The following is a 72,089-nucleotide window of genomic DNA, read 5'->3' as shown; positions in this document are numbered from 1 at the left end:
CTTGTACATTTCAACTCAACTTTACTTGTCACCGTTTATCAAAACCAAATTGTCGAAATCCCAATTGCATTGGTGGAGTTGTTCTTTGGTGTTCAGTGTTTCATCTTTCAGCAGTGGCATTAACATTACACTGAGCTAAACTAAACTGATGCAGTTTCAATTTTCTAGAACTTCATCTGTGTGAAGCTGCTTTGACACAATCTACATTGTAAAAAGTGCTGTAGAAATAAAGATGAATTGATAAAAAGGATAGAGCTGTAAATAACATCAGTGTTTGTTGTGCAAAGTAACTCAGAACAACCCAGGCATAACTACCCTGTCCAATATAGGCCCATCAGCCCCTGAAGGACACATAGACACACATACTGTATGAACCAGGAGTGACACAGCCTTCTATGGCAATCAAAAACATCCATTAAAGACGAGTTCCATTCTGTTGTCACCTCTGGCTGCCCAGCTTGGGTCAATAAATCTGCCCTACACACTTCATATCATTCAATGTTGATGTTGGTATAAAATTCAGCTTAGTCATCACCGAACTATTTTATAAGTAAAAAATAAATAAACAAATAACATTGCTTTCCATTCACCAGGCCCTCATTGATGAATGGAGAGATAATTAAAGAGTCTTTTGCTTGTTTTAACAGCAAGAATGTGAATTATCCATAACAGCTGAGATGTTTCCTCATTATCTGATGACTTCTAACTCTAGCTGAACTTCCCAGTTGTCTCTGTCTCTGAGAAGAAGATTTGTTGATTTGTACAACAACAAGAAGATTTGTAACAACAAGAAGATTTGTTGTTAATCGTTTTTGAAAGGCTGAATATTATTATAGGCATAAAAATATATATATATTTCTTTCTTTTTTTAAACATATGTATGTTTCTTTCTTTATTATAGGCATATATTTATATATATATATATATATATATATATATATATATATATATATATATATATATATATATATATATATATATATATATATATTTAAACCATGTATTTCTTACCAAAAATCCCATAAAAACTTAAAAAAAAAAAAAAAAACTTACAAACTGCAAAAGGCACAGGCACTCACTGACATAAGTGCATTTCAGAGGTCAGCTGTGTGGGGTATGGCCCTAGTATAGTTTTAAACTGCTGATTGGTCCGTTCAAATTGCTCAGACTTGGGTTTTGGTCACATGATTAAGAAAAAATGCTCCATTGGGGAAGTAGTACACTGCTGAGTTAATAAAAAAACATGGCATCTTAGTGGTTGTTGATGTATTTTTTAAACATCATGAATCACTTACTGTGTGCTGAAAATTATCTTTCAGGTTGTATTGAAGAAAATATATCAAAAATTTTGTATTAAACTGATCATTTTCAATTTTGGGCAGACTATTCCTTTAATAAATATCTTATGTCTCACTAAGATCTCAATAGACCTGACTTGTCCTTATATTTTCCAGCATGTACGTTTAAAATAAGTCAATAACTTGTGTGTATCGCATCATCTTTCCTCAACTCTTCAGTTTGCATGATTGGCTGCAGTTTGTTTCACGACAGAGCCTGAAACATGTTCCTTTAATGTTTTGTGGGCTATGTGTTTAGAAGTTACTTATTATATTTATCACTTCTGTAGAGCCTCAAATCTCTAAATCTAATCTAATGTTGACAACAGTGCTATGTGCTGTAGTGCTACAATTCAACAACATTTCAAGACCCTTTCGAGTATGACCCATTTAGTATGTCTCTTGCACTCCAGTAACTAATACTAAAATAAAATATGCTGGGTCTTCACTGATTGGTCAATGAATACTGAAGGGAACTGTAATTACAGATTGCTCAAAACTATGTTACCATTTTTTTTATTGTTTGTACACATGTTGTATTAAACTTAATACTAATACACAAAATCACTCCATTTATTGGTTAATTTTAAATATGACAATGTGAGAATTATAGTTTTCTAGTATTATTAATAATATTATTAGTGAGAAGCCCCCTCATCTTCAACAGTTCAAACTATTTTATTTATTTGTTGTAGTGCTTGAACAAATGAATAGCAGTGTTTTTTCATGTAGTTGAGCCTTTTCTTTCAGTAAATCACACCCTTATGTAGATCTCTTGGGGTGTGGGCTTAAACTTCTAAAACAAAATTCCCTTTAGTAACAGAAGAATGATTTAGTTAGGATAGCATTGCTAGTAATGACCTTTGATGCAAAAAAACCCAAATAATCATAATGATGACAATAATTATAATGATAGTAAAAATGAGAAGAACAATAATGATTTTAAGCTCCGCCTTTCAACACTCTTTTTAGGTTGATAATGAAAGCAGACATTTTAAAACAACTTCTTCAGGACAACCACCAACACGAGACTACAGTTTGGCTGTTTATGTACTTTGTTTGACAAGTAAGTGAAAGTACCTATTCTAATCATTATTAGGTAAATTACATAAAAATAATGTAATGTTTTTAGAAAATTGAGAATGTTAAAGGAGTAAATTTAAATAGCAACCTAGATCACTACTTAAAAAGTAAGGACTCTGACCACATTCATTTGTGCCATTTAAAGAATGAATTATGCTAAAAAATACTGTTTTACAGCATCAGGTCAGATTTAATTAGATGAGGATTTTGTGAGTTATGCATTTGGGTTGCCAAAAATGGAGAAGGAAGTGACGGACTCACGCTTTCCACATGCTTTTAGACTCTAAATGTGAACAGCCCCTGAAATGACCAAGACAGATAATTTGTAGAGTGACCAAGTAAAACGAAAATATTGTGTATTACATAAGACAAACAAACACAAAGTGTGAAAATGTGTGCTAAATAAACACAACATCAAGTGTCAAATGTGTGAACATTAAATTCAGTTCATATTCTAATATAAATTATTTGTAAACAGCTCATTTGAATCGGTGAATCATTAAATGTAAACACACTCTCATCAAATTGTTTAAATTAGTATTTTATTAACTGGAGACTCGCTTAGACAATATCATTTAAATTATTTTCTTTATTTTTTGTTTGAGTAAAGAGTTCTGAATTGGAAGCTCTTCCAATGTCTATGACAGGAGTCATCATCCTTATCCCAAGCCTAATAAAGATAAAGACTGTCTAAATTTTGGAAACCAATTGTAGCTTCAGTTGTAGAATAAAAAAAAAAAAAAAAAAAATATATATATATATATATATATATATATATATATATATATATATATATATATATATATATATTATATATTAAAGAAGTTCTGTAAGCAGTTATTGATGATTTATAATCAGGCTTTACAGAGAAATTTAATATTTCAAATAATATAAGATTAGTCTTAGACCTTTTAGATTGTAAAGATACATATGCTTTTCTAATGCTGTGTTCACACCAGACGCGGAACGCGCTTCAAGCGCGAGTGATTTACATGTTAAGTCAATGCAAACGCACGAATAGACATCCTGCGGCGTGATATGCACGAAAAGTTGGTGCGAATGACGTGAATTGCACGAATTGCGCGAATGGCACGGTGCGAATAGCGCGATACACGCGAATGCCATGGGCGAATTAAGCATTTTGCACATTTGACGAGCTTAACGAGCGTTTGCCACGAATCTCTCGAGTTCGAAAATCTGAACTTCAGGGGACATTCGCGCCGCGTTAACCAATCAGAAGCTTGCTCTTGTGGGGGTGTGATTGTGACGTAGAACCTATTGATGGTGTTCCAGGGGAAATTCTCCAGGCGACACCGACAACAAGTCATCAAACTGGGCTGGGCTCAGTCAGAAGCATAGCTGAAAGCCTCCGTCATCCAGGTTCAGTTTCTGGAGGAGTTTATGAGCTCACAGAGCTGGATGCACCTCTGAAAGGATGTAGTGGACTCAGACAAGACCCTAAACGTATCGACACTGTTTTTCAGTCTTCATAAAGAACATAAACACTGTTATTTTCTTCATAAAATGTTAGCCTCTTAGCTATGAGGCTAGAGTCACTGGGCAGACAAAAGCCCTGCCCATCATGCGAATCCGCGTCTGTTTTGAAGTGAATTTGACGCGCGAATGAAGCGAGTAAACTCATATGTTCCATGGCAATTTACACGCAAAAAGCGCGATTTATCCGCCCGTTCCGCGTCTGGTGTGAACACAGCAGAAGACTTCTACAATACTTTGATTTGCTAGAGCATAAATTCCTATTATTTAGATATTACTACCTTAACACTGTAAAGGTTCATCTAATAGACCAGTTATGATACTAACTGTATGGGTGAAGGTTAAATACCTTTTCTAGCATATCTGAAAATAAATATTTTTATTTGTTAGATTTATTTTCATTTATTTCCAGCTCCGAATTTAATCTGACTCCAATTTCAAGTGATCATTAAATTCCCAATGTGCTCCTAATAAGGAACAGATCATATTCATAAATAATAATTACATTTAAATAGTTGACTATATTTTAAACATCTCGTCTTTTTGTTTAATGGTTCATCCATGGTTTACCCAAAGTCTTAGATTAGTGTTAGGAGACAACCTCACCAGTTCTGGGTTTTAGACAGAGAATATATCCACAGCCGTGTCACCCTACAGCCTGAAGCCGGTTACTCACTGAAGCTAAGCAGGGCTGAGTCTGGTTAATACCTGAGTGGGAGACCACATAGGGAAACTCATAAAAAAATCCCATGGCACTTCTGGCAAAGAGTGTCCTAGCCAAATACCACTCATTGTCCCTTACCCATCATGGCCTGCCAGTCATCTTTATCCATCGTATTAGCTCTATCACAGTGGGTGCACTGGCACGTTTGTCCTATGGCTCCCGTCGCATCATCCAAGAGAAGCTGCACATTGGTGGTGGTGTGGAGAGACCCCCCCATGATTGTAAAGCACTTTGGGTGTATGGCCATACATGATAAATGCGCTAAATACATACACATTACATTACATATTACTGTAAACTAATTTCTTTAGGTAGGCTGCCAAATTCTTGCTCATGCATAAATAATAATTGATTTAGCGACTAGATTGTATCATACTAAGTCAGTGATTGTCAGAAATCAACAGGTATCATATGCTGTGCCTATGCTCCATCCGTTGAGCCTGACTCTATGAGCAATCCTAATATGCTGTGCCTATGCTCCATCCATTGAGCCTGACTCTATGAGCAATCCTAATCATAGTTTGTGAAAACCTTAACCTAATTTACAATGCCAAATCAGAAAAAGTCGGGACAGTATGGAAAACGCAAATAAAAAAGGTAGTAATTTCAAAATTTTCTTGTATTTTACAGCAGACAATACAACAAACATGATTTTAAGTGTTTCTCATGATTTTTGTTTATTTATTTTTTCAAAATAACTGCGTATTTCCATTTTGGTTCTTGCAACACATTTAAAAAAAAGTTGTAACGTTGAAGAATTTACCACTGTGTGTGGTGAAAATAAATGGCAACATTACAAAGGCATTAAGGGACTGAAGACACCAAGTGACGAAATGTTTCAAATGTAATTTTGTCCCATTCGTCCTGCAAACAAGTCTTAAGGTGGCCAAAAGAATGGGGGTTTTGTTGTTGCATTTTGCGCTTCAAAACACCGCATATTCAATGTATTTTGCTTTGGAGACAGGTTGGGACTGCAGGCAGGCCAGTCAAGTACTTTTATCCTCCATCTATGCAGCAGGACTTTGTAATGTGTGCAGAATGTGGTTTTGCATTGTGTTGTTGAGCATTAATCGTGCATCATAGAATCGCAAGTTACCTTTGCCAAGGACACTGACAAAACCCCATACCATGACAGACCCTGGCTTTTAAACTTGTTGCTGGCAACATTCTGGATGATAATTTTCTTCTTTGGTCTGGAGCACACAATGAAGCAGTTCCTCGAAAGCATCCATCACTACTGTATGTTGCTCTCTCATCGGCTGTTGGTATTTGCGTTGTTTTTTTTTTTTCACACAGCATGATTTCACCAAATATTTTACAGCCATCAGCAACACATCAGCCATTTTCCATTTAATAATTCACACTGTGTGATTGCACATCAGAGTTAAAATTGTGCAGTTTCTCAACGATGGCTGTCCAGTGCTCTTCAGTCTCCAGCTCATAGACTACAGCTCTGCACAAGACGTTTGGCCAGAAGAGAAATGGTCGTGACCAACTGAGCCTGGTTTCTCGCAAGGTTTTTTTTTTTTCCTTCACTTTTGTCAATTAGTGAAGTTTGGTCTTCACCACTGTCTCCACTGGCTTGTATGGTTAGGGATCTGTAGAGCTGTGCATCGATGGATTTGCTCTTCAGTGTTTGGACTTAGTAGTGATTGTTAAACCACAATGAACTGAGCTGAACTGAACTTAAACTCTGAAAACTGACCTGACACTGTTTCAATTCACTATGATCTTCTATGTGAAGCTGCTTTGACAGTCTACATTGTAGAAGCGCTATACAAAGCTGAATTGAATTGCAATGTTATCTCAGCACAAGGGTTAACATATTGTCAATTATTTTCTTTGGCTCTCGGTGAAGGCGGTCACACTTTTTCCCTCTCCGTCCCATATCTCTCCTTGCTAGCTCCTCTTGTCTTCGTCTTATTCTATCTCTGAGGCTCTCCGTTCACTGTTATCCAAATGTATAAGGAATTATGGACTTGATCAAATGGTCTCTAAATGTGATTGAAACCATCTTCTTGATGAGAAGTTTTGGCTTGGGAGAGCAGCTGGATATGTGATGGACAGGTGGGAGAAGTAGCGCGTCGTGTGCCTGGCTGCTCTGTCTCTGGAGGATATTGAAGATATTTACCTATTGGGAACTTTGATAACAAGGTTTCTGCTGATGGGCTTATGCAGGGCCCTGGGGTATCGATGATTGATGAAAGCGGTCAGTGCTGCTCAAAACCCCACCAGGCTGGCCGGCTTGATTGAAATGCAGATGGATAGAGTCGCAAATCAGACTATGGTCCTAGACCACAAATTGGAAAACATTGGGTGTTTGCAACAACATTTGGCCTGATCTGGAGATGAGTGACGGACATTAAATATCTGTGAAATTGGCAGCTATTGACCTACAGTTGAAGCACTTTCTTCTCTTTTGGCTCCCCTGTGTTTTCCTGCCAGACGACTTCGGTAGGTGAAAAATAACTTCTCCCAGATAGCGAGATAAGGAGACGCTCTGAAATTCCTGCTCTCTGTCAAGGACACCTGTTGGACTCTACAGGCTTACACACACACATACACACACAACTACAGTTAGACTATCACTACCTAGCCCCGGATCCCATGCCTTTGTGTTCTTTTATCCACTAGAGGGGGTAGGCAGGTCTGTGACCAGCACCCCATGGCTGCAGGAACAGATGGCTGCCCACTCTCATCGGACTATATCCACATCCTCTGTTCCTATCCCCTGTGGCAATGTTGTGTCTCCCTGCTCTCACACTGCCCTAATTCAAGAGCAAGGTAAAAGGGAGGGTTTTTTTTGCCTTCCTCTCCTGAAATGTATTTTATTTCCTTTTCTGAATGCTACCTCCTGTGACATGTCTCACCCTGAAAATTGTAATGTTTATGTATGGTCAGGGGGGTTTAATTTCACTATACAAAAGTGTATGTGACAAATAAAGGCCTGGTTTGATTTAAATACAAAAAAAAAGGTTATTTTGAAGAAATCTAAAAACTGTAACCATGGACTTACATAGTAGAAAAAAATACTTTTAATGGTCAATGGTTACAGCTTACCAGCTCTCTTCAAAATATTTTGTTTAACCGAGCAAAGAAAAAAATAAGATCCAACAGGTTTGGAACTATTATAATCACCAGCCTTGTTGCCCTGGAGAATAATCCCTGTCATTGAACTAAGCTATAAATCCTGTCATGACTTGCATTTACACACCAGTTCCAGATCGACCCTTGATTGCACACACATAGCTAAAGCTATTCAGATTATTTATGTGACAAACATCTGACACACAAACATCTTTGCTGAGTCCTGTTTCCTGTAAGTGAGCATTGCAATTGTGTAGTCTAGCTGTGTTTTGACCCTTATTTGTTTATGTTGTTTGGCCGTGTGCCTCGACTATCCACCTGTGATGTAGACGACTCCTTGTATTACGTGCATGCTCTTGTCTGTACCTGATTAAATCTTGCTTGTTTGACCATTGCTTGAATAAACTGCATTTTGATCCTTACCTCTGTTGCCACCAGGCCCGGATTGGCTAATCGGGAGGACCGGGAGAATTCCCCGTGGGCCGGCCCGTTTTTTGGCCGCGAGGGCCGGTGTCCCTAGCTCCAGAATCTGTTGCTCTCAGCAGTCACACTTTTTAAATTTATTTATTTATTTACTTACTTGACCACAGTCTTCTTATTCATTATTTTACCACAGCTCTGCTCTTTTTATATATAACCAGCCTGCAGGTTAATAATGATATAAGTCAGATGAGTCCCTTCTGAATATTAAACTGTTGTGGTACAGTGGTTAGCACATTACATTACGGCGCCGCTGACCTGGGTTTGATCCTCGTTTGAGTATGTTTCATTTTTTATTTTATTTTTATTGTTAAGACATATAATACTGTTAGGGTTGTTGAACATTTGAAGTTCTAAAGCAGCTGTTTTCTCAAAAAAAGACGTGATAGCATCATTAGAAACTGAATTGTAATGACCTTATTTTAATATAGTCAGTCGTGAACTGAGGTGGGCCGGTCTGAGGCTTGAAACTCCAGGGCTGAAAAGGAGTGCCTCTCCGGCCCTGGTTGCCACTCAGACTTAAAACAGGAACAAGTGAAAGGTGAGTAAATCAAAGAGAGGTGATTACAGAATTTTCCTTTCTGGGTGGACTATCCCTTAAATTGTGAGACGTCATTTTCAGTCCATCTTATTCTAATCAGTTTTGGTTGTTGACATGTTTTTTTTTATTTTAATTTGGTTCTGTTTATGTAATTTAAGTGAAAAATATTCACATAGCTCTTTTATTGAATGACATTTTTATAAATTATTGTATAGTTTTGCTCCTTTCTAATACTAAATTGAAATTCGTATCTTAACCCTCTGGGGTCGAAGACCAACTGCTGAAATGAACCTAAATTACACTTTTAGTTTTAATCGTACAGATAAGATCAATACATCAATCGAATCTGTTATGTGTCTACTTTTTGTTGTGTACACTTTGCAAAATAAGGAAAACAAACTGTAGGCATTCTGTCTATTAAGTGGATTTGATGTTAAAATCCACGTATGGGAGGTTTCGGTTCAGAAGCCGCTTGTCTGAAATAGTATTAAACGGGCCAATGAAACCAATGAATTGGCAGCATAAGCTTGCGCACGTGTGCTTCATTGCCAATTATCCCAGCATATAAGCACACCTGGCGCCAGCAAACGCCATCCTTTTCGCTTCAGAGACTTTTCTGATCGAGTCGATGAGGGTTCCTCCTGCTGTGATCCAGCGATGTCGAGCGAACGAAAGCTTCTCCCGGTCCAGAGTGTGTACAACGCAGCGGCAGATGGTCGAGCTGGGTTTTCTTACTTGCCTGACCGGCCAGACCGACTAGAGGGGCGTCCCCTTTTTCCCGGAGGTGCACAGTAGGCTCACGCGGACTTGAAGGGCACTTTTTTTCTGCTCGTGCTGCGTGTCTTTCCACCCTCACCACTCTTGATGGTGGAGCGGCCAGGGGGTATGTGATGATTCCTCAGGTTGAGTGCACGATGGCGGTTAATCTTTGTCCGCGCAGCGCCTCTTCTTGGTGGGGTCCACCTCGTCTCCCATCCAAAGCCTGTAAGTTTTCTGCTCCCTTGGAGCTAGAGCTTACAAAGCTACGGACCAGGCTGCTTCCGCCTTGCATGTGATAGCCATCTACCAGCACTTCCAAGCGCAGGCGCTGGCCGAGCTGCATGAGACTGGGTCCAACCCAGGCTTATGAGCTTCGCACCACAGCCGACTAAGCTCTTCAGACTACTAAGTCTGCTGCGTGTGCTTTGAGGAGGACGATGTCCACACTAGTGGTCCAGGAGCGCCACCCATGACTAAAACTTGGCTGATATGCGCAATGTCGACAAAGTCCGCTTTCTTGACTCGCCCATATCCCAAGCTGGTTGGCGACACCGTCTGCGAATTCACCCAGGAATTCGAGGTGGTGAGAGAGCAGTCTGATGGGTGATGTCTTATCGGCGGGTCCGTAAGCCCGCTCCGCCCGCCGAGCGAGCGCGTCAGGCACCTCGGAAGTAGGCAGCCCCCCCCTGCCCAGAACGCCGCTAAGTCCAGCAACGGACCGCAAAGCGTTCCTGGGACAGGTCATCTGGAGAAGAAGGAATTTGCTCTTTCCCCGCTGGAGGGCGGGGCCCCATTTACAACGGCACCTTTTACTGCCACGAAATGAAGGGGCACTTTTCCACTTCCCCGGATGTGACAACCCGAAATCTGCCTGTGCTCTCTTGCTCGCAGATTCGGTGCACTCCGCCAGTGGCTCACAAGCGCTGGGAGCCCTGCCAGTCTGGGACGCGCCACTTTTCAGCTCGCAGGGTCTACATGCTCCGCCAGCAGCTCACAGGTGCTGGGGGGACAGTCTCCTTTCTGCCAGCCCCCGAGCCTCCTCTCGGGAGTCAGGGTGCGGAGCCAGAGCAAATCACTCTCCTCCAGCTCTTCCGCGGGACCCTTGCGCTTCTCGCGCTTTTGGTTTGCTGAAGGCTACGGGTTGCGGGTCAAGACAACAGTCTCACTCCAGAGAATGATCTAAATCTTCATTTATTGATTGGCATCAACTTGCTTGTTTGTGTGTGTATGGGTGTGTGTGGTTCTGCAATAGAAAAAATATAAAATGAATAAACATAAAAGTACAATATAACATTAATAAAAGTTACATTATAAATGAATATACATTGACAATAAATGAAACATACAGCATAAATGCAAAGGGTTAACCAGAGGAGCAATTGGTGTCAATGCTGGTTGATATATTGGCTATGTGTGTGCGTTAGCCACCAGCTGCGCACGTGAACACCCCTGCTGCGCGAGCTGACTAGTGAAGCGGCAAACAGCATTACAGCGCATGCGCTACCTAAAGTGTGTGCGTTGGCCACGAGCTGCGCACGTGAACACCCCTGCTGCGCGGGCTGACTCGTGAAGTGGTAAACAGCGTAACAGCGCATGCGCTACCTAAGGTGTGTGCATTAATAGCGTATGATTACAGCTAAAATGTATCGGCAGGAATAATATAGATATAAGAAATGAACATTGAAAACATAAACATATGTGTGTAAATCTAAATCGGCAATCTTTACAGTGGTTTGGTACAGTTTATAAACAAACAAATAGGTATGAACTTTCACTAAACTAAGCATTGAACATTCTGTTTTACTTACTTTTTAGATGTACGCACACACACCATCAATGAACTTCCCGGATTAAAATACTCCTTTTTCTCTAACTATTTACAATGCACAGCTTTAATTATCTTACAAACCCCTATCATCATTAACTCTTTCTCCCCTCTGCCACTTTCCGAAACTCCGCAAGAAACTTTGGATCAGCCCATTTCACGCTGATCGGCAGGGGTGACTGGAAGAGTCCAAGTCACAAGAGGGAATATTTTCTACACCCTGTCCGCCCCTGTCTTGGAAGAGGGGATTGCTGCCCTCCTGGCGAAGGGTGCAATCGAGCCGCTTCCTCCAGCCGAGATGGAGAGCGGGTTCTACAGCTCGTACTTCATCGTACCCAAAAAGAGCGGTGGGTCACGGCCAATCCTAGATCTGCGCGTTTTGAACCGCTGTCTTCACAAGCTGCCGTTCAGAATGCTTACGCAGAAGCGCATCCTCCAATGCGTTTGTCCTCAGGATTGGTTTGCAGATATAGACCTGAAGGACTCGTATTTTCATGTCTCCATTCTTCCGTGCCACTGCCAGTTTCTGCAGTTGCGTTCGAAGGTCGAGCGTGGCAATACAAGGTCCTCCCCTTCGGGCTCTCTCTGTCTCCGCTGGTCTTCACCAAACTCGCGGAGGGTGCCTTAGCGCCCCTTTGGCTTGCGGGCATCCGCATACTCAATTATCTCGACGGCTGGCTGATTTTAGCCCACTCGCGGGAGTAATTGACTATGCACAGAGACGAGGTGCTCCGCATCTTCGCCTATTGGGGTTGCAGGTCAACCGAGAAAAGAGCAAACTCGCCCGGTGCAGAGGATCTCTTTTCTCGGGATGGAGCTGGACTCGGTCACCATGGTAGCGCCTCTCCGGAGAGTGCGTTCGCCTGTTGCTGAACTGTCTGAGGGAGCTCGACAGCAAAATAGTGGTCCCACTGAAATACTTTCAGAGGCTCCTGGGGCATATGGCATCCGCTGCGGCTGTCACACCGCTTGGACTGCTCCATATGAGACCACTTCAGCACTGGCTTCTAGATCGAGTTCCAAGACGCGAATGGCATGCGGGCGCACACCGAGTCTCTGTTACTGCGCTGTGTCTCACCCTCAGCCCCTGGAGTGACCCCTCGTTCCTGCAGGCCGGTGTGCCTCTGGGACAGGCGTCCAGTCATGTTGTTGTCTCAACAGATGCTTACAATACGGGCTGGGGAGCTGTGTGTTGCGGGCATGCAGCTGTGGGCCAGTGGAAAGGTGCCCAGCTGCATTGGCATATCAATCGCCTAGAGCTGTTGGCAGTGTTCCTCGCTCTCCACCGCTTTTTACCGGTGCTGGAGAGGCAACACGTGCTGGTCAGGACGACAGTATGGCGGCAGCAGCGTATATCAACTGCATGAGAGGTACGCGCTCTCGCCGCACGTCTCAGCTCGCCCGCCGTCTGCGTCGTGCAGCCGATGCACTCTCACGCCAACAAATACACTTTGGAGAATGGAGACTCCACCCCGAGTCTGTTCAGCTGATATGGGCGCGATTTGGGAAGGGCCAGATCGATCTGTTTGCCTCCCCCGAGAACGCACATTGCCAGTTGTTCTATTCCCTGACCAAGAGCACTCTTGGCACGGATGCACTGGCCCACAGCTGGCCTCGGGGCACACGCAAGTATGCGTTTCCCCCAGTGAGCCTACTCGCGCAGCTATTGTGCAAGGTCAGGGAGGACTAGGAGCAGGTTCTGCTAGTTGCGCCCCTCTGGCCCAACCGGACCTGGATTTCATAGCTCTCCCTCCTTGCGATGGCCCTCCCCTGGCAGATCCCTTTGAGAGAGGACCTACTTTCTCAGGGACAGGGCACCATCTGGCACCCTCGCCCCGATCTCTGGAACCTCCATGTGTGGTCCCTAGACGCGAGGAAGACTTAAATAACCTGCCGTCTGCAGTGGTTGATACCATCACTCAGGCTAGAGCCCCCTCCACGAGGCGCGCCAACGCCTACCTGTTGTCCTCTCTTTCCTTCAGAGAAGCCTGATAGCAGACTGTCGCCCTCCACTCTCTAGGTTTACGTTGCCGCCATCTGCGCTCATCACGACGCGGTGGCTGGCGGTACCATGAGAAAGCATAACCTCATCATCCGGTTCCTCAGAGGCGCTAGGCGAATTAATCCAACTCGCCCCCCTCTCATGCCCTCTTGGGATCTCGCCCTCATTCTCACGAACCTGCGATCTGATCCCTTCGAGCCACTCAATTCATTATCCTTAATTTCTGTCCCTGAAGACAGCTCTGCTGGTCGCGTTGGCCTCCATTAAGAGGGTCGGGGACCTGGAGGCATTTTCGGTCAGTGACTCGTGGCTGGAATTCGGGCCGGATTTTTCTCACGTTATCCTGAGACCCCGCCCGGGTTATGTGACCAAGGTTCCTACCAATCCCTTAAGAGATCAGGTAGTAACCCTGCAAGCGCTGCCCCCAGAGGGGGCAGACCCAGCCCTTTCCTTACTTGTACCGTACTCAGTACTTAGATCATCTGAGCAGCTTTGTCTGTTATGGCGGACGGGAGCAGGGAAGTGCCGTGTCCAAACAAAGATTATCCCACTGGATTGTGGAAGCCATTTCTTGTGCTTATTTGAGCAGAGGTCAGCCGCGTCCCCCGAGAGTGCGTGCGCACTCGACTTGGAGCGTTGCATCCACTTGGGCGCGTGCACGCGGCGCCACTTTAACAGACATTTGTAGAGCTGCGGGCTGGGCGACACCCAACACATTTGCAAGGTTTTACAATCTGCGAGTGGAGCCGGTTTCCTCAGGGGTATTAGGTAACCCTTGGTGATTGAGGAAACAACTTGGTGGGGTGTTGTAACACGCTTGCGGTGCCTTTTTTCCCTAACACAGAGAGATGTGCACTTTCCTGTCTGTATAGGTGCCCGCTATGTGCGATCCCATATGCTTATTTCGCCATGGTTAAGTCCCCCCTCCGGGTGGACCCGTGTCTTCCCTTTCCTAACCACCTTCTTATGTGGACTCCCCCTCCTTAGGGTTAGTCCATATGTATTCGATTTTGTCTCCCTTATTGGGTGCGGATGGTCTCCGCAGCGTCCTCCCTACCGGGATTGCACGCTTCCCAACGTACTGTCGCATTTCCTCGAATTATCTAGATGCCAGCAACTCCCAAAAAAATATACCTATTCCGTAAAGCTTCTTTTGAAGTGAGGATAAGTTAGGGGCAAGGGCACGTTGGAGGACCGCGCCTTCCATGATTTGGGTACGTCACGCTTGCCTGACTGCCCTCTCATCGGAGGCGCTGGTAGGATGCAGTCATTATGGCGTTTTCAATGGCTCCCATACGTGGATTTTAACATCAAATCCACTTATAGCACTGAAGTTCCCCAACCGAAGGGGAACATTCGAGGTTACAGAAGTAACCCTTCGTTCCCAGAGAAGGGGAATGGAAGCACTATACTCCGTCACCATAATGACTGTCCCTTAGCTTTTAAAAAGTCTCTTCAGCTTAAAAAGGATGGCATTTGCTGGCGCCAGGTGTGCTTATATGCTCAGTTAATTGGCAATGCAGCACACAGTTACTTCTGTAACCTCAAATGTTTCTCAGTCTGATCTCATTAGTTTTAATGCAACCACGTCCACGAGGCATTGTAATTGCCTCTGAAGATGCCTGTAGACTGTGGTCATAAAAACACGTCACTAAAATGAAAGGAAACTCAGCAAATATTCAACAAAGATGATGATTTCTGATATCTATATAAAGCTTGATATGTCTACTTCTACTTCTCGTCGAAAACAAATGATCTCTTTTTATGTAATCCGTATAAAAGTAAGGACTGTACGGATTCTCCTATATCGCCTCATTACAGCAGCGTGGTCCCGCCTCTCAGTAAGTGCACTTCATATGTAAATTTCTGGATGTGAAAACAACAGAGGTAAAGGACCAGTGGCAAAGAGAGCTAAAGTAGACAAGAAGTACTCAGAGTTTGCTCAGTAATGAGAGTAATGTTGGTCTGTGTCACGCCGACAAACTATTAGATGAAGATGTAGCCTTCAACTTCACAAAATGTTTAAAAACGCTACAAAAGTGGACCAAGATAAAGTATTCCCGCATCTGTGAGTCTCCGCTGATGTCAAGAAGAAGGCCAGTGGTTACAGTGAAATACTGCCTTTTTCCTGTGCTGCTCCCCATCACAGGATACCTGTCTGCAAGGCTACATTTCTAAGTGTCCTTTGTAAGTTTATTCTTTGAATAATTTCTGTGAATACCGAATGAGAGTGTAGGGATTAGTTTAAAGTTTAACCCAAAGAATGACCAGTCTGGTAGATGAAGAAGAGCCGGAGTCAGAGATTTAAATAAATAAATCAAGTTTACTGAAGATAGTTTGCAGTTACATCAACAGAAGCCAGTTTCAACACTCGCAATGAGTCCCTAGGCCGCTCTGCTTACAATCACCAATCAATAACAATTATACTCTCACATAACGTCATTAACTGCGTCACACATACAGGTATTCTAACCTGATTGGTTAAAACACAGATAGACTAGGAACATTTCTACGTGGGGTTTGTGTGTATATTCTGAACAATATCTTACACTCAAAAAAATCAACTAGGCATGTATTGGATTTACAAAATAAAAACTTGTCAGATTGAAAAGAACAAATCAAGTTTACGTATGTTAAATGATTAATTCATGTTATTTGAAACTGAATCAAGAAATAATCAAATGAATTTGATCAGAACATGTTGATTCAATGAGACTGAGACGCTTCAAATCGACAACTCTTACTCTGGAGAGTCACTTCGCGCATATCAGTATGTGGCGGTAGTGCGTTTGGATGTCACCATACGAAAACAACAAGAAGAAGTATCACCGCGTGTTTTCGGCACAGTTTGGGAATTGGTTTTCCCAAGTGCTTGAATGTTATGCATGTTATGTTGTTGGCTAAATGTTTCTTATACATTTTATATTACATATTACAATTTTGGATATTATATAACATTTTGTATCAGAATATTAAAGAAAAAATTTGTTTAAATGTGATTGGTGCCTGCTAAAGGCTATAATAAAAGATATATACATATATAGATATATACATTATGCAGGTCTTTGTCTTCAGGTGTGACTCACTGCATAGTAATGATAGTTCACACCTTCCTGCATAAACCAATCTCACTTAAAAAAGTGACTTAGAATTTTTAATTCATTGTATTGTTTTCTGTGAGCAAGTGAACAAGATGATTCTCACATCATTTTGAAGCAAAAACACTAGACTACCACATCCAGTTCTCAAAAGTCTTGTGCACAAATGTTCTCTGTGTATTTAACGACCTTGTTTCAGTGACTTCAAAATTTAATTTATTCACTAACCACGCATAAACGTTTCTTTCTCAAAAACACAAACAAACATGCTGCTTAGGTTTTATTGTAGCCCAACTTGTGCTGTTTACAGTGTTATCACACTTTAGCCATTGATATGTTTTTAAGTCACTGAAAACAAGGTAACGCTTTCTTTTACAACCCGCAAAGTACCGTGTTAGTACAGTGAAATTACAGTGTACTTTTCTGTACGTACTGTGTAAGTATAATGAACGTATGTGTAGGTATAAGGAAACAAACCGTAATGCTTGGGTAATAAGAGGGCAATAAGAGATGCTCATCACGAAAATTACCGCGTAAGTACAGTGAAATAACGATGTACTTTTCTGTACGTATAGTGTAAGAATAAATAACGTTTACGTAGGTATAAGGGAACAAACTGTAATGCTTGGGTAATAAGGGGGTAACAACCAGATATTGAGCATTAAAAGTACCGCGTAAGTACAGTGAAATAACGTTGTACTTTTCTTTAAATTGCAAAAGAACAAACCATAATGTTTGCGTAAAAGGGGAGTAACAATAAGATATTCATCATTTATAACTTTGCATGACGGTAGGCCTACCGTCAGGGTTCAATGCAGATTAAAACAGGCTCGCATCTTTACTGCTGTTTGCACAGAGGGGCTAACTGTTGGATTTCGGTAAATGTATAGCTGATGCTTTATAGAAAAATGTAGTAATTTCAATCAATAAAAACTGCTGCTGTAGTTTACTCTGTTCTTAGTGTTCAAGTATACACTAGAGTGTTAAAGTTCAGCTTCTTCCCTCTTTGTTCTCTGTAGTTAAAGGGTAAATACAGTATTTGTTCCCTCCTTGTTCCCTGTACTTACAGGGTAAATACCACATTTGAGGGTTTTAAATTAAAGTGAAGCTTTGTTCCTCCCTTGTTCCCTGTAGTTAAAGGGTAAATACAACATTTGTTCCCCCCTTGTTCCCTTTAGTTTACAATGTAAAATCTTGAAGGCAGTAAAATAAATATACAAACACACAATATATTTCTTCTTTACTTTGTAACTTTTATTTTAATAAATAAGCATTTTAAAACACTTCATCTTAATCAAACATCGTCTTGTCCATCATTGCCTATACTTGTTCATTTTCTCTTCGGCTTTGTCCTTTTGTTAATCTGGGGTCGCCACAGTGGAATGAACCACCAACTTATCCAGCATATGTTTTACGCAGTGGATGCCCTTCCAGCTGCAACCCATCTCTGGGAAACATCCATTCACACGCATACACTACGGACAATTTAGTCTACCCAATTCACCTGTACCGCATTTTTTTGGACTGTGGGGGAAACAGGAGCACCCGGAGGAAACCCACGCGAACACAGGGAGAACTCCACGCAGAAACGCCAACTGACCCAGCCGAGGCTCGAACCAGCAACCTTCTTGCTGTGAGGAAACAGCACTACCTACTGTGCCACTGTGTTGCCACCCAGCTGCAACCCATCACTAGGAAACATCCATACACACTCATTTACACACATACACTACGGACAATTTTAGCTTACCCAATGTCACCACATATTTTTCGACTTGTGGGAGCACCCGGAGGCAACCCACGCTAACATGGGGAGAACATGCAAACTCCACACAGAAATGCCAACTGACCCAGCCAAGGCTCAAACCAGCGACCTTCTTGCTGTGAGGCGATTGTGCTACCCACTGCACCTGCCTATACTCAGACAGCAAAATAACACAATATTTCATTCCCCCTTTTTTTCTGGCATCTCTTGCTTGGCTTCCTCTTCTGCTCTTCTCAGCTTCCACTGAGGACTCTGATGGTGAGTGGCTGATGAAATCCCATGGGTCTTGCTGCTCTGCATTTATATAAAATATATGAACAGACAGAAAGGCTTTTAGTAAGCTATAGACATGTTTATTTTGCTGTTTAATGTGTGTGTGGTGGTTGTCCAACAATTTCACACACTAAACATTTACAGATAGCATACAGACACTATACATTACTATCAAACAAAAGTACTATCATTAGATCATATGGGAGATTGTGATCATTTATAGTGATAATAATTAAAGTGCAGAGGGGAAAAGGCTTAAATAGTAGGCTACTATGCTAAAGTCCTAGGCCAACGTTACTAGTAATTGGGGGGAGGGAGGGGGGTATTGATCTAGCATGCCAGTTTGATATATCAATTTACATTTACAAACATTATTTTTGTCATTAACTTAGCTGTAATTAATACAGGGAGAAAATAGTCTGCACAGTCAGTATGACAACAGCCACAGAGATCTGACCTGATCATCATCCAGTCTGTCTGGAATGACATGAAGAAACTAAATCCAGAGGAACTTTGGCAACATCTCTAAGATGTGCAAAGTAAACGACAGTAAACATTGGTAAATATTCGCTGCTGGCCGTTTAGATTCGGCCATGAACTAACGTTATTGTTACGCTAAAACAAATGAAACAAAATAAAAATAATCTGGTTAATGCACAATTTCTAATCGTAAAAATAGCCTTATTTACTAACAACGATTTACTCACATGTGTTACATGGTGACGAGTCGGAGCAATTCCAAACGTCCCAAAAGTCTGAGCAAAACCTCGTGGCGTGCTGCTGCAGTTTGATTCGGATCTTTAGAGGCTTCTTGATTCACAACTCGTTTGAATCAACAAATCAGTAGGCTGAACCTGAAGTGATACAATATCGCGAGATGGATTCAAATGCATTGGGAGCTGTCTGTTGTTCTCGCGATGTTTTGATGTCACACTGATGGGTTTGTTGAAGACGAATCGATTCAACTCTCCGACCATTCCCAGAATTTCCTGTTCACGGCAGTACAAGGAAGGCAGCGCGAGGTACATAAAACAACTTTTTTTTAATGACGTTATGTACATAGAAGTGTTAGTTTTTTGTTTCTATCTGATGTTTGTACCTATTTTTAATAATTACACCCTTTTCACAATACACAACATATGCGATACAGGTGAATTGGGTAGGTTGTGACTACCCCAGATTAATAAAGGGATTAAGCCGACAAGAAAATGAATGAATGAATGAATTTATGAATGAATGAATGAATGAATAAAAAACAAAAGTACAGCGTGTGGAGCACGCCCCTCACCTAGCTTGTTAAACAAAAGTGATATTCAAAGCTACCTGTGCACAATGTCTGTCACGCGAAATTCTTACCTGTCCCACTCAGATGTGCGCAACACTGATGGTAGACAAGTGGAGAACAGCCAAATAAAAGTGGACATACCAAACCAGGGGTGGTCAGCCCAGTTCCTGGAGAGCCACCTTCCTGCAGATTTTAGTTGCTACCCATATAAAACACACCTAAACCAAATAATTAGGACCTGAACACCACGTGATAATTACAGGCAGGTGTGTTTGATATGGGTTCCAACTGAAATCTGCAGGAAGGTGGCTCTCCGGGAACAGGGTTGGCCACCCCTGCACTGTAAAAAGTGCACAAGGCATGTCATTACTCTAAAGAAGTTTTTTAACTTGATCTAACTCAAAACATTTAATTTTCTGTCTAGTCATCAGTGTAATGTAAAACAATTGTGTTGATTTAAATTAAAAGTAAGTCTTGTTGGTGTAAAGTAAATAAATTCTTTAAATTAAATTAAACATATTGCTTCCAATTGTCACGTGACTTCAAACGTCATCCCTGGTCCTGCCTGTCCACATTCAGGTTTCCGCCATTTTTTTTTACACCGCATGGATGGGCTCTGCGTGGTGAAGCGGGAATCAAGAAAATTGGTAAGTAGTTTTAAACAAACGTTTGGGCGTATAATCAACAGTATACATGTATGATTTCATAAAAAAATATTATGTTGTTTTACATATTGTAAGTATTACTAGTTTGACCAATCCAGCTCTGCTGAAAGGTTTGCAAATTTCCCTCATCACTATGTTAAACTGAGTGAAAATTAAACAATAGTCATACAAGTAAACTGCTTGAGGTAAAACGGATTGATATTTAAGCGTATTTTCAAAGACTGTTTGCGGTATGCTAATGCTTTCGGTTAGTGTTGTGCGCTAACGTATGGCGCCATTAGCATGCATGTTCTCAGCTTAACCTTATATGGCACCGCCATGTATAAAGTGCATGCACGCTTCAGACGTTTTGTATGGACTCAACGTTGTCATAAAGCTTAGCCATTACACAAGATATTCGTTCCGTTTGCGTGTATGGTGTGTATAACGTGTTCTTTAACGTGGTCACGCCAGCCGTGCTTTGAAAGATCACGGCAAGGGCAGTCGTGGTTTTCGGGGGGCTGCGCGTCTATTCGCGCAGTTAAGGTATGGGTGCTGGTAGCGGTCAAAATGCTTGTAGAGAAGCAGTGAACGCTGTTTGCTTTCCTGATGTTTTCAATATATTGCTTTTGTTTCTGAATCTAAATATTACTGCATTAAATGCATTTAACCTTACAAGAACTATGAAGGGACATCAACATTTTGTTTTGTTTTACATTTTACATATAGAACATGAAAAATACTTTATCATGTTAAACATTGTACATTTATTCATTAACTTATATATATATATATATATATATATATATATATATATATATATATATATATATATATATATATATATATATATATATATATATATATATTGATTGTACTTAAAATGGGTTTTTTAAAAAATTATAAACTGCCTTTTTTCTAGCCGAATTAAAACAAACAAGACTTTCGCCAGAAGAAAAATATTATCTGACATACTATGAAAATTTCCTTGCTCTGTTACACATAATTTGGGAAATATTTAAAAAAGAAAAAAAATTCAGAAAAAATCTGACTTTAACTGTACATGTTCTAGGTTAGAATTGTTTATACATTCTAAGAAAATTGCACAAGATGTAGTGAACATGTAAAGGTCTGACATTTATCTATTATTTGTTCTGTATGTAATCTTTTTAATTATCTTTTTTTTTTTCAGAATCCTTAAGCATGTCAGGAAGATCTGCCAAGCTTTTGGTGATAGTGAGTCAAGATGACTCAAGAAAGTTGCTTTTGCCAGATGGGATTCCCGAATCAGTGGATGCGCTCATTGAAAAGGTGAGAAAAGATTTTGGATTAAATGACAGAGTCAGACTACAGTATCAGGACAAAGATTTTGGGGATGTATTTGTAAGTTTGACAAACACTGGAGAACTTCAGAGTCTTGACACTCTAAAGATTATGCCCTTGCCAGACAAATACTTATTCATCACTATTGATGGGACCCAGTCTAATGATGATGCTCTGTCCTCCGTTAGCTCTGGCAGCACTGATGATACAATCATACTCTCAAGAACTGCAAGAAAGATGGCCAGCACTGTTTCAACAAGAGGAGGTAAAAAATAAATAAATAAAAAAACATTTTTTTATTGATAAATGTTAAAATGTACATGACTAATCCTGAATTTACCATAGTTTTTACCATGGGGTTGTAGCATCTAATGTTTTTGAAAATGTCTTAGATGACCTAATTAAACCTTTTTATTGTTTAATGGTTTGTGTGTATATGTATTTTTACTGTTAGTTCTCAAAGTAACTTTTTTCATAAGTCTGTTTTCTATTTCTCTTTCTTACAGATTGATGCTAAATTTTTGCACAACACAACCTTACCTTTATAGTTGAAATTTATGGTCTCTTTGGACAGACAGAGCTCTCAGATTCTCCAGGTTATTAAGAGCAAAGGTGGAGTCCTCCGTGAAAAAGCGAAGGACACTATTTAAGTTATGGATCAGGTATTGGTTGCATACAAACAAAATAGCTTGTAGCAATTAATTAATAGTGTTTTGGTCTAATGAAAACAATACATCTTGAACATTTTTAGAGCCTGGACATAGACATCAGAAGACAGTGCCTGCTGAAGTGCCTGATCATGTACCTTTGTGAAGATGCAAGCTGTCTGATCAAAGAATACCAGGTAATGTTGACAATGCAAACTCCTAAAATTTTCTCCAGCAATATTTGACTTGGTTATATTTCACTTTCAAATCAATATTTTACCACTTTGCTCAAGCCTTGAGGGTGAGTAAAACATGGTGAATTCTGATTTGGTAATGACATTACTTTAAAGTGGTTCAAGTTATTGTGTTATCATTTACACATCAGCCTGTGTGACTTCTTTCACAGAACACAAAATAATATATTTTGAAGAATGTTGTTAAGAGCCCCTATTCACTTGCATTGGTTTTGTGTCAATACAATAATAGTGAACAGGGGCTATTATCAACATTGTTCAAAATTCTGCAGAGGACAGTATTTCATTCAGATTTGAAATGTCAAAAGGGTGGTTAAATGATGGCTAAATTTTGAATGTGAACTACTCCCTTAAAAGCATTTGTTTTCCTTTTTAACTGCATTTTGAACAATGTTGAGTAGATTAATAAATGCCTCTGATTAGAAATTGTGGTACTGCACTCAACAAAGTTGTCTACAATGGTCATCACATTAGAAGTGTTAGTTTGTACAAATGTTAAAAGCATTTTTGAAGCTAAAGAGGGTGTAAAAGTACATCTCCACCCAAAAATTAAAATGTTGTCTTGTAATAAAACATACACATTTATTTACAAAAATGAGGATATTTTAATTAAAGCAAGCTACAGACATTTGGCCTCTACATTACCCACCATAATGGCTAACTACAAAATGGCTAACTCAATTTTGTAAGAGAATTTTCAGATGAAGAAGCGTTTTTTTTTTTATAAAAAATGTTTTTTTTTCCCCAAACTTCCTTATTAACTCTTTTATTTTTCTTGTATGTTTTTAGGCAGACCAGAGGGAGGAAGCAACGGGTGAATTTGAAAAGACCACCATGACACTTTTAGTGACACTTGAAAGTGATGCTCTTACTCGTGTACTAATATTTTAAATTGTATTTCATTGGATATTTGATTTGATGTAAAGTAAAATAATTAAGTTAATACAAAGTAAAAAGATTAAGAGTAAATAAAGTAAATTTGAGATTTCAAAAAACTTAAAAACTTTATTTGGTTCAAAGAGATTTTTTTGCTTTGGCTAAGTAATAGAGAATTAATTCTTTTTAAAGTAAAAAATTTAAGTTGATATAAAGTAATTAGGTGAAACAAGTTGACGCAATTTTTTTTACTTTGATCCAATGAAACACTTTTTACAGTGTGTACCAGACTGTAACACACACAGAAAATGGATAGCAATTTCACTGACACACAACACACAGAAATTCAGGGCTTCGCGAGAAGCCTCCTGTTACCACTTTAATGCCATTGGCTAGATTGGAGACCGTGTGGTGACATCTGGGGGGACACGGCAAACAATGTTCGAGGTTACAGAAGTAACCCTTCGTTCCCCGAGGAGGGGAACGGAAGTGCTATTAAGTGGATTTTATATTGAAAATCCACGTATGGGAAGGATTCGGTTCAGAAGCCGCTTGTCTGAAAGAGTATTGAACGGGACAATGAATGCAATGAATTGGCAGCGTAAGCTTGCACAGGTGTGCTTCATTGCTAATTATCCCAGCATATAAGCACACCTGGAGCGAGCAAACGCCATCCTTTTAAGCTGAAGAGACTTTCAAACAGCTAAGGGACAGTCATTATGGCGATGAAGTATAGCACTTCCGTTCCCCTCATTGGGGAACGAAGGGTTACTTCTGTAACCTCAAACGTTTCCCTTCGGTTGGGGATCTTCAGTGCTATTAAGTGGATTTGATATTGAAAATCCACGGGAAGACTATGGAAAGCGCCATAATGACTGCACCTTACCAACGCCCCAGATGAGGGGATAGTCAAGCAAGCGTGACGCACCCACATAATGGGAGGCGCGGTCCTCAAACATGTCCCTGGCCCTAATTTATCCTACTTCAACAGAAGTCTTACGGATTTAGATATATTTTTTGGGAAGTCGTGAGCGTCTAGATAATTCTAGGAAAGTACGACAGAACGTTGGGAAGCATGCAATCCCGATAGGGAGGACGCTGCGGAGGCCATCCGCTACCCAAGGGGGAATAGATGGCAGAATTTACATATGGACTAGCCCTAAAAAGGGGGAGTACGCATAGCAAAAGAGTGGTTAGCGGGGAGGGAAGACTCGGGTCCGCCCAGGGGGGGGGGACTTAACCGTGGCGGAATAAGCATTTAGGATCACCTAGTGGGGATCACGCATAGCAGGCAGCTATACCCAAAACGCGGGCTGACCAGCGGGCAGACCTACAACGTAGTGGGCCAGCAAGTGACTCCTCCGCTGAGTCAGTGTTGGGGGCCACGGAGTAATCTGCAGGGCTCACCTGACGGGGAACTTTACTGACAGATAAAAAGGTGCACGTACCTCTGTGTTAGGGAGAATGGCGTAGCAAGCGTGTTTCAACACCCTACCGAGTTGTTTCCTCAATCACCAAGGGTTACCTAATACCCTTGAGAAAACCGGCTCCACTCGCAGATTGTAAAACCTTGCAAATGTGTTGGGTGTCGCCCAGCCCGCAGCTCTACAGATGTCTGTTAGAGAGGCGCCACGTGCGCGCACGTTTGAGAGGAGGGACGTGGCTCATTGGCTCTGATAAGTGAGAGAATGGCATCCACAAACCAGTGGGAACTTAATTCTGTACGGCACTTTCCTGCTGCCGACCGCCATAACAGACGAAGAGCTGCTCAGATGATCTAAACTCTGAGTGCGGTCCGGATAATACACAAGACGCGAACTGGACAATAAAGAAAGGGGTGGGTCTGCCTCCTCCGAGGGCAGCGCTTGCAGGCTCACTACCTCGTATTAACCTTGGGCACATATCGCGGGCGGGGTGTCAGGACGTGATAGAAAGCCAGCCCAATTACAGGCACAAGTCACTGACCGAAAAAATGCCTCCGGGTCCCCGACCCTCTAATCGATATCAACGCGACCAGCAGAGCTGTCTTCAGGGACAGAAAGATACTGAGTCGAGGATCAAAAGGATCTGACGCGGCTCGTGTAACGAGGGTGAGATCCTAAGAGGGCATGAGAGGGGGCGAGGTGGATTAATTCGCTTAGCGCCCCTGAGGAACCGGATGATGAGGTTATGCATTCCCACGGTGCTGCCAGCCACCGCGTCATGAGAGCGGAGATGACAGCCACGAAACCTTGAGTGTGGAGGGCGACAGCCTGCTCTCCAGCTTCCCTCGGCGTAAAGAAAGCACAACGCTGATCTGGCAAATTACGGGGGTCTTCTCTGCGAGAGACGCACCATTCAGTGAATAGACACCACTTCAGGGCATAGGCGCGCTCGGGGAGGGGGCTCTAGCCCGAGTGACGGTATTAGCCATCGCAATCGGAGGTTACCTAAGTCTTCCTCGTGTCTAAGGACCTCCAAAGATCGGTGAGGGTGCCAGATGGTGCCCTGTCCCTGAGAGAGTAGGTGCTCTCTCGAAGGGAACTGCCAGGGTAGGGCCATCACGAGGAGGGGGAGCTCCGACATCCAGGTCCGGTTGAGCCAGAGGCGTGCAACCAGCAACCTGTTCCTCGTCCTCCCCGACCTTGCACAGTAACTGCGCGAGCAGGCTCACTGGGGGAAACGTGTATTGCGCATGCCCCGAGGCCAGCTGTAAAGCCAGTGCATCCGTGCCGAGAGCACTCGGTCAGGGAAAGAACAACTGGCAATGAGCGATCTCGGGGGAAGCAACAGATCGATCTGGGATTCCCCGAATCGCGCCCATATCAACTGAACAGACTCGGGGTGGAGTCTCCATTCTCCAGGACGTAAGGCTGCCGTGAGAGCGCATCGGCTGCACGGTTGAGCTTGCCTGACTCGATCAGAAAGTCTCTGAAGTGAAAAGGATGGCGTTTGCTCGCTCCACGTGTGCTTTAATGATGGGATAGTTGGCAATGAAGCACACCTGTGCAAGCTTACGCTGCCAATTCATTGCATTCATTGGCCCGTTCAATACTCTTTCAGACAAGCGGCTTCTGAACCGAATCCTCCCATACGTGGATTTTCAAAATCAAATCCACTGTATAGCACTGAAGTTCCCCAACCGAAGGGGAACCATGTCACTGCAGCAGCAGAGTGAGATAAAATAGTTTGTCTAGTTACTATTGCTGGAGTTGGGTTTATGGCCGGATTTTAAAAAAGTTTTTGGCTAAATGACTGTCAGCAGATTTTTGTTGACCACAGAGAGTCGGGACCTCGATTTATGACAGTAATTAGTAATATATAATGTATTACATTTTAGAATTAACTTGCCAACTGTGCTTGTGACATTAGCACTAGGATTAGATATTAACAGGCACTTGGAGCAAAATTTTCCATGCATCATTTAGTTAACACAGCAGATTAGCACAAAATAGTGTGACCGCAGCATAACCCAGCGATTGCATTCAGTCAGTGGCTCCTCAGAAGCGACTTTACGCTTTATGTCTGACTGAAGATCCTTGTTTACATCGTAAACAATATACCATCTGCAAAGACTCTCACTTGCCTGCTTCCCCTGTTTATTAATCCACTGTTTGTTTGAATGAATTGATGAAAAGAGATAACCTTCTTTGTCCTCATTGTGTGACCGTGACGGGGCTGGCCCTCTACTGAAGCAATGAAGTATTGGTGCTGGCTTTCATCAGACAATAAATGAGGCAAAAAAAAAGAGATGCTAACCTTCTGTAAAATATTGACCCACAAGACTAGCATTTTGGGAAATTAGAAGCAAAGACTTTAAAGATGTGTTGGTGAATAATTTGTTTGGGTCACACCTATCATTGTTGGGATCACTCCGAACATTCAGTACTTGAGTTAATTCATTGTAAATGCAATGGACAATCTTTCGTCTTATTAATGCCTATTATTTTTGGTGATATTTTAATGTTTTTCATGTTTGTATAATTACACAGAAAAATTATTTTGATAAAGATGCAATACGTGTGTTTTTTTAAGAGTTAATAGTAAAAACTAAAGTTGTCAAACCAGCTTCAAAGCCATTTTGATTTCAATCGAAGTTTATTTGTGTAGCACTTACAATAATTGTTGTTTCAAAGCAGCTTTAAAAAAGGTGCACATTATTCCGTTACAATCAGATTAAGTTAAAGTTACTATCAAATATAAGTTGTTACACATAATGCCTAATTTCATGTCTGTTGTTTTTGTGTTTTAGTGAGTGATCTGAGGATTGTTCTTCTGGGGAAAAGCATGTCAGATAACAGACATGTGGCAAACTTCATTTTAGAGAGAGATGGGCCTGAGAGTAAAACATCAGTTACTATGAAGCTCCAGCAGTGCAGTCAGAGAATTGAAGGAAGACTGAATCACAGATATGTGATGCTCATCAACAGTCCTCAGCTGCTTCAGCCTAATCTGTCTCTTCATCAGATCACACAGACAGTCAGAGAGTGTGTGAGTCTGTCTGATCCAGGACCTCATGTCTTCATCATCGTACTGCATCTTAAAGACTTCACCGATGAGGACAGATACAGAGTAAAAGGTGTCCTGAAGGAGTTCAGTGAAGAGGCCATCAAACGCACCATAGTGCTCACGACTGATGACAAGACACATGGATCAGTGTTTAGTTATTTCTCCAAAAATACTGCAGTGAATCTGTTAATAGCGGAGTGTGGAGGAGGACATCTGCAACTGAATGAAAAAAAAACAGGATGGCGTTCTGACATACTGAAAAGGGTTGAGGAGATTCTGAAGGGAAAAAAGGAAACATATCTCACTTGTACAATATATGAAGATGTCAAACGAACATCAGAGGATAAAGAGGAGAAGAAATCTGAGGAAGAAAATTATGAAAGTTCCTATGAAAAAGATCTCAAAGAGATAAGTCATGAAGGTATTTTTATTTATTTTATCATTATTATAATTACTAATTTGACATTTTTAGTTATTTCTCACTTTTGGTCTTACAATTAATGCATTAATGTTTACTAATGAGACTTTTATCATTTAGTTTAAAACATGTTTATTTTGAACATTTAAATCCAACAAAACAATACACAAAAATGTACAGATTTCTCTTTTCACATTTGTCAAAGTACCCTTTTTGCAGCATATTGTTATACTACTGAACATTGCATTAATTCATTGTCACAAGTCTAATCTACTTAAAGTACTTATGTGAAATAGTGCACTTGCAAGTACACTTATAAAAGCAATACTAGCAGAAAACTTATTGCATAAAGCATACAATTTTACTACAAAATTTATATATTTAAAAGTATACAATTCCTTTCCGGTCCCACTTTATATTAAGTGGCCTTAACTAATATGTACTTAAACAGGAATTAATAAATTGTTACAATGTACTTATTGTGTAAATACATGTATTTACTGTGTACTTATGCTTGATTAAATACATGCATGTAATTACATCTGTAATTAATTTTTGTAATTACATTTGTAAATACACTGTTGACCATCCCTTACACCTTAACCCACCCTTAAACCTACCCATGCCACCAAACCTGTCCATAACCCAACCCCTATCCCAACTCAACAGCACCACAAGTGTTCTCAAATACATTATAAACACAGTAAGTACATTGTAATTATTTTTTGATGTAAGTACATAGTAGTTAAGGACACTTAATATAAAGTGGGACCTACTTTCCTACTTTCCTTCTGATTATTCTCTGAGCACAAACGATTTCATTGTATATTTACCACTTCTTGTTGGTATTTTCTCTTGTTGTTGAATCGCTGAATACCTCCTTCTCAATTCGAAGTCACTTTGGACAATAGCATAGCTGATGACAATTTAATGTAGCCTAAGTGTAAATGTACTTTTTCTCAGGTAACATGTTTGGCTAAAGTGCAAAGATAAGATATGTAATCATAAAGTACACTGATTCTCTAAGTTGCTTGCATTTATTTCCTATATTGTATAAACTTATTGTACATTATAATGGCCATAATTGATTATTACAAATGATATTCAGCAAAAGAGAAAAAGTATCTCAATATGTATTTGCTCTGATAATCTTTATTTTATGCATATAGTCTAACATTAAGCACATTGCTAAAACCACACAGTAAATGCTGATTTATACTTCTGCGTCAACAAACACGTATGCTACGGCGTTGACTCATAGCCCTACACCGTGGGCATCGCTGATGTGCACCTCTCAAAAAATGTAACTACACGTCGCAACGACGCGTAGCGCAAGCTCTGTGATTGGCCGGCTCGGTATCGCTGACGAGTCTGGGCAGGACCGAGAGCTGCGTGACCCCGATGGAGCGATTGTTTATAATTGTGGAGTCACGTGAAGGAGCTCCGGATGGAAAGTTTTGTTTTGTGTTTACCTCATAGTTAAAGTTGTTGCACGTCCGCCTGTTCCTGCCTCAAAATGAGCGAGTTTGAGTCACTTGTACATTCAGGAAGTGCTCAGGAAAGGCAAAACACCAGCGAAGAGACTCGACACAAAGAAACATAAACACCTCACTGCCAACTAGTGTTTCGGAAGTGTTAATGCAGACCAACAGAGACAGCGCGCAGAAGTATAAATGCACAGCTACGCGCTGTTACAGATTTGGTCCCAATTAATAGCCTCACCAACCAGCAGAGGTTCCGCTCGCCCGACTACTGAAGTATAACGAACACCATTATCCACAAGACCCCTCGGTACCTTGATTACCGTCCAGCTGAAACCTATACACACACACATATAAGCCCTTCTCGCCTGTTATTCAGTGCGAAGTCTTGTTTTGCTCTGCAGTCAATTCCAAGCGTTTCCTGCATTATCTGACTGTTTACTGTTGCTGACCCGGACCGATTGTTTGCCTGGGATTCTATGCCGCCTGCCCAGATCCTACCCTGTATACTCGTCTATGTATTCCTGCTGCCTGCCTACAACTTTGCTTGTGACCGACTTTGAGTGAGTACCTTGATTTACCCATCTTGACTGTGAAATGTACACCTGCTTGTTTATTTGTGTCATTTTCAATAAAGATGCTGCAAATGGATCCTGCTTCGTCTGACTCTTCATCACACGCACGTTGCATGCGCCGTTGGTTACGCCGGTCACTTGACGCAGAAGTATAAACCAGGCTTAAGCCTAATGTTTCATATTTTTCATTAAAAATGAAAGGAGGCAGTTAAACTAAGAGGCTCCCTTTTGTAATAAATGTGCATTGTGAAATTATGGTCATATAGATATGTACACAATGCCTTAACATTTTGTTAACATCAAACTTACGATGTTTATTTTATTGTTAAGATTTGTTAATGTTATAAAGGTACACTATTCCATATATATCAAAAAAAAAAAAAAAACATTCCCATTTCTAACACTTGTTATAAGCCCCAGAAATACAAGTCTGAATTTGTGTACTTGATATTGAGAAATGGCCCAAATCAGGAAGAAAATATCGGCATCTATGCCTTCATTTTCAAATGTCTCAGATTTCCTCTATTCACACAGACACAAGCAGCAGCATTTTAAAACAAACATGGCCTCTTCAGCTTTTGTAAAACTCTCTCTCTCTCTGGGGGTAGTATGGACGGAAGGTATAACCATAGCAAAATTTATGCATTTTAAAACTAAAACATTTTATTATAAACTGGGCCTTAGTTCATCCAATTCACCTATAGCGCATGTCTTTGGACTCTGGTGAAAACCTGAGCACCCAAATGAACATTGCAACACATGCAAACCTTACACAGAAATGCCAAATGGCCCAGCCGGGTCTCGAACCATATGTGAGGCAATGATAACCATATACTTGTTATAAATGTAAAAAATAACAGCAGCTATAAAGAATTACACTGATAAATGATTTAAAGAAATCCATAATAAAACTTTAAAAAGGATACATTCACAGCATGAGTGTGAACATTGTCCTCTCATGTTTCTTATGTGTTTTTCAGAGTCAACACATGCATCTGGACAACAGAAGCTGAATCTGGTTCTGTGTGGAAGTAATGCTACACATACAGTCTCAGTGTCGAAGCTTCTCTGTCATTCCAGTCAGACAGACGGCACTGAAGAGTGTGTGAAGAAACAGAAGAGTCATGGTCGTCAGATCAGTCTTGTGAATCTTCCAGCTCTCAGTCGTCTCTCAGAGGAGGAAGTGATGCATCACACTCTCCGCTGTGTGTCTCTCAGTGATCCTGGAGTTCATGCTTTCCTCATTATTGTTCCTGTTGGTCCACTGACTGTTGAAGATAAAGCAGAGATAGAGAAGATCCTGAAGATATTTGACTCTAGAGATCACGTCATTCTGCTCTTCACAAAAAAGCCCACTGATGATGGAATTGCTACTGATCTTGTGGACATCTACCCAGATTGTCAGGAGTTGATCAGTCTTTGTGGAAGTCAGTACAGAGTGATTGGGTTAAAGGAACATGAAGAGTCAAGACAGATCCCAGAACTGCTGGAGTATATAGAGAAGATGGAGACTGAACCATATTCACCTCAGATATGTGTGGAAGCCCAAGAGAACAGAGTCAGACGAGAACTGGAGGAAAAACATAAGAAAGAAATCGAACAACTGGAGAGTAAAATCAAAGAGTTGGAAAGCAAGATTCCGTCAGAAGGTGGGGTGTTTTTATTGTGCAGCTATGAAATAACATAGTAGGCAAAAGTAACAAAGTAAGGCAACAAAGTTGCAAATTGGCATGCTCAAGTTGTTTCTAGAACAAACGTATGGCAAAACAAATAAATAGGCTACTGTGTGTGTGTGTGTGTGTGTGTGTGTGTGTGTGTGTGTGTGTGTGTGTGTGTGTGTGTGTGCGTGCGTATTGTCAAACCTAAGGCTCCAACGTTTCGCTTTACCAAATATTAGAAGTAGTTGCATGTACTTTCTACGTGTCTACAGTTTTTTTTTTTTTTTCAGACAGCTAGACACAACTCAAAGACCCAGTGCTTTTGCTTTTTATTTTTCTCCATGCTTTAAGTTTGTTTCCGGTTGTCACTTTTCTGTTGCATGAAAGCATGATTGCATTACAAGACAGCTCTAAAATACTGGTCTTGTTTTCAATATATCCTGTATAGATAAGAAATACAAAATGATGTGTTGAATTTAGAAATTAAGGGAAAATACATAATCTCAGTAGGAAATGTAGTGGCCAACCAAAGACAGTATGAGGCTAATTTTCACTGGGGTTTTAGACTCAGATTTACACGTAAACAAGGAAACAAGGGTTTTTGAGGCTCATTGAATGTCTTGGCATGTACTGAATTCTTATTATTCAGTAATGCCTAGGTATATCCAGACTTTCATTATTTTCTATTATTATATCATTATCTCTCAAATGTCTCACCTTAAAAAATGTTTTTGTTTTTATTGATTTATTTTGCACATTTTCAACATGAACTTCCACCACTGAATCTCATTTCTATTAAAAGACAAAATCATTCACCATTCCAGAGGTCACCTGCCTTTTTTTTCTTGCTGCCCACTCCCACACACATGAAAAAAACCTGCTCCCATGAGATAAAAAAAGAAATCTAAATAACAGTTTTGAGGGAAAGAGGTCTTATACAAATATGCCTTACTACAGTCAATCACGTAAGACGGGCTCCTTGTAAACTATGTCAAAAGCAGTGGAATCTTCACACATAAATGAGAGATACACATGAGAAAAATACCTGCAGATAAACTTTCCAACTCATTTTGAAAACAAATTCATAGAATTCTCCCAACAGAGCATGCAATACGCCAGCTCTTCCCGTGTCCACTATTATTACAAACAATGACCATAGCTGCCCACACGCCCACAAACGAATACAGAGCGTTGACCAGAAAGGTTGTTTCATTTTTATTCAATTAGTCGTAATTATGACCTATTATGACCTACTATGACCTATGTTATACATCTTATTTATTTAATTTTTTAATATATTTTACCATAGTTGAACCAGTCAAAGTTTGGAAAAAGCTAAATAAAACTGAAATTATTTGGTCAAAAAAAAAAATAAATAAATAAATAAATAAATAAATAAATAAATATATATATATATATATATATATATATATATATATATATATATATATATATATATATATATATATATATATATATATATATATACACAAGGTCTGAAAATAACATTTTGATTTTAATTAATTGTGGTTATGTTAAAAATAGGATTTATTCTTGTGTTTAAAGCTAAAGTGTTTAAAGTTAAAGCTGAGATCACTCAAAACAAACTTAACGAATTGTTAATTGTTGTATTTTTTTCTTTGAATGAGAGAACAGAAAAGTTTTCAGATAATTTGGAAGTAAATATTCTAGTCTACCAGACTGCTTACTCAAAAGTCTTGTTCAGGCACATTTGGTGAGTTTTTTTAACCTCATTTCAGCTACATTTTTTCTCCAAACTTACTAACCGCACATTATTTTTTTTCCCTAAAAAACGCAAGCACGTACATCAGTATTTCTCACATATTATTGTAGCACAGTTTGTGCTGAATACAAATAAAATACATGTTGGTCAATACTATGTAATGAGCAGCTGAAATAAGCACAAATGTCAGGGCATGTCAAAACATCTCATTTGCATTTTTTTAAAGTGAAGTTTATGTATAAACATATTTCGAGAGGATCACGTGCTTATGATTGCTAGCGGCTGGATCCGCATTATCCAATTCACTACGCTCCAATCAGATGACTCCTAAACCACTATAAATACCTTGGGTTTCATTCCACTGCTATCTTTGTTTTGAAGAGCGAAAGCAAGCCAGCAAGCCAGCTAACCAGCAAGCCAGCTAACCAGCAAGCCAGCTAACCAGCTAACCAGCAAGCCAGCTAACCAGCAAGCCAGCTAACCAGCAAGCAGCTAACTAGCCAGCAACCCGTCCAGCCAGGCAAGTCATCCAGCCAGCAAGCCATTCAGCCAGCAAACCAACTTTCACCACCATTACCATCAACCTCTTATCAAGTCACCACTCCGCTAATAACATCAAGACCATGAGCAATTTCGACAACAACAACAACAACAACAACAACATGACTAAAAACCAAGAGAACAATCCTCAAGACCTCCCCACTAACATCGTTACCCCCTGGCAACACACCAGCTTGCAACACAAGACCCTCAATCTCAAAACGAAGACCTAACAAGAGGATGAAGAATTACCCACTCCGCTATCATCAGACCACCCTGCCACAGATCACCATCGCCAGCAACATCCAGAACAAATAATGTTTCTCCTACCTCTTCTTACGCCTCCGCCTCCTCCTTCATCCAGCCTTTGAAAAGAATAACAGTCACAGAACTCAGGAAACTCCTAGCCGATCTTGGCATTCACGCTCCCCGAAACCTCAACAAACCGGAACTGTTTAAATTATACACTTACGCCACTTCAGACTCTCACCCCTCGCTCAGCCCATCTGCCAGATCAAACACTCAGAAGAACGGTTCTCGCTACACTCCCTATACACAACATCCCCGCTCACAAACCGGGAAAAGGAAATCAAAACAAAAACACGTCTCAAGCCACACCCCCTCAGAACAACACCCTTAGGAAAGCCGGCAACCCCAAATTACGTCACCTTCAATCCTCCAGCAAGACTCCAATCAGGATCCCAACAACGCCACTCACTCTCTCACTCAACCCGGATCCGCACCCTTCTTCTGGCCGCCTGCTCCCTCTAGCGCCCAAACCAGTCCTCACATGCCTTCTACCTCAGCCTCTCATTTCCACCCTAACTCTTCTGTTCCTCCTGCATTTCCTCTAAACCAATCTTTCCCTCCTCAACCCTCTACCTCTTACCCTCTGCCTTCAGTTCCAACCTTTTCAACTCAACCCACTTTCCTCCCTCCCTCTTCCCTTCCCCTCGCTCACACCAACACTGAACCTGTCACTCATCCTACTCTCCCCACACCAGTTTCTTCGCCACGCCCCCATTCATTCTTTACACAGCCACACCCCTCCCTCCGCCTCAGAACGCTCTAGCCATGGAACCACCTCCAGTCTCCAATACAACAAGAAATCAAATCCTATCAGGTGCAGATATAGATCTCTTTTCACTCCTTTAACCTATTACACCTCCGGCGGCAGAACGCCAGGTAAATTGCGGCGATTTAACAGTCGCACTTAAACCACCATCCAACACCCATTCTCGCACCTTATCTTTGGCCGAATTCTCCATAGCCTTCGCTTGCTTCACTGACGTCATCTGCTCAGTCTTCCCCCATAGGAGACGCAAACTGAATGACTACATGGCTATTATAGCCGAGCTAGCGCTCTCCTATGGGGGTACACATTTCTACACGTATCATAAATTGTTCTCCGCTAAATGCGCTATCAGATTGACTCAGTGGAACCAAATTTCTTACTGGGGGGCCATAGATCTTGAACTCCAAAACCGAGTCTTTTTAGGATGCCATAATTTATCTTGCGCAGTCTGCCGCTCCAGTCTTCACCCCACCACATCCTGCCCCTTCATCACTCTCTCCTCTGATTCTGCACAACCTCTTAAATCCACTAGTTACGTTCCCCGTCTACCCAGCGATAATCTGCCTTCTCTTCTCTCTCCATCTCCTTCCTCTAATCGTCCTATCTGCCAAAACTTCATTATCAGCAGGTGTTACACGGCTCCTTGCAAATTTGTACATTTATGCAGCTACTGCAGAGGCGCTCACACCAAAGTGATTTGCCAGGTGTTAAGAGCAAAGAATAAAAAAAAAATACTTGTCAACTCCTGTGAATGTTTCTCGACTTGCCTTTGAATTGCGCTGTCACGCTGATAATACTCTGATTTTCTGATTTCAGGTCTAACCCACAGATTGAACCCGGGCGTTTCAGCTCTCCCTACCTTCAACTTATTCTGTCCTAATCTGCAATCCACTACTACCGATCCCGAAACTATTGATACGTTAATCAAAAAAGAAATTGACAATAAATTCATAATAGGACCTTTTCCTGCACCACCTTTCAGCATTTCTCGTATTACTCCTATCGGTGTAGCAACTAGGAAATTCTCTAACAAAAAACGATTTATTATCGATCTCTCCGCTCCGCATAATTCTATATTTCCTAGCATTAACAGCACCATTCCATTAGACAAATACTCGCTGAATTACCATCATATAGACCAAGCAATTTTGCTCATCAGAATAGCCGGTCGCAACGCTTGGCTCGCATAAATCAACATTTCATCCGCCTTTAAAATTATGCCAATTTAGCCAGACTTCTGGCACCTCTTTGGCATTTATTGGCGCTCACAATTCTACTTTGCAGTCCGATTAACTTTTGGCTGCAAAAGTAGCCCCAAAATTTTCGATATGCTTTCAGAAGCATTATGCTGGATTTTATCTAACAACTACGAAAATCCATCTCCTCGATGATTTTCTCCTCATTTCCCCACCCTCTTCGCCCCCAGCTAAACACCTATCGATCACCCAAAAGGTTTTCGAAGATCTAGGCATCCCCCTCACAGAGGAGAAAACAGCCGGTCCCAGCACTTCCATAGAATTTCTGGGCATCAACTTAGATTCGAATAAATTTCAAGCATCCCTTCTGTAGTATAGTGATATCGCGAGAAGAGCGAGACTTGAAGGACGAGAGTTAGAGATCAGACATGGAAGCACTAAGTTGAGAGTTGTTAATAAAACAGTTAAGTACCTGATTAAAGTCTGATGATTATTGAATTCAACAACACAACATAAATGGCGACGAGGATGAACACTTTACAGATCGACTAGGATTATCATTTAATCTTGGAAGATAGGATAAACAGGCGGTCCTGACATGGAAAACGACGCTGCTGCAGGGGCACAAGCGCCGCCAGCACATGTGGCTCAGGCACAGTTATCACCGCCTATTCCATTAAACCTCGGAGCTTCGGATTTGTATGCAGAATACAAAACATGGAAAGACTCTTACAGTTTTTTTGAGCTGGCCAGCGGAACTATCAACGCTGCTGATGTGGTAAGACGTGCTACATTTTTGCATTGCATTGGTGCACCTGTGCAGAGGATTTTTGCAAACCTCCCTGGACCTAAACAGACATTTACAGAAACTGTAGCTGCCCTGGACACTTACTTTACCCCACGGAAAAATGTTGTGCTTGAAAGACACAAATTCAGACTGAGATCTCAACTAAATGATGAAACAATTGACGCATTTGTGAATGCATTAAGGGAACTGGCAAAATCATGCGAGTTAGGCGCTTTAGAAAATGACATGATACGAGATCAACTCGTAGAGAAATGTGCACTTAGACGGTTAAGAGATAAACTGTTGCAAGAAGAAGGGCTTACACTGGAAAGAGCATTAACTATTGCTAGAATCTGTGAATCAGCCCAAGCTGAATCTAAAGTGCTCTCAGAAAACAGCGCTAAAGAAAAAGATAATCAAGTTTACTTTATGAAAGCTGCCAGAACATCAGACGCAAAATTGAAGCAAAATGCCAACAGGGTGCGACCTGAAAAGAGTAACAGCAAAACCAAGTGTTACAGATGTGGATTGACAACACATAAAGCAGATGACTGTGGTGCAAAATCTGCAACCTGCCTGTACTGCAAAAAAACGGGTCATTATGCACGAGTTTGCAGAAAGAAAAACAATCAAAAGAGGACAAAAGTCACAGAAATAAATCTAAAGATAAGATGGACCATAAAGACAAACCCGTAAGAGCAGTAAAGAACAGTTCTGATTCTGATGACTTTGTGTATTCAGTTGATTCAGAAGGAAAAGAGACCATTAAAGTTAATGGACAAAAATAGAAGATGATTATAGATACAGGAAGTGGAAGAAACTTCATTGGAGAAGAACTCTATCAAAAACTGTTTGCACAAGTTGAGCTGAAACAAACAAAGAGAAAATTCTATGCATATGCACAAACACACCCCCTTCACTGTGTTGGATTTTTTGAAGCCCAGCTAGAATGGAATTGTAATGGCATAAAAGATGACATTTTTGTAATAAAAGGAAACGTAGAGCCACTTCTGGGAAGACAGTCCTGTTTTGATTTAAAGATTCTAAATTCTGCTGATCAGGTCAGGCCAGTTGAAAATTCATCTGAAAGATTTTTGAAACTGGAGAATGAATATCAGTCTTTGTTTAAAGGACTGGGACAAATCACAGGTTACAGCCATAAAATATCAGTGAATGAAAAGGTTAAACCTGTAGCTCAAGCTTTACAAAGAGTGCCTTATTTAATGATAGAGGCTGTGAATCAGGAGCTAGATAAAATGCTGGAAGATAAAATAATAGAGGAAGTGCATGAAGGATCTGAATGGGTTTCCAACATTCTTCTCATTCCAAAAAAGGACACTAAAGAAGTGAGACTTTGTGTTGACCTAAGAGAAGTGAACAAAGCAGTGGTACGAGAAAGACACCCAGTACCAACAATAGATAATATACTGCAAGCAATGCAGGGAGCAAAAGTGTTTGCTAAACTGGATGCCCGTAAAGGCTTTTAGCAAGTCGATCTAGCACCTGAATCCAGACAAATGACCACATTCATCACACACAGAGGATGCTACCGTTTTAAGAAGGTACCGTTTGGATTGTGTAGTGCTCCTGAAGCATACCAGAAAGCCATGGATTCTATGTTATGTGGGATGCCAGGTGTGGTGTGCTACATGGATGACATGGTAGTGTTTGCGGAAACTGAAAAGGAGTTGGAACAAAGACTGAGAAAAGTTTTTCAAAGACTTCAAGAGAAAGGACTTACACTGAATAAGGAAAAGTGTTTCTTTGGACTCAAACAGATTGAGATTTTGGGTCATGTCGTCTCAGCTGATGGAATAAAACCAGATCCACGGAAAGTAGAAGCAATCGGTAATGCTCCAAAACCCAGAAATGTAGCACAGTTACGTTCGTTTTTAGGCACTTGTGGATTTTTGATGAAGTTTGTGCCTAATTATGCAAATTTGTCAGAGCCTCTCAGAAAACTCACAAGACAAGGACAAGAGTGGCAGTGGTCATCTGAAGCAGAACATGCATTTAAAGGCCTACAAAAGGAATTGGTTAGTGAACCGTGCCTGGCATACTTTAACATAAATGCACAAACATTTGTGATAAGTGATGCGAGTCCAGTTAGACTGGGAGCAGTTTTGCTTCAGACCCAAGCAGATGGAACAAAGAAACCGGTAGCATATGCAAGCCGCTCACTGACACCTACAGAACGGCGTTACTCTCAGATAGAATGCGAAGCCCTAGGATGTGTATGGGCAGTCGAACACTTTAGAGCATATTTATGGGGTGGCACATTTACCCTTCAGACAGATCACCGACCTCTCATTTATATGCTTAATCCAGAAAAATCAAAGCTTTTACCTCCAAGAATACAAAGACTCGGACTGAGACTGTGTCCATTCGACTATAAGATTGAACACATTGCAGGTAAAGCCAATGTTGCAGACTCACTTTCCAGACTTCCGTTACCAGAGATGGAAGACAACAGTTATGTGGATGAGTATATGGACAGAGTGCTTGCTGTAAATATGATGGATGTTCAAGCATTATCTCTGGAGGAACTAAAAAGTGCTACAGTGACAGACACTACGTTGACACAACTGCTTTCCATAGTGGAGACAGGAAAGTGGCCTGCTAGTCTACCTAAAACCTTACAGCCATACAAGCAGTGCGCAGACGAGCTATCAGCTTATGATGGCCTTTTGCTGCGAGGAAATAGAATAGTTCTGCCCTCTGCACATATTCAACAAGCTCTGAAAATAGCACATGAGACACATCAGCGTAGTGTTCGCACAAAGCAATTTTTAAGAAGCAAATTTTATTGGCCTAACATGGACGTAGAAAGAATGATCAGAAATTGTAATGCATGTGTACTGAATCAACCCTTGCACGAAGATCAACCGCTGCACCCATTAGAACTCCCACCTAGGCCCTGGACAAAATTAGGTGTTGATTTGGTGGGTCCTATCGAGAATGTGTATTTACTCACTGTTATAGACTACTACACATCATACCCTGAAGCAGTAGTCATAAATGACATAACTTCGGAGACTATTACCAAGGAAATGATGAAAATCTTTGCACGATTTGGGTATCCCTTGGAGGTTGTGACGGATAACGGCAAGCAATTTGTGGGGAAAGTCTTCGAAGCATTCCTGAAAACTAGTGGACTTAAGCACATCAAAGCTTCACCGTACTATCCTAAAAGTAATGGTAAAATTGAAAGATTCCATCGCTATCTGAAGAAAGCCTTCAAAGCTGCTAAAAGTGAAGGAAGAAAATGGAGAGAAGAATTATCGAAGATTCTTCTTGCTTATCGCTCAACACCACACAGAGCATCAGGTGAGACACCAGCCAATCTGATGTTCGGACGAGATGTTCGCACAAAGTTACCTAGCCTCCTCACCGAAAGTCGAGATACAAAACACATCGAAAGTCATCATAAACTCTACAAAGAAAAAATGAAACAGTATGCAGACATGACAAATCGAGCTAAAGAACACAACTTTAAGTTGGGAGACATAGTATATGTTGCAAGTATGGAAGATGGAAAGCTAGACTCGAAATATAGAGACACTCGCTATGTATTGCTCAAGCATACGTCAGACAGTTCGTTTGAAATTGTCAATGTAGAAGATGGATCCAGGATCGTGAGAAATGTGAAACACTTGCGCCATGTACCTGTTCCATTGGAGATCAGCATGCCAGATTCTGCTGAAAACTGGAGTGATGAAGGAGCTCAAGAGACATTGTTGAAGTCAGATGTTTCAGAGCAGTCACAGAATTCCTCAGTTACAGTACCAGAGACTACTAACAAGCCTGTGACTACTCGTAGTGGTAGAGTGGTTAAGAAACCTGCTCGTTTCAAGGGCATGATTATGTAGATGTTTACATAGGCCCCGTTTTCTGATTGTTTATTTAGTTTAGACTTAAAAGAGGTTGAGTAACAGTAACATGATAAGATGTTTAAGTTTGTGAAGATAATTTGTGTTTTGGGGTTATTTAAAGTTCTTTAATACTAAAGATGGGAGGGATGTAGTATAGTGATATCGCGAGAAGAGCGAGACTTGAAGGACGAGAGTTAGAGATCTGACGTGAAAGCACTAAGTTGAGAGTTGTTAATAAAACAGTTAAGTACCTGATTAAAGTCTGATGATTATTGAATTCAACAACACAACACCTTCCCAAAAAAAATCGACCGTATAATCTCCTTATCACAAATTTTCCTTGAGAAACAATCATGCACTAAACGCGAAATGCTATCTATTCTGGGGCATTTCAATTTTGCGATGCGCATAATTCCCCAAGGCCACCCGTTTATTACACACCTCCTTCAGCTCTCCTCCTTGGTCCCCGGTTTAGAAGATACCATATATCTTTCTAAACCTAGTCGCAAAGAACTCAGCTTATGGATTTCCTTCCTTAACTAATGGAACAGCTGTTCCTTTTTCTATAGCGACCTAATTTCATCCCCGGTGGATATTAACTTATTCACTGACGCTGCCCCCTCAGTCGGGTTCGGCGGCTTTTACCAAGGTCACTGGTTCGCTTCAACGTGACCCCCGCAGATGCTCAGTCTACCCAAAAATCAGCAATCATCTGCTCTTTTCGAACTCTACCCCATAGTCGCAACAGAGCTTCTATGGGGAGATGAATGGTCCGCCTCTAGTATTCTCGTTCATTGCGACAATGAAGCCACTGTTCATTGCATTAATAAAGGACGCTCACACGCACTTCCAATTATGCCCTTACTAAGATGCCTCGTTTGGACGTCAGCTAAAAAGCAATTCATTATGACTGCTAGACATGTTTCAGGTTGCAAATATCAAATTGCTGATTCTCTCTCTCTCGATTTCTTTTCCAGAAATTTAGGCTCTTGGCACCAGAAGCAGACCAGCATCCAACACCTGTTCCACATTATTCACAAATGATATTGCCATAAACCACCCATTGCATCGCCTCCATGAAACTTCCATATCCCTCATCCTTCACGCTGTCGCACCAAGGAATCTTTAGTCATATCTCAAAGCATGGAAATCATACAAACATTTCCACACCCTCTACCAAATACAATTCTCAGATTTTTCATTACTTACCATCACCTCATTTATTTACCACCTTTATACCGCCAAAAATATCCAGGCTGGCTCAATAAAAAGCTACCTCAGTGGGGTCCAATTTTTTCATAAATTGATTCACGTGGCCACCTCAGAAGCCATTTCTAACGCTCAAACCTCCCTCCTCATTAAAGGTATCCAGAAATCACCCCCCTCCCCCCCTCAACATTACACTCAACATTTTAGCAAATGCATACGCACACTCCGCAAAGGATACCTCTCGCTTCCATGTTAACTCTGGCTTTTTTTGGCTTCCTGAGGTGATCAAAAATGGCTATCAAATCGAAATTCAACCCCGCCATACACCCCAATATATCTGATTTAACATTGCTGAATGCTGAAACACTCGCCTTTATTATTAAGCAAAGCAAAACAGATCAGACAAGCAAAGGGCATTTTATTTACATATTTAACATTTTTTTCCCCCACACAGCCATTCCAAACTCTCCTAGCTTTTCTCCATTTAAGGAGATCAAAGCAGTCTGACCCACATCCCCCACTTTTTTTACTGATAACGCTAACTGTCCAGTAACCCGTTTTTGGTTTCAAAAAGACCTGAAAGAAGACCTTCGCCTTTGGGGCGTTTCCCCCGAATTGTATTCTAGCCATTTATCTAGAATCGGCGCAGCCACCACAGCAGCTCACAAAGGTCTATCCTCTCACCAAATCCAGACCCCAGGCCGCTGGTCCTCTGATGCCATCAAAGCTTACATTTGCCTCAACCAATCCCACTTCAAGACAGCCCAGCTAGCACTAAAGAGCTAAATACCAAACTCCAACTAAGGGTACGAGCTCTAACCTACGTAGGCTGGAGTGCGTGTGCTTTTGTAAATGAATGCGCAGGGGTACGTGTGTATTTGCACGCGCAGATACGGTGTGTGGATGCACACGTATACATGCATATTTGCACGTGGATATGTATATAGGTGTAGGCGTAAGTTTAGGTATGCATATGCACGTGCAAGCGAATGAGTATATGCATATGTTGTGCAGGTTGCATGTATGCTCTTACTTTTTTCCTTTCAAGCTTGCTATGCTCCTTCCCTCACTATGCTCTGACCCCCGCAGGGGTCCAATCTGAGCTTTGACTCTCGCGAGTCACCCCAAGCCCATCCACGGCCACCCCTTCACTACCACCTCTACTAAGAGCCTTCACTACCCCCTCCCTCATCCCGACTTATACTGCTACCCCGCAGGGGTCGCTCCGAGCTTCGACTCTCGCAAGAGTCACCATTGCATACCCAATAACATAGAAGCCATTATCTCATCCATAGTTAAACCAACAACTGATAAAATACCATTGTGAATATTATGAACCCCACCACCACCATTCTTGTTGAAGGACACTGAATAGACAGAATAAAAACAAATAATACTTCAAAAAACTGTTCTTCTTCTGAAAGAACTTCTTTCCAATGCACAGAATTCCAAAAACTAAAATTAACTAAATAAATCTAAATAAAACCCTGCCTGGGGGATCTGGCAGAACAAAAGTATTCTATATAATACTAAAAGATACAGCCCTGCTATTGTCATCTGCCTGCCACAAAACAGACACAATTTTTTTTTTTATGTTTGAAACTGACTTGCTGGGGCAGAATGTGGCTGTGTTTATGGTTTGGTGCTGTTGGAGGATTTAGCAGAACATAGCATCCTCCGGGTGCTCCGGTTTCCACCACAGTCCAAACACATGCAATACAGGTGAATTGGGTAAGCTAAATTGTCCCTATTGTATGTGTGTGAAAGAGAGTGTATGGATGTTTCCCAGTGATGGGTAGCAGCTGGAAGGGCAGCCACAGTGTAAAACATATGCTGGATAAATTGGTGGTTCATTCCACTGTAGCAACCCCAGATTGATAAAGGGACTTAGCCGAAAAAAAATGAATGAATGATTATACATAGAAGATGTTGACAGATGTTTGATATATCTGCCTCTGCTGATTTCACTTTTGCACACATTATAAAGTATCACTTTGTTTTATCTGCAGCATCACTGACTGTAAAATGCTTCCACAAAGAACCTGAAGGTTTTTTTTTCTTTTGACTGGTGGAGGACCAAGAAATGGCTCAGCAGCAGTCTCACTCTTTTTCATGGTGCCCAAATGTATTTGAGGAGTTTCAAGTTAATAAAAAGTGACGGGAAGCTATGCTAAGGTTAACTAGCCTATAGCATATATCTTGCTGTCTGCAAAAGACAGTAATTTAGACATACCATATAACTCCCATAAGTGCATACTATTCGACACAACTGCACAAGCATCGTTTTAACCTTTATAAACGAACGTTAACGTTACTCTGTCAACAGACTATTGTCTAAATTACCGCGCTAACAGAGCTAACGTTGCGTAAACAGAGAGCACCCGATTGCAGATGTCAATAATGCTGCATAATGCAATATCCAGATCAAACTCCGCTTAAACTGTGCTACAAGTTTACAAACTGCATTTGGAACCCAATTAAGGTACAAAAATCTATTTAACAAAAATAGTGATGCAGTGAAGTATTTTTTTCGCTCAGCCGAGCCTTCTGTCTGTTGCTGTGGAGAAGCTTGTGAAGACAACTTTTACCTCCGCCCCGCAACTCTCTCTCTCTCTCACTCACTCACTCACTCACGCGGGCATGCACTGTGGTCTCATGAGGAAACGCTGCTTTTTGATATAATGTTTTTCTTGCTCCCGAATACGAATAATTTTTCAAGTATTCGTTCGAAATAAGTAATCGTAAAAACACGCTATTCGTGCCTTTCCGAATACTGTATATATGCATATATACTCTTATATACTCCTTTTCGATTGATCTGCCCCTTCTTTCGTCCTTACAGCATGAAAGCTTCCGCTACCTTTACCCTTCTCTGATCTCCCCCCCTTATCTCCTTCTATTTCCTCAATTTCTTTTCCAGCGTTGAGTTCTCCGCTAACTGTTTTCTTTCAGCGTCACTCATTTCGCTATGTTCTTCCTTCCGCTTAGGCCCTCAATCCTCAGCTTTTACTCCCGCAGGAGTGACTAAAACGAGCTTCAACTCCCGCAGGAGTTCAGGCCCAATGGAGTTCACCCTCTCATGCAGGAGTCATCACCGCCTAAACCTTCCAGACTCTTGCTTGGGCAATCTAACCCCAGCTCCCACCCCCGCAGGGGTGCATATATTTGAGCCTTGACTCCCGCGGAGTCAATCCAGCCCTACCCTCACCCCGCCTAGGCTCTAGCAGTCTACTTTGTTCTGCTCCCGCAGGAGCTTCTCTTCCTAAGCTATCAACGCTATATCCAGCAGCCGGATATGGCATTGTTACATCTGCATTTTGGAGGGGCTCTTCAATACGCGGCTGCTGTCCCAAGCTATACAAAGGCATTTTGGGGAGTTCTCGAGATCTACCTGTGATCAAACTCCCCTCCCGCCTTGCAACGGGAGGGAGCCCAGGGCTCAAGGATCTCATGAGCTCAGGGCTCTCCCCGGACAGCATGCCAAACAAGCTTTTATAATTAATCATCAGCTAAGTGTGAACTCTTGAAGTGAAGTTTATGTATAAACAAATTTCAAGAGGATCACGTGCTTATGATTGCTAGCGGCTGGATTCGCATTATCCAATTCACTACGCTCCAATCAGATGACTCCTAAACTACTATAAATACCCTGGGTTTCATTCCACTGCTATCTTCGTTTTGAAGAGTCTCCCCTTCCTCCCCTACTCCTCCTTCTTAGATGGGTGACACGGTGGCCCAGTGCTTAGCACTGTAGCCTCACAGCAAGAATGCCTCTGGTTCCCCTTCGGTTGGGGAACTCCAGTGCTATAAGTGGATTTGATGTTAAAATCCACGTATGGGAGGTTTCGGTTCAAAAGCCGCTTGTCTGAAAGAGTATTGAACGGGCCAATGAAAACATGAATTGGCAGCGTAAGCTTGCGCAGGTGTGCCTTATTGCCAATTATCCCAGCATATAAGCACACCTGGCACTAGCAAACGCCATCCTTTTTAAGCTGAAGAGACTGTTTAACAGCTAAAGGACAGTCATTATGGCAACGGAGTATAGCACTTCCGTTCCCCTCCTCGGGGAACGTAGGATTCCTTCTGTAACCTCGAATGTTCCCCTTTGGTTGGGGAACTCCAGTGCTATAAGTGGATTTGATGTTAAAATCCACGTATGGTAGACCATGAAAAACGCCATAATGACTGCACCTTACCAATGCCTATGATGAGAGGGCAGTCAAGCAAGCGTGACGTACTCAAATCATGGAAGGCGCGGTCCTCCAACGTGCCCTTGGCCCTAACTTATCCCCACTTCAAGGAAGCTTTACGGAATAGGTATATTTTTTTGGGAGTCGCTAGCGTCTAGATAATTCTAGGAGTACGACAGTACGTTGGGAAGCGTGCACTCCCAGTAGGGAGGACGCTGCGGAGACCATCCGCACCCAATAAGGGAGACAAAATGGAAAACATATGGACTAACCCTAAGGAGGGGGAGTGCACGTAAGAAGGTGGTTAGCAGATAGGGAAGGCACAGGTCCACCCGAGAGGGGGGACTGAGCCGTGGCAGAAAAAGCATATGGGATCGCCAGAGGGGATCGCACATAGCCGGCACCTATACCCAAAAACGTGGGCTGACCAGCGGGCAGACCTAACGTAGTGGGCCAGCAGGTGACTCCTCCGCTGAGTCCGTGCTGGGGGCCTCGGAGGAATCTGCAGGGCTCACCGAACGGGGAACTTTACTGACAGACAGGAAGGTGCACATCTCTCCGTGTTAAGAAAAAAGGGGCACCACAAGCGAATTACAACACCCCACCGAGTTGTTTCCTCAATCACCAAGGGTTACCTAATACCCTTGAGGAAACCGGCGCCACTCGCAGATTGTTAAACCTTGCAAATGTGTTGGGTGTCGCCCAGCCCGCAGCTCTACAGATGTCTGTTAAATAGGCGGTGCGTGCACGTGCCCAAAAGGATGCAACGCTCCGAGTGGAGTGCGCACGCACTCCAGGGGGACGCGGCTGACCTCTGCTCAAATAAGCACAAGAATGGCCTCCACAACCAGTGGTATAATCTTTGTTGGTCACGGCACTTCCCTGCTGCTGACCGCCATAACAGACAAAGAGGAGCTCAGATGATTTAAGTACTGAGTACAGTCCACATAATGCGCAGGGCGCAAACTGGAAAAGGCTGGGTCTGCCTCCCCCGGGGGCAGCGCTTGCAGGGTTACTACCTGATCTCTAAAGGGAGTGGTAGGAACATTGGGCACACAACCTGGGTGGGCTCTCAGGAAAACATGAGAAAATCCAGCCCGAATTCCAAGCACGAGTCACTGACCGAAAATGCCTCCAGGTCCCCGACCCTCTTAATGGAGGCCAACGCGACCAGCAGAGCTGTCTTCAGGGACAGAAATCTTAAGGATACTGAATCGAGTGGCTCGAAGGGATCTGAACGCAGCTCGTGAGAACGAGGGCGAGATCCCAAGAGGGCATGAGAAGGGGGTGAGTTGGATTAATTCGCCTAGCGCCTCTGAGGAACCCGATGATGAGGTTATGCTTTCCCACTGTGCCGCCAGCTACCATGTTGTGATAAGCGGAGATAACGGCAACGTAAACCTTGAGAGTGGAGGGCGACAGCCTGCTCTCCAGCTTCTCTAAAAGGAAAGAGAGCACAACACTGATCTGGCAAGTTTGGGGGTCTTCTCTGCGAGAGACACACCATTCAGTGAATAGACTCCACTTCAGGGCGTAGGCGCGCCTCGTGGAGGGGGCTCTAGCCTGAGTGATGGTATCAACCACCGTAGACGGCAGGTTACCTAAGTCTTCCTCGCGTATAAAGGACCACACGGGGAGGTTCCAGAGATCGGGGAGAGGGTACCAGATGGTGCCCTGTCCCTGAGAGAGTAGGTCCTCTCTCAAAGGGATCTGCCAGGGGAGGGCTGTCGCGAGGAGGGAGAGCTCTGATATCCAGGTCCGGTTGGGCCAGAGGGGCGCAACTAGCAGAACCTGCTCCTCGTCCTCCCTGACCTTGCACAATAGCTGCGCGAGTAGGCTCACTGGGGGAAACACATACTTGCGTGTGCCCCGAGGCCAGCTGTGGGCCAGTGCATCCGTGCCGAGAGTGCCCTCTCTGGCGCGCAGCGATTCAGCCGCGGGTGACTCCAGGGGAGCAGACGGCGGGCGAGCTGAGACATGCGGCGAGAGCGCATACCCCCCAGGCGGTTGATTTACGCTGCCGCCGCCGTACTGTCCGTCCTGACCAGCACATGTTGCTGCTCCAACACCGGAGAAAAACGGTGGAGAGCGAGAAAAACTGCCAACAGCTCTAGACGATTGATATGCCAATGCAGCTGGGCACCTTTCCACAGGCCCGCAGCTGCATGCCTGCAACACACGGCTCCCCAGCCCGTGTTGGAAGCATCTGTTGAGACAACAACATGACAGGACGCCTGTCCCAGAGGCACACTGGCTCAGGAACGAGGGGTCATTACAGGGGCTGAGGGTGCGGCGACACAGCGCAGTAACAGAGACTCGGTGTGCGCCCGCATGCCATGCGCGTCTTAGAACTCGATCTAGAAGCCAAAGGGATGCTAAGGCACCCTCTTAGTTTGGTGAAGACCCGCGGAGACAGAGAGAGCCCGAAGGGGAGGACTGGCGGTGGCACGGAAGAATGGATACATGAAAATACGCGTCCTTCAGGTCTATATCTGCAAACCAATCCTAAGGACAAACGCATCGGAGGATGCGCTTCTGCGTAAGCATTCTGAACGGCAGCTTGTGAAGACAGCGGTTCAAAACGCGCAGATCTAGGATTGGCCGTGACCCACCGCTCTTTTTGGGTACAATGAAGTACGGGCTGTAGAACCCGCTCTCCATCTCGGCTGGAGGAAGCGGCTCGATTGCACCCTTCGCCAGGAAGTCAGCAATCCCCTCTCGCAAGAAAGGGGCGAACAGGGGGTAGACCTTGGTGAAATACACGCTCGTGAACTTGGGGGGCCGTTTCGCAAACTGAATCGCGTAGATGAGTCCGATTGTGCGTATGAGCCACCGCGAGGGGCTGGCCTGTGCTAACCAGGCAGGGAGAGCCCTCGCTAATGGCGTCATCGCTTCAACCGCTGACGTACCGGAGGTGGGGCAGCGCGGAGCGGGTGTGCTGATCTGGGAAGCGCGAGGGTCCCGCGAAAGAGCGTGAGGAGAGCGATTCGCTCTGGATCCGCACCCTGACACCGGAGAGGGGGCTCGGGGGCTGGAAGAAAGGAGACCGTGCCCCCATCGCCAGTGAGCCGCTGGCGGAGCATGCAGACCCAGCGAGCTGAGAAGAAGCGCGTCCCAGACTGGCAATGCTCCCAGCGCTCGTGAGCCACTGGCGGAGCGCACCGAACCTGCGAGCAAGAGAGCACAGTGTCTCAGACTGGCAGATTTCGGGCTGTCACATCCGGGGAAGTGGAAAAGTGCCCCTTCATTTCGTGGCAGTAAAAGGTGCCGTTGGAAATGGGGCCCCGCCCTCCAGCGAGGAAAGAGCAAGTTTCCTCTTCTCCAGATGGCCTGTCCCAGGGACGCTTCGCGGTCCTTTGCTGGACTTAGCGGCGTTCTTGGCAGGGGGGGGGCTGCCTGCTTCCGAGGTGCTCGACACGCTCGCTTCGCCAGAGGCGTGGGCGGGGGCATGCAGCTCTCTTAGGCGGGCGCCTTCGGCGAGGAGCAGGTATGGATGGCACGGCGGGCGGAGCGGGCTTACGGACCCGCCGATAAGACATCACCCATCAGACTGCTCTCTCACCGCCTCGAATTCCTGGGTGAATTCGCAGACAGTGTCGCCCACCAGCTTAGGATATGGGGGAGTCAAGAAAGCGGACTTTGTCGACTTCACGCATATCAGCCAAGTTTTAGTCATGGGTGGTGCTCCTGGACCACTAGTGTGGACATCGTCCTCCCCAAAGCACACGCAGCGGACTTAGTAGTCTGAAAAGCTTAGTCGGCTGCAGTGCGAAGCTCATAAGCCTGGGTTGGACCCACTCTCATGCAGCTCGGCCAGCGCATGCGCTTGGTAGCGCTGGTATGTGGCTATCGCATGCAAGGCAGAACAGCCTGGTCCGTAGCTTTGTAAGCTCTAGCTCCGAGGAAGCAGAAAACTTACAGGCTTTGGATGGGAGACGAGGTGGACCCCGTTAAGAAGAGGCGCCGCGCGGATTAACCGTAATCGTGCACTCAACCTGAGGAATCACCACATACCCCCTGGCCGCTCAACCATTTAGAGTGGTGAGGGTGGAGGGACACGCAACACGAGCAGAAAAAAGTGCCCTTTAAGACCGCGTGAGCCTACTGTGCACCTCCGGGAAGAAGGGAACGCCCCTCTAGTTGGTCTGGCCGCGGAGCTGGGGGATAAACCATCTCCAACCCACGGCCGAAGCAACCCAGGAAAGCACGGCTAACATGTCCGTTTCAGGATCTGTTTTGACAGAGCTCACCTGCCCGAAGGGGGCGAGCGGGTCTGGATCATCATCGGACAATGAAAGCTCACCCTCCGATGCCGCGGTGGACGTCTGGTCTCCGGTGTCATCGAGCGTAAGGGCTACCATCTGTTAGACGGATTGCTTCCCCCGCCCGAAGCTAACAGCGCCTGGAGGAGTGAGAGGTCTGCGGGCCCGTGGGCGACGGATTATCTCACGATGAACCCTCTGATCTGCCCGAGTGCCCGCTGCAAAGCAAGGGACAACTGGGGTGGTTTGGCCTTTTGCAAAGGCTAGCCGCGATCTTAACTGCGCAACAGTCATAGCATCGCAATGACGACATGAACTGCCCGCGAGCAACGCATTAACACGCTGGAGCATGTAACGTAGTGCCCGTGCCCATCATCCGAGGACAGAAATCCACAGCATCCAGAAACGCACAGTCAGAGCGCCGTCCTGAAAAGGACGTGCTGCACGACTGTGTTGCTCTCTTTGTGAAGTTGCAACTTCATGCGCACCGCTCTGGAGGACCAGACCCAAAGGATCGCCAGGCAAAGGAGAAAACCCAGCTCGACCGTCTGCCGCTGCGTTGTACACACTCTGGACCGGGAGAAGCTCTCGTTCACTCGACATCGCTGGATAACAACAGGAGGAACCCTCATCGACTCGATCAGAAAAGACTCTGAAGTGAAAACGATGGCGTTTGATGGCGCCAGGTGTGCTTATATGCTCAGTTAATTGGCAATGCAGCGCACCTGTGCAAGCTTACGCTGCCAATTCATCGTTTTCATTGGCCCGTTCAATACTCTTTCAGACAAGCAGCTTCTAAACCGAAACCTCCCATACGTGGATTTTAACATCAAATCCACTTATAGCACTGGAGTTCCCCTCCTCGGGGAACGAAGGGTTAGTTCTGTAACCTCGAACGCTCCTGGCTTTACCAAATCAGCAGACATTTCACATCACATGCACTTCTCCCCGTGCTCACGTGGGTTTCCCCCGGGATCGCCGGTTCCCTCCCACCTCCTAAAAACATGCAATTAAGTCAATTGAACAATCCAAATTGGCACCAGACATGCTTCTAGTACATAGTTATTTTCAAGAGCAATCACTTACTACAGCAGGGGAGTTCTCGAGATCTACCTGAGCTCAAACTCCCCTCCCGCCTTGCAACGGGAGGGAGCCCTGGGCTCGAGGATCTCATGAGCTCAAGGCCCTCTCCCGGGACAGCATGCCAAAAAAGTTTTTATATTTAATTATCAGCTAAGTGTGAACTCTTGAAACTTATTTATACTCCTGAAATGTGCAGTATGTTTTTAGCAGTACTTGTGCTTATTACAAGGTCAAGAATTAAGTGTTTTTATGCTAGTATTGACAAAAATTAAACAACTATTGTTAAAAGTAAAAATCCACAAAGGCAATAGTTAAATTGATCAGTTAACACTGAACAAAAGATAAAGGGAATACTAAAATAACACACCTTATATCTGAAGAAATGAAACATTTAAATTAAATACTTAGTGGTTTGATGTGCTGACAACAAAAATCACACAAAAAATGATCAACTGAAATCAATTTTATTAACCCATGGAAGTCTGGATTTGAAGCTGCACTCAAAATTGAAGTAGAAAAACACAGACACAGCAAACCTTCTTGCCACAGCTCTCATTGATCGGGCTGTAGACTCCATCGCATGCTACCACTTGAGTGAAAGCACCGCCAGCATTCAAATGTGACCAAAACATGACCCATAAAGCACAGGAGCTGGAAAGTAGTCTGTGGTCACCACCTGCAGAACAACTGCTTTATTGGGGATGTCTTGCTAATTGCCTATAATTTCCACCTGTTGTCTACTCCATTTGCACAACAGCATGTGTATTTTATTGTCAATCAGTGATGCTTCATAAGTGGGCAGTTTAATTTCACAGAAATGTGATTGACATGGAGTTACAGTGTGTTGATGAATTTATTATTAATTAAATGTTTCCTTTATATTTTTGTGCAGTGTGTTTTGTATGTTATGATAAAAAAAAAAAAAAACTAAACCTGATATGATTTTCTGATGTTGATTGTTCAGAAGATCTGCAGTGTCTGAGGATTGTGCTGATCGGGAGAACAGGAAATGGAAAGAGCGCAACAGGAAATACTATTCTGGGAAAAGAGGAGTTTTGCAGCCAATCAAACACAGATTCAGTGACGACTGTTTGTGAGAAGAGAGTTGGAGAAGTTGATGGTCGATCAGTAGCTGTTGTTGATACTCCAGGACTCTTCGACACAACACTGAAAAATGAAGTCGTGGTAGAAGAAATAGTGAAGTGTGTTTCACTTTCAGCTCCTGGACCTCATGTGTTTGTGATTGTGTTGAGTTTGGGAAGATTAACTAAAGAGGAGACAGACACTATTGATCTGATCAAGAAGATATTTGGTACAAAAGCTGCTCAGTTCAGCATCGTTCTGTTCACCAGAGGAGATGATCTTGGGGATGAATCTATAGAGGATTATGTGAAGAGAAGCAAATCTGCAGACCTGAAAAAACTAATCAGAGATTGTGGAAACAGATTCCTGGCTTTCAATAACAGAGAAAAACAAGACAAAACTCAAGTGAGGAAGCTGTTAAAGATGATAAAAGAGGTAAGAAATAATAATCAGGGTGGATACTTCACTAATGACATGTTTGAGGAGGCAGAGATGTCCATTAAGAAGAAGATGGAGGAAATACTGAAAGAGAGAGAAAGAGAGATTCAGAAACAGAAAGAAGAGTTACAGGCCAAACATGAGATGGAGATGAAGAAACTCGAGGAAGAGAAACAAAGAGCAGAAGAGAAAATGGAGAATCAACTGAAAGAAAAGGAGAAAAAACTCAGAGAAGAGTTTGAAGAGAAGGAGAAAACAGATCAGAAGCAGCGAGAGATTGAAAACCAGAAACGATTAGAAGAGGAAAAACAGCAGAGAGCTGAATATGATCAGAGAATAGAAGAAATGAAGAGAGAGATCGACAATCAGAGATCACAGTATGAACAACAGCGGAAAGAAAGAGAAGAAGAAGACAGAAAGAGAGAAGAAAAATACAGACAAGACCAAGACAAGATGAGAAATGAACAAGGGCGAATTATAGACGAGTTAAAGATAAAACAAGAAGACGAAACTAAAAAGAGGGATTTAGAAGAGAAGAGGAGGAATGAAGAAGAAGAGAAGGAAAGACAGAGATGGAAAATAAAAATAAAAGAAGCTGAAAATGACAGAGAAGAGATACAAGAGAATATTAGACAACAGATGAGAGAATGGGAGGATGAGAAGAAACAACAAATGAGAGAACGAGAGGAAGAAGAAAGAAAAAGAAAAGAGAAACACGAAGAACAACTGAGAGAAAAACAAGAAGAACTGGAGAAAATGAGAAAGAGATTTGAAGGAGAAAGAGAAGAAGAACGACAGAAGATGGAGGAGGAGAGACAGAAACAGAGAAGAGAAAGAGAAGAAAAGGAGAGAGAATATGAGGAAAAGAGACAGGAGACAAAGAGACATTATGAGGAGCTGGAGAGAGAGAGAAAAGAGGAGTGGGAGAGAAGAAAACAAGAATATGAAGAGAGACGAGAAGAAGAGAGAACAAAATGGAAAAGAATGAATGAAGATCTGAAAAGAGAGCAGGAAGAGGAGAAAGGTAGGAGAGAAGCAGAAGAGAAAGAAAGACAAAAGAGAGAAGAGAAAGAGAGAGATGAAATGAAACAGAAACATGAAGAAGAAATAAAAGAGATACAGAAGAAACATGAAGAAGAAGCCAGAAAACAAGCAGAAGAGTCCAATGATTTCAGAGAGAAAAAAGAGCAACTCATTCAGGAGCTTCAGCAGATGCTGGAAGAACATCAAAAACAATATCAACTACTGGAGAAACTTTACCAACACTTTAAAGATCAGAAAAGTGAAGAAGTGAAAGAACTGAAGAGAGAAATTGAAGATTTAAAAAAGAAAACATGTATACTTATGTGACACAATCATGATTTTTATGAAGCCAAACATAAATTATACTTTTTGTTATTTTTAGCTTAGCTTTGGTTTTCCACAACTCATCAGTTTCTCTTTTATTCTGGTGAGTGAGTTATTATTTGTAAAATCAAGCACAAATTACACTTTTCAAATGCTGAAATTTAGGGACACTGAAAAGACTCTAGAAAAAATTTATAAATATAAATATTTTTTTAAATACCCCCTTGTATCTATGCAACTGTCTTCTTAAAATGATACTTGACTGTAAATTGCTTTTTGTATGAGCATCAGTAACTCAGTGGTTAAGCGGACACATTTGTCTGCTGTAAATAACTCATGTGGACGTATGCTGCATAATCATCAATTATGTGAGTTCATGTCATTGTGAACATTACAGTGTGAGTGGAGATTGAATGGATGCTCCAGGACGGCATTAGTGAGCTGCACAATCTCCCTGGACATTCAGATTGAAATTCCCTGTTTAGATTGTACAATTATGTCCTGTTTTGAGCATGCTCTGCATGATGTAGAGTATTGTGGATATTTGTAAATTACAAATTAGCAATGAGATGCAGGATTCAATTGCTTCTTTCATGTAGAGTTAAAGTGCACAATTGATTTCATATCTGCAATTCATCCCATCGCAGAAATCCTAGGATTTTTGATGGGTTCCATCTCTGTATACTGCTTTTAAAAAGACAGAAAACGTAAGAGAGAGGACTGCTGCCTCCATGAAAGTTGTGGCAACAGCACATTTGTTTGTTTAATGTGTCATCACGTGTCTATGTCGGTGTGATGAGGTGACTTGTCCCTGGCTGACAAACAGTGCTCAAAATTCAAACATAATTTACTTACCAACATTATACAGAAAAGCCTGAGGCGATTCGGGTACACACGTCCGCCATCAGCACATTGGTTGTCACACACACACAAACGCATCCACAAACGCATTTCTTCATCTCCATCCATAATGCACGCTATAGTCACAAATACACGCATATACATGTTGTCTGAGTGTTTAATGTTTTTGGTTTGTCCGTGTCTAAGTGTTGTTTTCGGTTATTATTTGTTTAATTTTTACCGGTTGTTTGACTTCCGTGCTTCTCCTTTGTCAGTCTTCCTGGTTGCACTTCCATCCGCCAGTCAAACAGAGCGCCTCCCAGCGGCCTGGCTAAATAGTAGGGATGGCTGACGTGAAACTGACGTTTCGACACAGTGTCGAGATCCCGAAGCGCAAGCGTTTCGAAACACTGCACCGAAGCATGATCCGAAACACCCAGGTCACGTGACTAAAGTGTTTCGAAACACTTGGTCACGTGACAAAAGCGATTCAAAGCATCGATCATTTCAGAGGCGTTTCAAGACCCGGAGAATCTGCATTTGACTGGCATGATCTTTATCATTACTCTGTCATGTATGGCCTAGTGGACCGTGCGTGTGCATGTTGATACTGTATTTCAAATTTATTTTGGGTTCGAATCTCGACTAGTACAAATACTCCAAAATCATGACTTTATGTATTTTAATCATGTTACTGTTTTATGGTGTAGCCTAGATAGGATACAGCTGCGGATATGCCATCAGTTTAGCATCATTTTTGTAACACTGCAAAACAATAATTCATATTTTTACAGTACTGTGATGGGTTTAGGTTTTGGATAGACGTTAATAAAATACAATGGGAAATTTAATTAATAATATAAATAATTATTGTTAACTTCTGGCCACAACTGTATCTGATCTAGCAACAACCCTGTTTATGAACAAAACAATACAAATTTATTTACAAGGTGTTTATTCGGATGTCAGAGTAATGTTGAAACAAAACGATACAATAACAAAGCATTACCAACTGGTATTAAAGCATTTCAAAACAATTGTGTCAGTCTGGATTCGAACCCATTATTTCCACATGGTGGTCACAAACTCCAACCACTTGACTAAACCATTTGATGATTTAAGGCTACAAAGTGGGGTTTGATACCTCAATTTGCTCAACTGTTCTTTGCTGAAGCCGTTTCAGTGAAATACAAATAAAATGACCACTAGGTGTCACCGTAGAGTGGTGTTTCAAAACGTTTCGAAGCTTCGACACATTTGCTTCGATAGTTTCAGTGTTTCACGAAGCCTCGCTTTGCCCACCACTACTAAATAGTGCTGGGTTCACTGTTGATTGCTACAGAGCAACCGTAAGCAGACTCGTCCATTGTCCTCTAGATAGGGGGGTGGGGGTGGGGGGTGGGTTTATACTTGTCTTTATGTGTTTATATGTTCATGTTTATATGTTTATTTTTTATATGTTGATCTATTTTAGTTTACATTGATTAATTGTGACTGGTTGGGGTTTAATGTGGTTTAAAATACCACATTTGAGAACCTGTACAGATGTTTATACTTACCTTTTAATTAGTGCATGTTGATCTATATTAAGGGGGTGAGGCTTCACCTTTAAAAGGCAGCCCCAAACAACAATTCAGGGTCAGTTTACCTGGCAAACGAGCAAGCTACTGTGGTGCCGTAAGCAATCTGTGACTTGTATTTTTTTATTGTGATTGTACATATATCGTTTTTTTGTTTATTTGTTCTTTTATTTTAGTTTGTTTTGTTACTTTGCTGGCTTTTGGGTTATTTTGGTTTTCAGTCTCATACACTGTAAATAAACCATCACTTTACACGTTATATCAGCCAGTTGTGCCATCATTTTGAGATTTTCTCATTTTTCTTATATACTTTAAGAACCCACTACGAGCCTTCCTGTCTCGTAAACCTCACAGTTGGAGGTAATGTCATGAGCTATGTTTCCATCCACAAATGTGAATGAACTTTATGCACAAAACTGGATTATTGCATAACAGTTGTGTGAATAAAGCACATTTCCATCCAACAACTCAAAGCGAACAAAATCGTCACTTCCTGATTAACTGGCACCCACTATCAACAGTAAAAATTGAATTTGCTGCAGTAGAAGAAGCTGCATCTATCTTTTATTCATATAAAACATCTGGAGGTCATTAATAATATAATAACACTAATACTGAAACGGTAAGGCGTTTGAGAATGACCGAATCAACATTTCAGATGGTTTACAGTGTGCTGAGCTGGCTGGTTTGTCCAATTTCACACATTTTTTATCTTAACATCATCGCTTATAACAAAACCACATGACCTTTTTAATGCCTATACTGGAATTTGTGCGGTAAAAGTGTTTCCATTGTAATTTATACACATCTTTTCTTATCAAATAAAAAGTTTATCCTACTCAGTTATTTTCAAAATTTCTGCACACATGGCGTTTCAATCAACTATTTTTTAATGCACATATGCAAAATATGCATAACAATAGGTAGATGGAAACATAGCTGTTGTTATCTAGAATAGACTTTTTATTTGGGAATAGTCAGTGTGGCACGAGGGCAAGCGGTTGATTCAACTCCCTTTCAAGAGTTGACACTTAGCTGATGATTGATAATAAAGCTAGTTTGGCGTGCTGTCCCGGGAGAGAGCCCTGAGCTCATAAGATCCTTGAGCCCTGGGCTCCCTCCCGTTGCAAGGCGAGAGGGGAGTTTGAGTTCAGATAGATCTTGATGACTCCCCCTCTTGCTTGTTTTAGCTAAGTGTCAGATATGTATGCTGAAAGGTGTACTCAGAGTTTAGCTAAAGTATTTGGATTAATTTTTTTATAGTGCTTGTTTTTGAACTTTGGGAGGAAACCGGAGGACCCGGGGAAAACCCACGCGACCATGGGGAGAACGAGCAAACTCCACACAGAAATGCCGTCTGGTTTGGAAAGGAATTAAACCAGGGGCATTGTTGCTGTGAGGCAACCGCTAATCGCTGGCCACCGTGACGCCCGTTTGAAAGGAGGGGAAATTAGGGTTGGGTGGGGGGGTTTCTTCAAGACAAAGATATTGAGATGAGAAAAGTCTGGTTATTTATAGTGAGTTAAGGATCGTCTGATAGGATAATCAGTCATTAGCTAGAGTTGGAACAGCTGTGAACAATCAAAAGCACATGATCCTCTCGAAATTTGTTTATAAATAAACTTCACTTCAAGAGTTCACACTTAGCTGATGATTGATAATAAAGCTAGTTTGGCGTGCTGTCCCGGGAGAGAGCCCTGAGCTTATAACATCCTCGACCCCTGGGCTCCGTCCCGTTGCAAGTCGAGAGGGGAGTTTGAGCTCAAGAAGATCTCGATGACTCCCCAAAGAAGCCTTTTGCGCACGGGACAGCAGCCGCATATCGAAGAAACCCCCCAAGAGACATAAGACAATGCTATATCCGGCTGCTGGATATAACTTTGTGGAAGGAGAAAGAGAAGAGATGCAATTGCTAGAGCAGAGTTTTGAAAGCAACTCCGGGGGAGTCTAGGTAGTGGCGTGGGAGAGGCTGGGAGTGACTCCTGTGGGAGTCGATACTCTGGGGGGCTCCTGCAGGAGTCAGAGCCGGGGTGGGCAGGGCTTCCATGTGAGTCAGAAAAGGTTTTTAGGGAACGCTAGAAGAAAGATAGTATCAGGGTCCAGCAAGAGATGGGAGGAAGGAGGGGGCGGTGAGGGCTCTTGCTAGCGAGTGGGTGCTAAGGGTTGGGCTGGGGATAGGCTTTACAGGACCCCTGCGGGGGTAGAGGTTGAGAGTAACTCCAGAGAGTTGGAGCGGAGTAGGGCAGGGAATGAGGGGGAAGCGGAGTATAGCTCGCGCTTGAGAGAAGAGAATATGAAAGGTAGCTAGGAGGCTACTTAGAGGGAAAATAGGAGGAAATGGCAGAGTCGTGCTCGTGCCCTTAAACTCCGGTGGTTGGGTGTCAGCTGGAGAGGATCAGCTGGGCTTCCTTGAGATGGTAGTGGCTGAGGCGGATGTATGATTTGAAGGCTTCGGAAGACCATCATCCAGGGATCTGAATCTGCCATTGGTAGAACCCATGGTGGGCTGCTGTGGTGGTTACCCCAATTCTGAATGAGTGGCTGGAGAATGGTTCTGGGGGGAATTTTGTGGCAGAGTACTTCTTTTAGGTGTTTTTGAAACCAAAAACGTGTTACTGGACGGTTAGCATCATCAGTAAAGAGGGGGGCGAGAGAGTTGAGCTCTGGGGTTCTCCTAAAGTGTAAAGGCTAAAAAGGGGTTGGAAAGCGCGATGAGTCAAAATGTAAATGTAGTGCCCCCTCCGGATCTGGTCTGTTTTGCTTTGCTTGACAAAGAATGAAAGAGTTTCTTTATTCTTCAAAGTCAGATCAGATACGGTGGGGTGGATGGAGGGGTTAAAGTTAGATGTTATGGTTAGTTTAGAACATCTTAGGAGGCCAAAAGCCAGGGTGTACATAGCGTCGAGGGTGCAGGCTGTAAGCAGGTGGCTTTGGGCAATATCATTTCTGGATAGTGTGGGACTGGTGTTGGATGGGGATCCGCCTCTGGAGCCAGTCGCCAAAACTTCTGGAAAAAGAAAAGAGACAGAGTCAGCCATTGTTTTTTTTTTTTTTTTTTTTTTTTTGAGATACATGATACATGACCTGATACATGTTCAGCAACTATACAAAACAGTTTATTGGCTGTAGTCCAAGTTTAGCACCTTAATGGCATGAGAACAGCCCTTAATAAATGCATTGGGCAGCCACTTCAGTATCGCAGTGTACGAGGATGCTAGATGCAGCCGATTCGTCGGCCCGCAAGATAGCCGCGGCAATGATGGGATATAGTTCAAAAGAGGATGAATGTCGGTTCTCGGATTGTGAGCATTGGGGGGGGGGCTAGTGAAGTGAACCCGCACCCTTGGTAATATCCCCCAAAACCAACTGAAGGGGCTCAATAAAGAATTAGATCAGATGTGGTGGGGTGGATTGAGAGATTGAAATTTTAGGTTAGTTCAGAACATCTCAAAAATCGAAAGGCTAGTGTGAACATGACAGGTTTATTTGTGTGAGTGAAATGTATCCTTTGTAAAGAGTGTGAATGTATTTGGAACGGGTGTGGAGTGTAATAGGTTGGATGGGGGTCACCTTCTGGAGCCGGCGGTCGTGATCTCTGAAATTGAAAAACAAACAGAATTAGAAATCAAATCTTTACAACATAATACATGTATGGCAGACATGAAATTGTTTTAGCTGATATCTATGCGAGGCATCTTAAAAAGGGCATGGGCGACTGTAAATGGAAGCGCCTTAGTTAATGCATGGCCCGATAGCTTCGTTGACAAGATGTGTAAGGATGGTAAGGGTGGGCGTTCGTCCCCCCACGGCATGGCAGATGGATGGAGAGCTGAGGATATGGGGTGTGGCTTGTCTGGTAGTCCTGGAAAACTGGTACCTCTTGAAGACTGAGCAGGTGAAGTGATTGTGAAGTGGAGTTTAAACTTATATTTATAATAGTCAAGTGGGAATTTTGTTTCTTTACAGTTTTTTTTTTTTTTCACATCCAACTGACTTGCCATACAATCTTGTATATCAACTCATGAGTCATTGGCGTATTACAATTGGACTTCTGTGCTTGATGGCATAATGTTTTCCAATAGCTGGCTAATATTTACTGGTTGGGTAATAATATTTTCAGAAGTTAAATGGCTATTGATTTTTATTATTATTATGAATTAATTAATTTAATTATTTATTTATTTATATTTATTATATTTTTAATATATATATATATATATATATATATATATATATATATATATATATATATATATATATATATAAATTGCCAACATCAAACTTTATAAGACTTAAAAGCAATGTCACCACTTAGTAAAACTGTAAATGGAACGTTAGTAATGGCTTTACTTTTATCCAACATTTTGTTGTAATCTTAACTTTACTTAATTTACAAACGTGTCTGGCAAAATTCATTCATAAGGTCTTAGCAAGAGAGTCGAGAAAGAGGGCGGGACCATCTCCAGGTATGTAGAGCTCACTGGATAGTGACGCTTCTCCTTACAGCTATTGGCTTAGGAGTTTTAGTCAGTCCATGCAAAAGGTGCATAAAGCCTGGCGGCCATTTTGTTGATCAAAATCAACATTGTAAATGATTAGAGCAGCTGCTCTGCAGAACATATCCCAGCAAACAAGCTGTAAAATGATGGATCGCATGTGTACTGCCAGGAGAAGGTGAGGGATCAGTTTAATTGCAATAGCTTTGGAGTTTTGGCTGATATCTTGCTGGGGAATAGGTTTGAAGACACAGCAGATGCGTTGTGGAGGCACTTTGAAGTGGAAGGTTTTGGTGTTGTTGTTTAAGCTGTTGATGAAATTGTTGGAGTTGGAGTTGTTTGAAATGGTAGTAATAGTAGATGATGTTGCTGTAGTTTGTAGCTTGAAGCTTTTAGCTTGTAGGTTGAAGCTTGTAGGTTGAAGCTTGTATCGTTTGTAGTTGCGGAGCAGAGCTTTCTTCAAGACGAAGATATTGAGATGAGAAAAGTCTGGTTATTTATAGTGAGTTAAGGATCGTCTGATAGGATAATAATCGTTAGCTAAAGTTAGAACAGCTGTGAACAATCATAAGCATGTGATCCTCTCGAAATTTGTTTATAAATAAACTTCACTTAAACCACACTGAACTGAGCTAAACTAAACTAAACTTAAACACTAAAAACTGAACTGCACTGTTCCAGTTACTATGACCATTTATGTGAAGCTGCTTTGACACAATCTACATTGTAAAAGCGCTATACAAATAAAGCTGAATTGAATTAAATTAAATTGAATTATATGCTGAATTGATTGCAACAAGCTTTATGTGCGCAAGCTGACGCTGCAATTTTATTTGGCATTTCATTGGCATATTTTATATACTCTTTTAGATTATTGGCTTTCTGAACAAAATCTCCATACGTGAATTAAATCCACTTATAGCATTGGATTTCCCCATCTGAAGAGGAACTCGTGACCCATGCTCACACATGTAACGTACATAAAGATTTTACAAAAAATGAATACAATGACAATATTATTATGCAGCATATTATGTGTAATATATATATATATATATATATATATATATATATATATATATATATATATATATATATATATTTATATATATATATATATATGTAACGAAATAAATATATACCATGTTAATAGTTCAGTATTAAATCCTGCTTTAATGGGAGTGCAGTTCCTGCTAGTTCGCCGGTGGCGCTATTGCGCACAGAGTCTGTGTATAGACTGCAGCAGAGTTAGGGAGAACTGCTGTGGGTGAGTCGGGTTTGTGTTAGCTCCACACTAAAATATGAGGTGCCGTATAGGATTTAAATCAAACTTTGCTTATCAACACATACATAAAACACGTGTATATACACCTATAAATTACTCGCATATACACCTATACTACTGGATGTTCAAAACAACACAGATGAAACTTGTGTATATACATATAAACTTGACGCATGAATACACCCACATACACACGCACATACATATAAACTCAATCCTAACATAAACACTCACATTAACACACACACATACATTTAAACTTGCTGCATGCAAACACACCTATACACACTCGCATATACATATAAACTTGATCTATGCATATACACCCATAAACTCTCATATAAGAATATAAACTTGATGTGTGCATAAACACCCAAATGACACTTGTGCAAACATACAAAATAAAATTCTCAAACATATATACAGTTAGTTGTGTATATACATATATGCAAGTGATTTCATATGTGTGTATGCATGAATTTTCACAGTAAAAGGAAGTTATTTCACTTTAAAAGGAAGTAGTTTAATTTCAACGTAAAAGTCCTTTGAGTGTAATGAACAAGATTATTATTTGTCATGAATCAGGTTATTGCAAACCTTAAGAAGCAGAAATAATGTGATTAATAGAGGAATTACATCTGTTGAATTATGAAAATAGATTATGCTAATTCTAAAAAATAAATAAATAAAAAGGTAATGCAAAGGAATGCTCCTGCAAAATTAAAGGTTTATTATGCAATTAAATTATCGGAAATGTTATTGTGGTTTAATAAATATAAAGTTGCTTAAGTAATCATTTTGAATAAAATATGTTTGTCTAATATTAGTTTATGTTTTATTATTGGTGTCACTATTCGTCAAGGGTTATGATACACACTTATGTCCAGTAGGGGGCAGGAATGCACTTAAGTGGGTTTTTCTGTCACCAATAAACAGGCTAATGCACCAAAATGCTGGATGCCAGCTGCTGTAAAAATATAAGTAGTAGTTATTAAACACAAAAGGAGTGTCCAGATAATATATATAGCTTTTCCATGGGGGTTAACTTGACCAACATGATGAGCAGAGACTTTTAATCAGCGTTTTTTTTTTTTTTTTTTTTTTTTGATATGCTGAATAATTAACAAATCAAAATGATACCAAAATCTTACAATTTTGACACCCACATTGTAAAAACATATAAAAAGCATAATAATTATAAAAATGTAAAAAACAAAACAAGAAGACTATAGGCTACATTAACATTTGCAATAGAATAGAGGAGTTTAGTTTGAGTATACATTTATATTTATAATTCTGGTTGCTTTTTAAACGTCATTTAAGAGTTCTATCAGTCCATTTATATTTGTATATGTAATTACCTAATTAAATTAAAAGGTTTTAAATAAAAATATTTCTTATTTTGAATAGTCTATTTATATAGACTAATATTTTATATAACATATTTTCATAATTTAACATATTTAATCCCTCTATTAATCACATTATTTCTATTTCATAAGCTTTGCAATAACCAGATTCGTGATAAATGTTTGTGAATTTTTTTATTTAATTTTTTTTTTGTTTGTTTGCGCGAGATGTTGTAGGTGTGTTTGCATGCCGTGAGTTTGTGTATGTGCGCGTGTTGTTGAGGGTGTATATGCATAGACAGAGTTTAATATATATATGCGAGTATGTATAGGTGTGTTTGCATGCTGCGAGTTTATATGTATGTGCATGTAAATGTGGGTATTTATGCGAGAATCGAGTTTATAAGTATATGTGAGTGTGTATAGGTGTGTTTGCATGCAGCAAGTTTAAATGTATGTGTGTGTGTTAATGTGGGTGTTTATGTGAGGATCGAGTTTATATGTATGTGCGTGTGTATGTGGGTGTATTCATGCGTCAAGTTTATATGTATATACACAAGTTTCATCCATGTTGTTTTGAACATCCAGTAGTATAGGTGTATATGCGAGTAATTTATAGGTGTATATACACGTGTTTTATGTATGTGTTGATAAGCAAAGTTTGATTTAAATCCTATATGGCACCTCATACTAAAATATAAAAATATCATTTAAATGATTGATTGGATGCAGCTTTAAAAGTCTATCACACTTTGTATACATTTATTGATCGACAGAGTGGTTTTCTTGTCATATTTGTTTGATTTTGATACTTTTAATCTCATCTTGATATTTTCCCCCATGTGCTTATACAGCAAGTGCTAATGGAGTTATATGTGTTTTAGATGTGGATGCTAAGTTAAACCGTGTTGATCTCACTGTTACTGCTCTGTGTGCAGGTAATTTTCTATTATATTTTGTGTTAAGGTATTAAATGTGTTTATTCAGTGATATTAGTTACGCATTTCTGTATTTTTATATTTCTATCTTTGTTTTATATGATAATAATATAAGCTTTCAATATAGACTGCAGCAGAGTTAGGGAGAACTGCTGTGGATGTGGATGCTAAGTTAAATCGTGTTGATCTCACTGTTACTGCTCTGTGTGCAGGGCAAAATAAAATCCTCCTCATCTGAGTCCAGTGTGTGTGTATTGCTGAAGGGTGAATGAAGTGGGTTCGGGAGTGAAGTATAAAGGTCACATATATATATATATATATATATATATATATATATATATATATATATATATATATATATATATATATATATATATTGTAGCGAGTCTGCTGATACCACGTCGCACATCACAAATTCACCCCAACAGGAAACTCATCAACACCGGATCGCTCACAGCTGGACCTCATCAGCCAGGGAGAGATAAAAGCCAGCCCCACACAGGAGGAAACTGAGCTTCATTTCCACATGACTCCCTGCGCTAACGCTTGTCTCTCTCTGTCTCTCCCACAGCCGAATCCAGCTCGTGACCGATCCAACACCAAAACTCTCACCAGTCTTCACCATCTCCCCGGAGCACTTGAGCACGCACCCTTAAGAAGAGCACTCATTCACCCCTGTAACACTTTTAAATAAAGCACCCTCCGGGGCATTGTTTGTAACACCAGCTAACTGTGTTTGTGTTTTCCCTCTGCCTCGCTACAATATATATATATATATATATATATATATATATATATATATATATATAATTACCATGCAACAGAATATTACAATATTAAGCAATCAGAATATAATAGTCTCTTTGAGTCGTGTTATCCTGTGTCTACAAAGTCACACGAGCTGATATTTTCCGCTATATAGCCTATGTTTTAAATCGCCGTCTTTTCCCCATTTAATTTTAAACCGAATAAAAAAAATCAGGCTAGATAAATAAATTTTAAAACTTGTACATGGGATTTGAACTCCCAAAGAAAAGAGACACATCATAAGACAACCTAGTATTACCTATTTAACTGAGCTACCAGAGACTGTCCAGCACTTGGCAGCTTTTTGTAGTTTTATCGCAATTAACATTAGCCAGATCATGTTCATATTTGTGCCTTGGTACAGATGTGACCAAGATAATACATTGAAATGTTGCGATTTTCAAGTAATATTCGGTTGCATAATATTATATGTTAAATATTTATCAGATATGTTAGACATGATATGTTAAAGGATAATGTAATATCTAGATTAAGACTAGGGCACCCTAAAATAAATAAAACAATACATATCATTGGGAAGCATCCTACTGGGTTATGTGATTATTTTCAAGTAGAAGAATCGGTAGATGTTATATTAAGTCATTGTAATAATGAAAGGGAAATATTCAGGAAAGTACAGCAGAAAACTATTGAAACAAATCACTTGAGCTCCAGAGAAGCTTGAGCTCTCGCACCTCCTCCTATAAGCTGCTTTAATGCGTACACCCACCCCACCCCTAATCACTAGAAGAAGTGCAAAAAAGGAGGAGCTGGAGTTCAAGCTCCCCCTTGCTCTAGCTCAGCTCTGCCCAAGTGGCTCTGCAGTGAGCACCACTGGTGGGGATTTGGCATTATCTGCGCTAGCTGTGAACAAATCTCAATCATGGCTACATCAAGCGACACAACAACAGACCATAACTTTTAATTCCGGAAAGAACTGATATGAACATTGGTCGAAATAATAACTTAGTGCTGATGTGCGTGTAGTTATAAACTACTTTCGAGTTCAGTACGATATGCTGTTTACCTCCAGTTCCGAAAATCATTTTGTTTTTTAGCATTAAGTTAATTTCATCTTATGTTATAACAAGGTATTTACAATTTATATCAATGATCCTTGAATAGAGACTGCAAAAATCTGTATTTATCTATGTCAAAAGTGTGTTTTGTGAATTATTTGATTGCAGTCTATGAAATAAAAGTATATTTCTCCAGAGCAGCATCTTTTCAAAAGTTACACATTTGTATTTAAAGAATCCATATTTGTATATTAAAGTGTGCCTTAAATAGCAGACATGTGCCTTTATTAAAAATATGCAACGCTCTAGAGTGATAGATGTAGTCCCTGAATGAGCATAAATCATGAAGAGCTGTTCAGATCTGTTCCAGGAGGGCCACAGTCCAGTAAAGTTAATTTTTTAACTCATCCTGTATCAATGTAAACACATCCTGCTAATCAAGATCTTCAGAATTGCTTCAAGCTAAAGTCCAAGTTGAAATCTTGGGTGACCCTCGGAACGGGGCAGGACTTTAAACTTTTCATATGGAAATTACATACAATATACAGTTGAAGTCAGAATTATTCACCCCCTCTGTTTATTTTTTCTTTGCCATGACGACAGTAAATATTAGACTAGATATTCTTCAAGACACTTCTATACAGCTTAAAGTGACATATAAAGGCTTCATTAGGTTAATAAGTTTAACTAGGCAGGTTAGGGTAATTAGGTAAGTTATTGTATAATGATGGTTTGTTCTGTAGACTATTGAAAAATATATAGCTTAAAAAGGTTAATAATTTTGACCTTTAAATTGTGTTTAAATAATAAAAAACTGCTTTTATTCTAGCCAAAATAAAACAAATAAGACTTTCTCCAGAAGAAAAAATATTATCTTTTAAATATTTCCCAAATGATGTTTAACAAAGAAAAGAAAAAATCAAAGGTAGGCTAATAATTCTGACTTTAACTGTAAATGTTAATTTGAATAGTTTATTAATCATTTACTAACTCATTGTGGGTAATCTTTAGAAACACCAAGTAGTCTTTAATAACTTGAGCTATAAAGACGACAGTAATTTGTTTAGTATTAAAAAAAATAATGCTTGATTATACAGTCAATGCTTAATAATATTTTTTCTTCTGGAAAAAGTCTTATTTGTCTTATTTCGACTAGAATAAAAGCCACTATTCATTTTTTAAACACCATTTTAGGGACAAAATTATTATTTATATATATATATATATATATATATATATATATATATATATATATATATATATATATATATATATATATATATATATATAGCTGTAGTTATAAACTGCTTACTTGTGTCTATTAATGTAGATAGTGCTTAAAAATGCTTAATAAATGGTTCATGGTGTGTATAAATTATTACACAGTTTCATTCATATTTAATAACAGTTTAGGGATACAATGATACAAAATGGCATTGTAAAATGGTTCACAGAGGCTTCAGCAAAATTGTTTCTGTACCTCACTTTCGTTTCGATTCGCTCATTTATTAATTTGTAGTCAAATTCTTCGTGAACCAAGCCTTATTATACTAAGCCTTAAATTGTCCATTTAATAATTGGAGAGTTTAGATGCAAAAACCTCTAAATGCTGTCTGAAATTTCCATCGAAAATTAACATTTTTCTCAGCCGCCTTTGTTTATGTTAGGTTGTTTCACTTTAAAGGCCAGGAAAATGACTTATTATTTGCCATATAAGTGATATTACTGAACATACACACAGGAGCCTGATAAAAATACACATTTTAGAGGAAAATTTTTGACAGAATTTAGAGGTTTTTGCATCTGAACTCTTCAATTTGACCCAGTGTTAGGTGTTTAGAGCAATGACATCAAAAAAGTTAAATCAAACTGTAAGTTTGTTCATTATTAAATAAAGTTGTGGGTAAAGTTCCTTCATGTTGTGGGTAATACATCCACTAATGCTGGAAATACTCATAAGTGAGTGATATTGATTTGTTTTTTCTTCCACAAAGGAGAAAATGAATTTTTACACAACACGGAGATCTGCTGTTAAAGCTGTGTAAATGTGCCAGGAATAAAAGGTGAATCAAAGACATTACAAAAATCACCATGCTAAATAAATATATACATGATGATCATTTATTTTATTAAAAAAAATAACATTTTATTTAGATTATTGCTGTAATCAGTATTATTAATTAATTTTTTTGTCAATATTAACTTTCTTTACATTAGTTTAGTAATTATTTTGGCAAATAACTATCTGTTTTAATTGAATATTGTGATGTTCACTGTTCTTGTGTGCCTTGTATATTAAACTTGTTTCATATGAGTGAATATACCAGATGTTTACTTTAGAACATATGTTCATGTATATGTTCATGTATAGGTGTTTAGCATGTGAATGACACTGAACACCCTCAACATGACAAAAAATTCTGATGCTGAGATGTTATCTTTTTTCTGTCATTTCCCAACAGTGACTTCCTAAATTAAACCAATAGTTTGCTGCTAGTTGCTTTATGTAGCTGTAATTTTCATAATGAATCTATATACTATACATTAATAATCTACTTTAAACCGTGTTAGTGCAACATACATATATTTCACAACTGTAAGACTTGCTCCCCATTCCAATACAGCTTACTCACATTTTTAAACTGTGTTTTATATGGTCTTTCTATGTTAATTTGCGGTCACAGTGCACATTAAACTTCTTTCTTTTTTCAAGAATTTCTTCCTCTAAAGCAGCCCCCTATATTACCCACTGCAAGCTCACACACCCACTCTGAGCACAGGATGGGCGTAGCTTGAAATGTTTGACCATTCACAATTCCTGGTCAATAACTGTTCAACTACTGCTAGGCAGATTTACTCAATTCAGATTGTATGTAGTATTACAACAGGAAGGATAAAGCAACTAAGAGTTATTTGAAGTAACTCAGAGAGTTATATCAATCTATATAAGGATTATATAAAGTTTACAAAAAAGTTTGTTTATTGAAAATTTGTAGTTTCATTAGAGATTAATAGATGGTATCTATTGGTGGATGTCATGTGTAATTATGAAAATTAATTAATGTGATAGAACTAAAAACAAATCCAGTACATGTATTAATATGTAACCTGATATGCAGATATTTCAGTAAATCTGACAGTATAATATGGAATAATGGTGTGAAATGTTTGTAACACTCACCGTGACAATAGCAGCATAAAGGTTTCACTAGAAATCCCACAAAAGTTATCCATGAGCATCACAGATTATTGGAGCAAATGGTTGTATTGTAGTTTTATGGTTTGATTTTAAATATAATTAAATGTCACAAAAGAGTAATTTAACGTGTTTCAAAGGACATTTTTTATGATGTATTTAGGAATTATTAGCCCTCTTTGAATTATTTTTTTCTTTTTTTTAAATATTTCCCAAATGATGTTTAACAGAGCAAGAAAATTTTCACAGTATGTCTGATAATATTTTTAAAGTCTTATTTGTTTTATTTCATTAGTTTAAGGTCAAAATTGTTAGCCCTTTTAAGCTATATATTGTTTTTCGATAGTCTACAGAACAAACCATCATTATACAATTGTCAGGAAGAAACAGATTCAATATGCAGGTGAAGATTTATTTTAACTTCAAAAATCAAAAATGCCTCAGACAGAGGATCAAAAATATAAAAGAAAAAGCACTGAATAAAAAGGGTAATTCAGGCAGCAGTAACTAGTACTGGACTGTAGTTCAATTGAATGTCCACAAGGTGGCGGACTCGTGGAGGTGGTGAGTATCCAGGCTTAGTGGGCGGAGCAGCCGGAAGACGAGCAGCTGCAGGTGGCCGGATGTCGGCAGGCGATGGAGTCCGAGCGCCCCAAGCAATGACACCGAAGATAGCCTGACAGGGCAGAAGAGAGATGAGCAGAGAGGGCGAACGAAAACCGAAACTAATCTCTATGGAGCCAGATAGATAACGTTACACAAGACAAGACAGGATAAACGCGGGTCTAGAGCGAGTGAACTCGCGAAACACACAAGACGGTCTGACAAAGACAAGGAGGCAAGCGGGAATTAAATAGAGGAGAAGATCAAGGAGCTACAGGTGACAATAATTGTTTAATAAGTGAATAACAAGGAGGTGGGGAAAAGGAAACGCTGACGGAAGAGCACATGGCGAACTGTCAAAACAAAGAGCATGTGCTCCGTGACGAAACATGAAGGCGACACGCAAGAAAACAAAATCACAAACAGGTAGGTCTAACACACTCCTCACATTACCCCCCCCCCCCAGAAGCGCCCCGATCAGCGACTGGTCCAGAATATCCCGAGCGGGAATCCAAGACCTCTCCTCCGCACCATAGCCCTCCCAGTCCACCAGATACTGAAAGCCCCGGCCCCGGCGTCTCACATCAAGAAGCCTCCTCACCGTATAGACCGGAACGCCATCTACTAGACGAGGAGGAGGAGGGGCCGGGGAATGACCAATAGGATTAAGTTGGGATCGGAACACAGGCTTGACCCTGGATACATGAAAAACAGGGTGAACCCGACCAAGAGTGCACGGAAGCTTGAGCTGTACTGTCACCGGACTCAAGACCTTAGTGATCTGATATGGCCCTATGAACCTGGGTGCCAGCTTGCGAGAAGGCACCCGGAGAGGTAGGTCCTTAGTAGATAGCCAAACCTTTTGACCACAAACAAAAGGCGGAGCAGGGGTCCGGTGACGGTCAGCCGCCGCTTTGGTCCGTCTGGAAGCCTGGGCCAAGGCCTCCTTAGCCCTCTTCCAGGTGCGGCGACACCGACGAACGAAGGCAAAGGCAGACGGGACCGCGGCATCGGGCTCCTGAGCAGGGAATAA

The 72,089-nt window shown here is 41.2% G+C and overlaps 1 protein-coding gene and 1 long non-coding RNA gene across 2 annotated transcripts; one reads left to right on the top strand and one right to left on the bottom strand.

Annotated features, from left to right (window-relative positions):
• Positions 1–27,737: 27,737 nt before the first annotated feature.
• On the top strand, positions 27,738–55,081 carry LOC110438807 (GTPase IMAP family member 8). Its single transcript, XM_068217997.2, has 3 exons — positions 27,738–28,406; positions 31,440–32,108; positions 53,040–55,081. Exons 1-3 carry the CDS (start codon positions 27,764–27,766, stop codon positions 54,944–54,946), a joined length of 3,219 nt encoding a protein of 1,072 aa, XP_068074098.2. The 5' UTR covers positions 27,738–27,763; the 3' UTR covers positions 54,947–55,081.
• LOC141381083 (uncharacterized) lies at positions 29,859–56,182 on the bottom strand. The gene is made up of 3 exons (XR_012400691.1): positions 56,025–56,182; positions 55,799–55,920; positions 29,859–31,727 (listed from the first exon to the last, which is right to left on the bottom strand). It is a non-coding gene; the product is annotated as an uncharacterized lncRNA (long non-coding RNA).
• Positions 56,183–72,089: the final 15,907 nt, after the last annotated feature.

This window comes from Danio rerio, chromosome 3 (assembly GCF_049306965.1).
Source record: "Danio rerio strain Tuebingen ecotype United States chromosome 3, GRCz12tu, whole genome shotgun sequence".
Classification (NCBI taxonomy): domain Eukaryota; kingdom Metazoa; phylum Chordata; class Actinopteri; order Cypriniformes; family Danionidae; genus Danio; species Danio rerio.
Note: the sequence above shows the minus strand (reverse complement) of the source record. Positions and strands in the feature narration are given on the sequence as shown.

Bases quoted from the DNA above. Each gene is read 5' to 3' on its own strand.
- LOC110438807 (XM_068217997.2), top strand. From the start codon at position 27,764: ATGTCAGATAACAGACATGTGGCAAACTTCATTTTAGAGAGAGATGGG. The intron at 28,407-31,439 runs GTATTTTTATTT...TGTGTTTTTCAG, and splicing joins CAAAGAGATAAGTCATGAAG to AGTCAACACATGCATCTGGA. The intron at 32,109-53,039 runs GTGGGGTGTTTT...TTGATTGTTCAG, and splicing joins AAGCAAGATTCCGTCAGAAG to AAGATCTGCAGTGTCTGAGG.